At 35.0% G+C, this 72,089-nt stretch overlaps 1 long non-coding RNA gene across 3 annotated transcripts; it reads left to right on the top strand.

Moving 5' to 3' along the window:
* The first annotated feature begins 56,141 nt into the window (after positions 1-56,141).
* Positions 56,142-66,582, top strand: LOC141512929 (uncharacterized). Of its 3 annotated transcripts, none has more exons than XR_012475633.1 (3): positions 56,142-56,345; positions 58,068-58,139; positions 63,138-66,582. It is a non-coding gene; the product is annotated as an uncharacterized LOC141512929 (long non-coding RNA). The 3 variants fall into 3 exon arrangements; XR_012475632.1 differs by having other exon boundaries at positions 56,146-56,337; XR_012475631.1 differs by having other exon boundaries at positions 56,178-56,306.
* Positions 66,583-72,089: the final 5,507 nt, after the last annotated feature.

The raw sequence follows: 72,089 nt of genomic DNA, 5'->3' as shown, positions 1-72,089 counted from the left end.
CAGTTACAACAGAATGTGAACATGTTGATGCTTCTTCTCCATCACCATTACTAAGTATCTTTCTTGAAAATTGAGAATGAAAAATTCTCTATTTTTAGAGAAAGTAGACAATGGCAATTATTCCATTATTGATTTTTCAGATTAGTTCCATCATTTAAAAAGACATCTCTTCCACATTTTACCCATCAATGTACATTTCAAAGTTATTGCTTCATTAAATAAGTGCTGTTTTGTAAGTCATAAAATGTCTACCTTACTGAAGAAGTGCATAGCAAGAAGATTTCTGTGTTATTTGGATAATGGCTTCTTCTATTTAATATGATAATAGCATTGTGTTTTAAAGTTACTGATGTTAAAAATTAAGTTTCCAAGGGGCAGCTAGGTGGCGCAGTGGATAAAGCACCGGCTTTGGAGTCAGGAGTACCTGGGTTCAAATCTGGTCTCAGACACTTAATAATTACCTAGCTGTGTGGCCTTGGGCAAGCCACTTAACCCCATTTGCCTTGCAAAAACCTAAAAAAAAATTAAGTTTTCTTTTGAATACTAATGCAATATACATGTATGTTTTCTGAATTGCCAATTTGTACAGTTATTGATTATAAATTATGTTTTTTTTTAATTTAACATGGTTTAAAGTTTTCTTGTTTTGGTTTTGTGTGCTTTGGTAGAATAGTTGAAAGAATTTCATATTTTATAGCATGAAACAAAAAAAAATGAAAGTACTAGACTGTATAGCCTCTAAAGTCCCTTCTGGATCTAGAGTTATGATTCAACGAGCCCAAATGGTTGCACTAACCCATGTCTTTTTATCTTTCTAAATGAAGAACATAATAGATTTTGTCCAATGTTTTGCTGTAATTTAGGCAAAATGTGTCTGCAGCATATTTCTGTACTGTTTTAGTAATGTCAAACAAGAAAGGAAGGTTAATATAGCCTTATTCTTGGTGAGGACATGCAGGTTCTCTGTGATTATCACTTACTTTATCTGGTTACTTACAATCCTCCTTTTAATATTTTACTCTGTCAAATTGCCTGGAATAAAAGTCAAGTATTGACCTGTTTGTTGAATCAGTTCTTTGTTCTCTTCTCAAAATCAAATAGCATATGCTCTTCTTCAGTTTTGTAATGTTCCAATATTCAACATCTTTCAAAAATTACTCATAATGAATCATTACTTTTACTAATGGAGGATGAATTTCATCCAAGTGACTGGACCCGATTAATTTTGAGAGTGGAAGTTGGTATAAGAATCCTCAGCTACATGGGTTATAGCTGTAAGGGGCATTAATGAAGATGACAAGTCCACCAACTTTGGAAGTTGACTTTATGAGTTCCTATGGAAAAGAAATGGCCATTCATGGTCTGGTCATTAAAATCCAGTGGGGGTTGGAAGTGACTCGGGGTGCAATATCTTAGTTAGCCACCAGGTGGTAGCCCAAGCCCAAGTTGTTTCTTTATGTGGAATGGCCAGCTACTTGGCCTTTCACTGTCTGTAGCTGAAAATAGTTCTTTCCTTTCTGCATTTGGAGGATTCCTAAGTTCACATCTAAAAATAATTAACATTAATTAGTATTTATTTAATTTAAAAATAGTAATGCTTTCACAATCTCAGTTCATCTTTCTTCCTTGTTATATCTAGCCTTAGTCTGGTTCTTGGACTGTCACTGTGACTATACTTGAAACTCTTCTCACTTGCTGGGGCTCGCCAAAACCTCTTTTTTTTGACATAGCCTTGACCATTTTGGGTCATCTCAGAGTGGGACTTCAGTCACAATGATTTATTCAGTGGGTATTCAATATATGTTCTTTTAGTTGAATTGAATTTCTCGGCATCATTCGTAGATTTCTAAAGTATTTATCATAAAAAAATGTCACTGACACATTGGGGAGGTAACAATAAATGACTCTTGTCTCATTGAGTTTCATTCTTTTTGATTTTGCAGGTAATGGGTTCCCAAAGTAATCTCTCGGTTGAAATAGATGAAGAAACAGTAGGAAAGATTAAAAATCTTACCGGTAATTACAATGAGAGCCTGGAAAACGTGATGAAGCAACTCTGAGCATGGTTTGTGACTTGAAACCTGAAATCCATAAGAACTTCAGAATCACAAATTAAACATTGTTCAGATTAATCAATAAATAGTGTATGTCTATCATCTGGTGGTTTTGAGTCCAGCATTTGTATCATACGGCTGTGATTGTGCCTTTCAAATTATATAGGCTCTGACAGATTTTGAAATGACATAATTCACACACAGGCTTGTTATTACTTTTCCTCTATAGTAGTTATGACCCTGTCATTTAACAGGGCCAAGTCAGCCAGGCAGAGTCACTTATCATTCGACACATTACATAAGAAGGCCAGACTGACAACTCTTAGTGGGTGTTGGGGGGTTTCTTTCTGCCTTCAAAAAAATGTGTTATTGGAGAGTGTTGGGTCACATCAGTCTCAGTCTGCAATGGGTTCAACATAACATAATCTAAAACTGAAATAATTTATTTATATTACAGCAGATTTCTTTGTGGGGATGGAATGAGTTAACTTGAATTAGAATCAGACCAATGAACAAACTCTGTTAAAATTTAAAAGTGCATACACAAAATAGTTTATACCTGCTCATCCAATATACACAGAAAGACAGAGAAAGAGAGACAGAGAGGCAACCCTCAGGGTTACAGAACTCGTCCTGCCATTATCCTCAGTTCTTCAAATAAGAATTTTTTTATCCAGACTGAACGAAAGTTTTAGGCAAAAGAGATAAATGAGATACTATTAAAATTTTGAATGAGTTTCTTTTTGTTAGAGTAATTTGTTTGTTCATTTTTGCTTTGAATAAAAAATTAAAAGCTCCTGAAGGATGTCTTGATGTCAGTAAACATTCTCCCCAATCTACAGCACCAAAAACCAAGGACCATTGCTCAGAATTGCAGACCTGTAGGTGCCAAAATATTCTTGATTATCAAAGAATAAATGCAAATCTTCTTAACATCTGCTCAGTAAAATTAAAAAAATATTAGTAATGTTTATCTCTTACTTTAAAAAATTCAGATAATGGATTTTAAAATACAAATAGAAGAGATATTTTTATCAAGCATCATTTTGAATGGACTATCAGAAGGGAAAATCCAGAGTCGTCTATATTTTTTAATAAAAACTAAATATAACCTCTTAAAGAAAAAATAAAAGATAGAGTGAAAAGAATTGTTATTCTGAAGTCATAAGACCTAATATCAAATACTACCTCTGCAAGCTTGGGAACATCACTTAACTTCCTTGGGCCTCAGTTTCCTCATTTGTTAAATGAAAGAGTTGCTTTAGATGATCTTTTTACCTGTGACTTTATGAAATCTACAGTATCTAATCAGAAGTAAGAGAGAACCAAGTAATTTTCAGGTGAGATAAGTTTTTTAAAAGATAATTTATTTCTATATTTGTACTCCCATGGCACATAATAGGCATTTGGGGGGAGGTGTGATTAAAGATGCATTTTGACATTTCCTTAGGTACTTTGAAGTCAACTCTCCTTTATTAAATGCAACAGACAGTTTTCCAAGAAATGGGGCTGCAAAGAAAGGTTTAAAAAAACTGTCTCTGCCCTCAAGGGGCTCACATTCTAATGGAGAAGACAACATGAAAACAATTATACACAAGCAAGATATGCACAGGATAAACTGAAGATTGTCACAAAGGAAAAGTACCAAGATAAACTAAGATAAGAAAATGTTTCTTGTGGAAGGCGGAATTCTAGTTAAGACTTGAAGGAAGTTAGAGAAAGTAGAAGACAGAGACAAGGATGAAGAGAATCCAAAGTATAGGCAACGGCCAAAAATCTTTCTTCTATTTTTTCCATATTATGGATTAATGATTGATATGAGCTATTTTAATAGGAAAGCTTTCTATAAGATCATGTTGGAAAACTCTCTGTAAGTTCATGTTGGAAGTGAAAAAATTTGGTTCTTCCTTAGAAAGGAGTACCCCAGAATAGATTTTTCTCTCTTCCACTAATTTGGAGTGTTCTATTGCTGTATCTTTAAGGGCTAGAATGGGAGAAGCAGATTCATATCAATACTTCAATAGTGTATTCTCACTTATGGGAGTGTTACAGGGCAGAGATGACAAGCTAATCAAAACTCATCCTGCCCTATTCATTTTTTCCCCCTCCCATAAATTCCCCAGAGGCCTCCATCCTAAGGTTTCTTCTATGTCTTCTAGGTATCAATGTAACATGTGTGCTCTTGCTTTTACAACATGACGCACCTCCATTTTTTTCCTGTTATACATCACTTGAATGACATATTTTGTGCTGATTTGGACACCTAATTCACTATTGTGTTGGACATCTGCTGTACCCTTTGTCCATTGAGCTTTGGATGACCCATAATTCCAGTTCTTCCAAGTTTATAATATATATTGATTCATAGCATGTAGCATAATTATTTAAGCATTAGTTAGAACATGGAATTTTCCTGCTTGATAAACCCATTGCACCTTATTTTTTTCTCATAGGATCAATTACAAAGACCTCTGTTGTACATTTTAAGCCCTTTACAATCTGGTTCCTGTGAACCCCATTCACATTGTTGTTCAGCTAAACTAACCTTCTTTCCCTTCTTCAAATTTAACAATTCAGCTCCCAACTCTGGATCTTTCCACAGGCTGTATCTCCTTCCTGAAATTCATTTCTTCCTTTCCTCCAGTAGTTTTTTGATTATGAAAAAGTCACTTGACTACCCAGAACAAGAGAATATGAGGGCAGCTAGGTGGCGCAGTGGATAAAGCACAGGCCCTGGAGTCAGGAGTACCTGGGTTCAAATCTGGTCTCAGACACTTGCTAATTATCTAGCTGTGTGGCCTTGGGCAAGCCACTAAACCTAAAAAAAAGAAAAAAAAAAGAGAGAGAGAGAGAGAGAGAGATGGTAGTTTTTTGATTATGAAAAAGTCACTTGACTACCCAGAACATCATCATTTTCCTTATGCATAAAATGGAAATAAGAACAGATATCCTACCTATCCTAGAGTTTTTGTGAAAAAATGTTTTTGCAAATCTTAAAGTATTAGAGAATTCTGAGTTTTAATTAATTTATTTTTATTAATAATTATTATAATTAATAATTATTATTATAATGTATAGGTCCAACATTGTCACTTCTGTACTCAAAAATCTTTGAAATTCTCCATTTCAAATATACCAATACTTTCAATAATATGACTCCAAATTCCATTGCCAAATTATCCAGCAGTTCTCCTCTGTGTACACTTGGTACTGCAGGCAAGCTGGACTACTTAATGCTTCACAAGTATTATCTTATTCTTTCAAACTCTCATGCCTTTAAACATGCTCAATTCAATAATTTTAATAAAATCCATCCCCTCCCCCACTCACCCTGTCTTCCTATATTCCTTTCCTCCTTACTTCCTAGAGCAGGTATCAGAGTGAGCCTTCTTTCTTTCCCTGGGTAGAAAAATTCCTCCCTCCTTAGATGGCATCTAAAGTTTGATCTCTCCATGCACACAATCCCTTTCTAACTTTTATTGTAGTTATTTATGTATATGAATCATAAACATGCCTCCCTCACAATTCACTGGGGAGGGGACCATGATGCAGTGCACTGGTTCTGAAGTCAGGAAGACCTGAGTGAAAATTCAGCCTGAGATACTTTACTAACTCTGAAATCTTGGGCAAGTCCCTTAATATCTGCCTCAGTTTTTCAGCTGTAGGTGATAATAACACCTACCTCCCAAGGCTCATGATAAGTATAAATTGAGACAAATTTTTTTAAAGTGCTTAGCATAGTACCTCACACGTGGCTATAAACCCATTTGGGGTTTTCTTGACAAAGATACTGGATTGGTTGCTATTTCCTTCTTCAACTCATTTTATAGATAAGGAAACTAAGGCAAATGGGATTAAGTGACTTGTCTAGGGACACACAGTTAATTAGTGTCCAGAGTTATATTTGAACTCATGAAGATGAATCATCCTCACTTCAGGCGCAGAACTCTATCCACTGTATCACCCAGAATTTATGTATGTATATAAACAGAAAGACAGCAGATGTTCATATATTTTCAATGTAATAATTAAACATTTCCTTTTACAGGAGGTTCACTTTGCTTTTTAGAAAATATATATATATATATATATATATGAGATACATCATATCAAAATCTATATCTGTATTATATAAATATATATATATATATATATATATATATATATATATATATATATATATATATCAATGGAAATGGTGTGGTCAAGGTACCTAACTAATTCATTAAATTCAGCAAAAACACCACCTATCAATATATATATATATCAATTCAATAGTTTTTCTTTTGACTCTGGAAAATGGGTTAAATGAATTTTTCAGTAGGCATTATATACATATAGCTATTTTTTTGCTAAATGGAAATATCATTGAAAATGTCATGGGAAATATGGTAATTTTTTATTTTGTTTTTTGGGGTTTTTTTAAGGCAAGTTAAGTGACTTATCCAAGATCACACAGATAGTTAATTATTAAGTATCTGAGACTGGATTTGAACTTAGGACCTCCTGATTCCAGGGCCAGTGCCCAAATATGCTAATTTTTAACATGATTATCTTTCTCTCCTAGTAGTTTTACTATATCATAAATTCTATCTTTGTGGTTTTCTCACTTCCTTACATCTTACTCAATTTAATATTTAATTATTAAATTAATACTTCACAAGTTTTATAATTCTTTTAGGTATGTAAGGGTAGGATAATTGATTTGTTTGACCTCACCCCCCTACCCAATGAGATCATTCCTTCAAAGGCCTTAGACTAAGTATGGAAAAAACCTTTGAAGTAAAATGACCTGCAAGAATTGTTCATTTAGACTGAAAAAACTTGGCTATGACTTGGACATCTTCTATAAATTATCAAGGTTGTTGAGAAGGGAGTCATTCCAAAAACTGAAGTGAGTTAACATTCTAGCTGAAATTACTGTAAAGGAGGTAAGGAGAAACCCCCAACCTCAGTTTTGGTGAGTTCTTCTTACCCAGGTAGACCCTCCTGATTTAGGTAAGCTGAGAAAGGTCTTAAAGGGTTTTGGACTTCCCTCCAGTGGCCTAATCAGCTGCATCCACAGACTGTAGTATCGGAATTAGGAGCCTAGGTCACCAGGACACAAATTTACTTATTTACATAGAACTTAAGTGAGTACCCCTCAAATGGAAGGAAAAAAATCTTTGCCACAAGTAATCTCTAAGCTTGAGCCCACTGTCCCTGGAGGATATTTTGTATCAATTGTTCTTAATGCTGAATGACTGAGTGTCAGTCAATTATCTTTGGGCAAAACCACCAATGAAGACTGGAGTCATTGGCATTAAAGAAACTTGTAACGCCCACTAAAAGTCTAAAAATGAAGATTTTTGCCTTTCTTTGGGACCCGATTAATTTTGAGAGTGGAAGTTGGTATAAGAATCCTCAGCTACATGGGTTATAGCTGTAAGGGGCATTAATGAAGATGACAAGTCCACCAACTTTGGAAGTTGACTTTATGAGTTCCTATGGAAAAGAAATGGCCATTCATGGTCTGGTCATTAAAATCCAGTGGGGGTTGGAAGTGACTCGGGGTGCAATATCTTAGTTAGCCACCAGGTGGTAGCCCAAGCCCAAGTTGTTTCTTTATGTGGAATGGCCAGCTACTTGGCCTTTCACTGTCTGTAGCTGAAAATAGTTCTTTCCTTTCTGCATTTGGAGGATTCCTAAGTTCACATCTAAAAATAATTAACATTAATTAGTATTTATTTAATTTAAAAATAGTAATGCTTTCACAATCTCAGTTCATCTTTCTTCCTTGTTATATCTAGCCTTAGTCTGGTTCTTGGACTGTCACTGTGACTATACTTGAAACTCTTCTCACTTGCTGGGGCTCGCCAAAACCTCTTTTTTTTGACATAGCCTTGACCATTTTGGGTCATCTCAGAGTGGGACTTCAGTCACAATGATTTATTCAGTGGGTATTCAATATATGTTCTTTTAGTTGAATTGAATTTCTCGGCATCATTCGTAGATTTCTAAAGTATTTATCATAAAAAAATGTCACTGACACATTGGGGAGGTAACAATAAATGACTCTTGTCTCATTGAGTTTCATTCTTTTTGATTTTGCAGGTAATGGGTTCCCAAAGTAATCTCTCGGTTGAAATAGATGAAGAAACAGTAGGAAAGATTAAAAATCTTACCGGTAATTACAATGAGAGCCTGGAAAACGTGATGAAGCAACTTCTGAGCATGGTTTGTGACTTGAAACCTGAAATCCATAAGAACTTCAGAATCACAAATTAAACATTGTTCAGATTAATCAATAAATAGTGTATGTCTATCATCTGGTGGTTTTGAGTCCAGCATTTGTATCATACGGCTGTGATTGTGCCTTTCAAATTATATAGGCTCTGACAGATTTTGAAATGACATAATTCACACACAGGCTTGTTATTACTTTTCCTCTATAGTAGTTATGACCCTGTCATTTAACAGGGCCAAGTCAGCCAGGCAGAGTCACTTATCATTCGACACATTACATAAGAAGGCCAGACTGACAACTCTTAGTGGGTGTTGGGGGGTTTCTTTCTGCCTTCAAAAAAATGTGTTATTGGAGAGTGTTGGGTCACATCAGTCTCAGTCTGCAATGGGTTCAACATAACATAATCTAAAACTGAAATAATTTATTTATATTACAGCAGATTTCTTTGTGGGGATGGAATGAGTTAACTTGAATTAGAATCAGACCAATGAACAAACTCTGTTAAAATTTAAAAGTGCATACACAAAATAGTTTATACCTGCTCATCCAATATACACAGAAAGACAGAGAAAGAGAGACAGAGAGGCAACCCTCAGGGTTACAGAACTCGTCCTGCCATTATCCTCAGTTCTTCAAATAAGAATTTTTTTTATCCAGACTGAACGAAAGTTTTAGGCAAAAGAGATAAATGAGATACTATTAAAATTTTGAATGAGTTTCTTTTTGTTAGAGTAATTTGTTTGTTCATTTTTGCTTTGAATAAAAAATTAAAAGCTCCTGAAGGATGTCTTGATGTCAGTAAACATTCTCCCCAATCTACAGCACCAAAAACCAAGGACCATTGCTCAGAATTGCAGACCTGTAGGTGCCAAAATATTCTTGATTATCAAAGAATAAATGCAAATCTTCTTAACATCTGCTCAGTAAAATTAAAAAAATATTAGTAATGTTTATCTCTTACTTTAAAAAATTCAGATAATGGATTTTAAAATACAAATAGAAGAGATATTTTTATCAAGCATCATTTTGAATGGACTATCAGAAGGGAAAATCCAGAGTCGTCTATATTTTTTAATAAAAACTAAATATAACCTCTTAAAGAAAAAATAAAAGATAGAGTGAAAAGAATTGTTATTCTGAAGTCATAAGACCTAATATCAAATACTACCTCTGCAAGCTTGGGAACATCACTTAACTTCCTTGGGCCTCAGTTTCCTCATTTGTTAAATGAAAGAGTTGCTTTAGATGATCTTTTTACCTGTGACTTTATGAAATCTACAGTATCTAATCAGAAGTAAGAGAGAACCAAGTAATTTTCAGGTGAGATAAGTTTTTTAAAAGATAATTTATTTCTATATTTGTACTCCCATGGCACATAATAGGCATTTGGGGGGAGGTGTGATTAAAGATGCATTTTGACATTTCCTTAGGTACTTTGAAGTCAACTCTCCTTTATTAAATGCAACAGACAGTTTTCCAAGAAATGGGGCTGCAAAGAAAGGTTTAAAAAAACTGTCTCTGCCCTCAAGGGGCTCACATTCTAATGGAGAAGACAACATGAAAACAATTATACACAAGCAAGATATGCACAGGATAAACTGAAGATTGTCACAAAGGAAAAGTACCAAGATAAACTAAGATAAGAAAATGTTTCTTGTGGAAGGCGGAATTCTAGTTAAGACTTGAAGGAAGTTAGAGAAAGTAGAAGACAGAGACAAGGATGAAGAGAATCCAAAGTATAGGCAACGGCCAAAAATCTTTCTTCTATTTTTTCCATATTATGGATTAATGATTGATATGAGCTATTTTAATAGGAAAGCTTTCTATAAGATCATGTTGGAAAACTCTCTGTAAGTTCATGTTGGAAGTGAAAAAATTTGGTTCTTCCTTAGAAAGGAGTACCCCAGAATAGATTTTTCTCTCTTCCACTAATTTGGAGTGTTCTATTGCTGTATCTTTAAGGGCTAGAATGGGAGAAGCAGATTCATATCAATACTTCAATAGTGTATTCTCACTTATGGGAGTGTTACAGGGCAGAGATGACAAGCTAATCAAAACTCATCCTGCCCTATTCATTTTTTCCCCCTCCCATAAATTCCCCAGAGGCCTCCATCCTAAGGTTTCTTCTATGTCTTCTAGGTATCAATGTAACATGTGTGCTCTTGCTTTTACAACATGACGCACCTCCATTTTTTTCCTGTTATACATCACTTGAATGACATATTTTGTGCTGATTTGGACACCTAATTCACTATTGTGTTGGACATCTGCTGTACCCTTTGTCCATTGAGCTTTGGATGACCCATAATTCCAGTTCTTCCAAGTTTATAATATATATTGATTCATAGCATGTAGCATAATTATTTAAGCATTAGTTAGAACATGGAATTTTCCTGCTTGATAAACCCATTGCACCTTATTTTTTTCTCATAGGATCAATTACAAAGACCTCTGTTGTACATTTTAAGCCCTTTACAATCTGGTTCCTGTGAACCCCATTCACATTGTTGTTCAGCTAAACTAACCTTCTTTCCCTTCTTCAAATTTAACAATTCAGCTCCCAACTCTGGATCTTTCCACAGGCTGTATCTCCTTCCTGAAATTCATTTCTTCCTTTCCTCCAGTTATTAGAATCCCTAACTTCCTTTAAAATTAAGTTTAGATATCACCTCCTACATGAATTTCTATTCTGATCCTTCCAGCTACTAGGAGTTTCCCAAACCCCAGTTCCAAATTACCATGCATTTCTTTTGTCCACATTTCATACACACTTAGATATGAATTTTTTTTTTTCTGAAGAGAATATGAGGGCAGCTAGGTGGCGCAGTGGATAAAGCACAGGCCCTGGAGTCAGGAGTACCTGGGTTCAAATCTGGTCTCAGACACTTGCTAATTATCTAGCTGTGTGGCCTTGGGCAAGCCACTAAACCTAAAAAAAAGAAAAAAAAGAGAGAGAGAGAGAGAGAGAGAGAGAGAGAGAGAGAGAGAGAGAGAATATGAGTTCTTGGAAAGCAGAGACTATTTCGTTTCTTCTTTGAATTACCAGTATTTAAAGTAAAGCCTAGCATGTAGAGCATTTGATAAATGCTTTTTAAACTGATTAATTAGTTATTGATGACATCTAAAATCATATTAAAACAAAATAACAAGACTTTTTTTAAGTTTTACTACTTAGAAAATCAGTGTTAAAGTAAGAGATCTTTAATTTTGGCCCTAAAGATTAAGAAAAAGTTTTATATTTTTCCCTATTAAATTTCAGATGCTCTTTGGATAAATGTTCTAACCTGACAAAATCTTTCTTCATCCTAACTTTCTTATCTAGCTTGATAACTATCCAGATTTATATCACTTATAAATTTGATAAGCATGGCCAATTTCATACATATTTATCCCTAAATTGGTAAGATATAAACATAAGACCAAATAAAAATCCTGAGGAATTCCCCTGGATACCTCCTTCCAAGTTAACATTGAACCATTAATGTTCACTTTCAGAGTTCAGTCATTCTATCAACATGTTGTAGTGTATAAATTCCTGAACTTGGATTCAGAAAGGCTTGGATTCAAATTCTGTCTCAGATATGTTTCAACTGTGTGACCCTGAAAAGACATTTAACCTCCCTTGACTTCAGTTTCCTCATCTGTAAAATGAATAGGGCTAAGGGAAGCTAGATGGCTCAGTGGCTAGAACACTGACCCTGGAGTCAGGAGGACCTGAGTTCAAATCTCACCTCATACATTTAATAATTACCTAGCTGTGTGGCCTTGGGCAAGTCACTTTGCTTTCAAAAATAAATAAATAAAATTAAATGAATGAGGCTTTCATAAAGACCAAAAGGTTGAAGTCAAGATGTTCACTGAGAAGCGTTATTTCTTTTCTGGAACATAATATCTGGGACACAATATAATGTTCCAAACAACTGAAAGTTGTCAAGATTTTGTAAGTTAAAATATCATAAAGGTTTTTAGAAGAACCATGGTTCCCTTAAGGTCAGGAATCTTCGAAAAAGTACTTTTAAATGACAAAGAACTTTATGCTGAATAATTCATTTGAATTTGAAAAAAGTAGAATGAGCCTACTAAATACAAGAGGAGTGGTGATGAAAAGGAGTAGAAAAGATCCAGCAAAACATCAAGCTGACTTTATAAAGAACTTGCTCTAGAAGAGCAAAGGACTTGAGAAAATTCAAGTCAAAACATTCACTTTATCCAGATACCAAGCGCAGTCAAAGGAAAACATTGGAAGAAGAAATGATGCTCAGTTACAACAGAATGTGAACATGTTGATGCTTCTTCTCCATCACCATTACTAAGTATCTTTCTTGAAAATTGAGAATGAAAAATTCTCTATTTTTAGAGAAAGTAGACAATGGCAATTATTCCATTATTTATTTTTCAGATTAGTTCCATCATTTAAAAAGACATCTCTTCCACATTTTACCCATCAATGTACATTTCAAAGTTATTGCTTCATTAAATAAGTGCTATTTTGTAAGTCATAAAATGTCTACCTTACTGAAGAAGTGCATAGCAAGAAGATTTCTGTGTTATTTGGATAATGGCTTCTTCTATTTAATATGATAATAGCATTGTGTTTTAAAGTTACTGATGTTAAAAATTAAGTTTCCAAGGGGCGGCTAGGTGGCATAGTGGATAAAGTACCGGCTTTGGAGTCAGGAGTACCTGGGTTCAAATCTGGTCTCAGACACTTAATAATTACCTAGCTATGTGGCCTTGGGCAAGCCACTTTACCCCATTTGCCTTGCAAAAACCTAAAAAAAAAAATGAGTTTTCTTTTGAATACTAATGCAATATACATGTATGTTTTCTGAATTGCCAATTTGTACAGTTATTGATTATAAATTATGGTTTTTTTTAATTTAACATGGTTTAAAGTTTTCTTGTTTTGGTTTTGTGTGCTTTGGTAGAATAGTTGAAAGAATTTCATATTTTATAGCATGAAACAAAAAAAATGAAAGTACTAGACTGTATAGCCTCTAAAGTCCCTTCTGGATCTAGAGTTATGATTCAACGAGCCCAAATGGTTGCACTAACCCATGTCTTTTTATCTTTCTAAATGAAGAACATAATAGATTTTGTCCAATGTTTTGCTGTAATTTAGGCAAAATGTGTCTGCAGCATCTTTCTGTACTGTTTTAGTAATGTCAAACAAGAAAGGAAGGTTAATGTAGCCTTATTCTTGGTGAGGACATGCAGGTTCTCTGTGATTATCACTTACTTTATCTGGTTACTTACAATCCTCCTTTTAATATTTTACTCTGTCAAATTGCCTGGAATAAAAGTCAAGTATTGAACTGTTTGTTGAATCAGTTCTTTGTTCTCTTCTCAAAATCAAATAGCATATGCTCTTCTTCAGTTTTGTAATGTTCCAATATTCAACATCTTTCAAAAATTACTCATAATGAATCATTACTTTTACTAATGGAGGATGAGTTTCATCCAAGTGACTTAAACTTACCAAAGTCAATTTAGGTCTCTTATAATCTCTGCACTCATCTCAGGTTTCAACTCCTCATTAGCCACATTTTACCTGCGTTTTCCAGTCTAAAGATCATTCTCCTCATATAAAAATATAGGGATGAAAGAACTATTGAGAAACTCCATCTTTTCCCTGTCGTAAGTTATCATTGCCCCATCCATAAGTTCTGTGCCTCCAAGATTGATACTGGACCATTGGGTCCAGCCATTCAGCCAGTTCTGATTTCAATTAATGTTACTCATCTACAGCTTATCACCTTTCCACAAGAGTAGTATATGCTTTCATATTTTGTATGAGTTTTTTTAGATCCAAGATGATTCGTGAACAGCACAATGCTTGGCACATAACAAGCATTTAGCAAACATCCTATCTATTTACCTAGTTACCTATTTATCTATCTATACCTCTAAGTATATATCACCTTCCTACTTTTCATCTTAGGCCCTCCATTCAATCAGCAGAAATGATAGGAACACCATTTATTCTCCTAAGGTGTTTAGCTTTTTGTCATAACTTTAGAATTCCTAACAAGGCTTTCTAACTTCCTTCTGACAGTATTTTTAAGAGAGTGAGTAATGGACACCAAGTATGATAGGGCTTGAAAGACTTTCTGTTGCATCCCAGATAGCTATCCCAAGAAAATTGTGTGATTGTGTGTGTGTGTGTGTGTGTGTGTGTGTGTGTGTATGTATATATATATATATATATATATATACATAGTTTGACCACTAGTTATCTCACTCTTCACTCTTCATTTTTTCTTCTGTTCAGTACTAACTGCCTTCTGTTCTGTTGGTGTGGCACTATTCATTAGAGCTTGAAAAGATCCTTTAAAAAAGATCCAGGTCTATCCTCTTTGGGAAGAGTCTTTAATCTATTGCATATCCCCAAAAGTTCAGTAGCCCTTCTTTTCCCCTGCCCTCTCTATTTCTTATTCATCTACTCTCCAACTTCCAGAGATACTGAGTTCTGAAATTTTTCTTCTTTCTTTTTTTGAATTACTTTTTTTTCCATTATTTTGAGACATACTTCATCCTCCTTGATAACAGAAAGAATAAAGAAAAATTCTAACCAAAATTCTTCTTGAATCACTCCTACTTAGGAACTCTCCCTAAATGAGTTACTCGACACTAGAGGAGACAGAGCATGTTCATTTCCAGTTACTCTGAATTTCTTCCTTTCCTCTCATAATTGCTAGAGCTGAGTTCTGTATTATCTGATATTCTTTTTTGGTAGTTCTTGTTAACTCATGTGCCTTACTGCCATGCATGTTTACTGTACCTGTAAACTCTTAAAGGGTGAGGTGTGTGGGAAAGGGAGAAGAACTCTCAATTTCCAATTACCTTTTATGGTTGGTTCCCAACTTTTCTTGAATCTCTCCTTGGCCTATTTTTATTCTGTAATTAGAAGATTTCTACAAAAATTCCAAGACAAACAGAAATTGCCTCCCACTTTTGTCTGTGGGGACAGGCAATAATCCAAATGCTAATAATTTTCTCACTTTCTCTTCTATCTTCCTGCTGATAAGACTTTAAAGATTTTCTACTTCTATCTTTCCTCTTCACTGTCTCCCATTTGATGCCCATCTTAGTTATAAACCAGAGAATAAAATTGGCTGTCTTGACACGATCATTTCCTCAATTCTTTCCCTTCCAAGATTTCTATTTTCATTTGGAAGATGGAATGAAAAATACCACCTGTGTTATCTTCCCCATACCACAAATTCCATTAGTCTGGAACTTTAGAATTTCTATGGAAATTTTCAGCTTCTGCTTCCCTTCTTCCCTATTCCTAGAAAGTATTTGCAGACAGATGAATTTTTTAGCAGGTTTCAAAGACTCTCAGTCACATCTTGTATATACACTTCAATATGGAAAGTATCACAGAAAAATAACACTTTAAAAAAAGCGTTTTCATGTAGAAAAAAAATTTTGTAATGTGAATCAAAAGTTTCAAATTCTAGTTTCCATTCTGCCTTTTAACAGTCATGTGATCTTGGGCAAATTACTTAACCTCTCTTGTCCCCAATTTCTTCATTTGTAAAATGAGAGAATCTGCTGTTGCTATGCCATTTCAATCATGTCTAACACTTTGTAATCCTATTAGGCATTTGGGGGGGGGGGGCAAAATAATGGAGTGGTTTGACCCTTCCTTCAAACTGAGGCATGCAAAGTTAAATGATTTATCATGGATCATATATTTGATAAGTATCAGAGGCCACATTTGAACTCAAGTCTTTCTGACTAACAAACCCAATGTTCTAACCACTTCACCACCTTAGTTTCAGTATGATAAAAGATTTAGATGAAAGATTCAAAATAAATTTAACATCATAGATTTAAAGGAACCTTAGCCATCACCTTCTTTAGACTCCTCATTTTACATAGAAAGAAGATCAAATCCAGAAGGTTAAGTGACTTGCACACAATCACATGTAATCAATGGTAGAGCTAAGATTTTAAACCCAGGTCTTCAGATTCTAAATCCAATGATCTTTCCACTTCCAACTTTAATAGCAAAGTTGAATTCAAAATTCCTGGCTTAAAAGGCTAATGATTTAATCATGGAGGCAGCAAGATGCTTACAACAATTCATTTTGTCTCCTACTTCAATGAAGAGATGGAGAAGGATAAACAAAGATAATGTATATAAACTGCTGTGAAAAAAATTAAGGTGTCCATGTAAATATTCTCTTGTATTGATATATATTATATTTTATTATATTATATCATAGCATAGCATAGTATAGTATAGTATATCATATTATATTATATTCCCCTATTATATGGAAGTTCCTTAGAGCTATTTCTCAATTTGTTTTAACATAGGAAGGGATTAGCAAAGTCCCTTGCATTTATCAGGTACATGTTAAATGCTTGTCAGATTGAAAGATCCATCTGCTCCTACACATAGGAATAGGTGTTTATACTAGCATTCTTTATTATAAAAAAGGATTTATACCATATAAATGATGATATTCTGATGATGGTAGCCCAAGATAAGAAATTACAGGTAAAATCAAACCCATGAGAATTTCAGTTCAAAAAAGGGAAAAAGAAAAAAGCATAGGAAAAATTATGACAAAGGGACTAAGTGAGAGACAGAGACAAAGAGGGACAGAGAGGGAGACAGAGAAAGACAAAGACACAGAGAAAGAGATAGAGAAACAAAACCAGAGAGAAGAGAAACAGAAAGAAAAAGAAAAATATACAGAAAGTGGAGAGGAGAGAGAGAAGTTAGGAAAGGAAAAGTCAACCTAATTCTAAAGTTGCAAAGCTCATGATGACAGAATTTACTTTCAGTTTGGTGGGCCTGACAATGTGTGAAATGATTTTATACAGCTAGGTCCTGTCACAATTTCCCTAATTTGAGCCCAGCCCTATAAAGAATTGTGCAAGTAACCATGGAAACTAGGACTATGACACAGGCCTCCTACCATATATAGGGCAAAAAAACCCTCAAAACTAAAATTGAACTTCCTTTAATGCCCTCCAACCCCATATCCACAGACACACAAAAAAGCATCATAAAATCAAGTACAATTTTACCTAAAGTAAACTCTCAACTCTCAACAATTGAAGTTCAATGAGACTTATCCATAGGGCAAGAGGGACATGGGCAAGATAGAGAAAAAAGAAAGAATTAATTTCAAGTAGGAAATTATATTTTTTTAAAAAAGCAAGAAGTTAAAATAACTTCTCTATCATGTAAAACATCAAATCTTTAAAAAAAAAAACATGTATTCAATGCTTAATAAAAACAACCAAAGAATTGAATGATTAGAGCAAATGATCTATGATCTAGTTTTTCATTCTTGCTCCAGGGATAGGTTTCAGGTGATTACAACACTGAAACCCAAATGAGATTCCTATCTATACCCTTAAAGGAAGAACTTTGACATTTTAGAAAATTAAGTCATTTCTCTTTTTGGTCCTTTCCTCTTTCAGAATAATTCACAGGCAAACTGATACACACAGTTCCAGTTTCATGTCACAAATAAGATGGAGTCTTTGCCCTCTGCATACCAAACTAAGCTTCACACTAGAACCTTTCAACCCAGGACAGTCCATCAAGTCTCCTATGCATAGGAGGCAGAGGAGGAGAGTAAGGAGGGAAAATATTTTGTTTACCTTTTCATTCCACAAACAGATAGGAATGGCTAATCTATGAATAGTGGAGTGCTAAGTGCTAGGGAGGATACATGGATTTTTGCCCAAAATGTGAATATACAACAACACACAACCTCTGTTGGATCCACAGGAGCTAAGCCACTAATTTTTTTTCCCTCTAAAGGAGCCTTTATTTCTGCCCTTATGTAGGAAGACCCATTCAGTCCTAGGGAAGTTTAACCCCTAAAGAGAGGGATCAGTTGGGTTTTTTTTTCTCAAAATCTTTGACTATGTGCATCTTTCCTTTACCTCAAAACCTTGGAAAGTATCACTTAAGACTTAGATTTGCTTCAAAAGTAGTAAAAAAAAAAAAGGTACACATTATGCAAGCTAGATTAGGGTTAGGACAGTTACGTATTGTTTTCTACTATAAGAGAAATGCAGAAGACAGATAATTTACTAGTGTACACGGACAAGATTTAGCTATGTAGCAATAATTTAATATAATCTCAGCTAAGATTGATACTTAAAACATCAAAATATGAACCATTTGGGGGAGATTACTGAACATTTCTCATTTGACTCATGGTTACCTATCCAAATAACTTTCTCAATTGCCTACTGACAGTTTAGGCAGAAAGGAGCTCCTCCTCCTCCTAACAATCTTCAGTGATCATTTTCTTCAAAAAGCACCTTAATAGTTGGAACAGATATCTCCCTAAAATGCAAGCAGCACTTCCTGAAGAGGCCAGGATTTCTCATTTTCCAGTAATAACCATTCCCCAAAAGTATATCTCTTCCAATTGATTTTTTTAGCCATCTATCCTCCAAAAAAGAAACACAAAACAATGCAGTAGCAAAGGTGATTATTTTCCTAAGTTCATGCTTGACAAGGTAGCACATGTGGTCAAAGTTTTTAATAACTACCCTGGGAGGGAAGGATATCCCTCCTTTACCTGTCATAGGAAGTCCAAGAGAAAAAGAGCCACATAACGCATATTCCATACAAAGAAGGAAATGAGAACACCATTCCTTTTCATCATTGAATGGATGGTTCTTCCTCCTATCTAATGAAGTTCCCCTCTCCCCTGCTGCCATCAAAAGGATCAGTGGAGTACTGTGTAATCCCATAGAACTAATTCCTTTATCATTGAACTCCATGTGAAGCCTGCCAAGAGTGACCTATATTCCTCCAGAACAAGAAGGGGTTCACTTGATCACCTCCCTTGCCTGTGTCAAATTGAACAGTATTGGTCAAGAGGATATAAGAATTGAAAGGAAGGCATCACTGTAAGCCTGGATTGTATCAGGGTGGACTTTATCTTATTTAAAGCTGATCCCTATTCATAGAGACCAGCAGTTCTAAAAAGCTCGGAATTTAGAATAAGAAAGCCTGAAATTCAAATTTTAGCTCTAGGAAGCTAAGTGACTCAGTTGAGAAAGTGGTGAAACTGGAGTCAGGAACACCTGAGTTCAAATGCCAGTTACTAGCTGTATGACTTTAGGCAAGTCACTTTAACTCTACTTACCTCAGGTTCCTAAATGGTAAGATGAGTTCAAATTTAGTCTTAGACACTTATTTAAGGAAGAAAAATAAAGTATGAGATAGTAAAATTACTTAATAGTACTTTTTTTCCCCTAATTTGACAGTAATAGTCTTTGGTCTTTGTTCAAAGTCCATAATTCTTTCACTGGATACAGATGAACAAGTCCATCAAGGCTGATCATCACCCCCATGTTGCTGTTAGAGTGTACAATATTTTTCTGGTTCTGCTCATCTCGCTCAGCATCAGTTCATGCAAATCCTTCCATGCTTCCCTGATTTCCCATCCTTCCTGGTTTTTAATAGAACAATAGTGTTCCATGTCATACATATACGACAGTTTCTTAAGCCATTCCCCAATTGAAGGACATTCACTTAATTTCCAATTTTTTGCCACCACAAACAGGGCTGCTATGAATATTTTTGTACAAGTCATGTTTTTTCATCATCTCTTCAGGGTATAGACCCAGTAATAGTATTACTGGGTCAAAGGATATGCACATTTTTGTTGCCCTTTGGACATAATCCCAAATTGCTCTCCAGAAAGGGTGGATGAGTTCACAGCTCCACCAACAATGCATCAGTGTCCCAGATTTCCCGCATCCCTTCCAGCATTGATCATTGTCCTTTCTGGACATATTGGCCAGTCTGAGAAGTGTAAGGTGGTATCTCAGAGATGCTTTAATTTGCATTTCTCTAATAAGTAATGATTTGGAGCAATTTTTTCATATGACTATGGATTGCTTTGATTTCCTCAGCTGAAAATTACCTTTGCATATCCTTTGACCATTTGTCAATTGAGGAAATGTCTTTTTTTAAAAAAAATTGGCTCAGTTCTCTGTATATTTTAGAAATGAGTCCTTCATCAGAAATACTAGTTGTAAAAATTGTTTCCCAATTCACTACATTTCTTTTGATCTTAGTTACAGTGGCTTTGTCTGTGCAAAAGCCTTTTAATTTAATGAGTATGATTCTATCTATACAAGTCACCTAACCTTGTTTGTCTCGGTTTCTTCAGCTATAAAATGAGATGGAGAAGGAAATGGCAAACCACTCTGGTATCTTTGACAAAAACACACACTCACATTCACACACACACACACACACACACACACACAGACACCACCACCACCACCATCACAACAACAACAACAACCAAAAAACCCAACTGGGATCATGTAGATTAGAAAGTTGGAAATGACACACCAACAACTCATAAGAGTTGGGGCTAGTCACTTCCTCTCTCTCTGGATTTAATTTTCTTCATTCATAAAAAAAAATTAGTGGGGGAATAAGGACTGAGTCAGTTGATCTCTAAATTCCAAATCCAAGGAATGACCACTTACTAAGCACTCTCCAGAAAGCTCATTTCTACCAATTTGTCAAAGAATTGCTCAAATGTTTCCTCCCTCATGATGCTTTCCTGGGTAGGAAGTGATCATTTGAACACAAAACTTTGTATAAATATTTCTCTTAATAAACTTTCACCTTCTATCTGATATTTGTATCAGAGAGTAATAAATGGAAGGGACATTGAAGATAACTAGAAATGTTAAATGAGCTACCTTAGGTTATATGCTCAGACTTATTGGTAGAAAGGACATTACAGACCATCTGGTCAATGCTTTTCATCTTACAGATGAGAAATCTGAGACCCAGGTGACTTGCCCCAAGTGAGATTCAAAGATTTGTCTTCTGACTCCAAAGGGCTTTCTGAAGTAGGGAAAAAATTGGACAGGGAAATATAGTTTAAAATTAATCTGATCCCTCTGTACTGACCCTGTATCTTCCCCTACCCTCATTTCATTGTTCAAATTATAGAGATGAGGTCAATGAATTTTCAGTAAAAGTGCTCCTCCCTGAAACTCTAGCAGCAAAACAATGGATCTCAGTCCTAGTCCCAAAGAATTGCCTTCAAGCTACTACCCTTCACCAACATATCCCTCATTATATCATCTCTGCTCTCTGAGCTACCTGTTCTCCACCTGCCAGTCCTATGTACCCCTAAAACGCTTATTCTACCCTGTTGAATTGTTTGTCTTCTTATGAAACTAGTCTATTCTTGGGGAACATGATCCCTCAGGTAACCTCTCATACTTCTCTAATTTTCTGTCCTGCTCATCCTCTCATGGCGACATATTGAAATATCATTGATGCTGATAATCTCCTCAGGGCTTTCAACTGTATTTATTTTTTCTTTCATATATATACAAACTACTGCAATATATTATTGCTATACTTAAATAAACTTTTTTGTTCCTAAAATTTCTTCTGGGTCAGAGTTGGTCTTTTACATGAATTCTTTCATGTTCCTCCCAAAGCTTTAGCAGGCTGCATTTTTCACTGGCATCATTTCCTTTGTATAATGCTACTTCTAGGTAGTATAATACTACTTCACAGGTACCAGGTGCTTATTAGGGGATATGTTATTAGCATATAGATCTTACTCTCCCACTCAATGTCTCTACTAAGTCCTAAAGGACTAGAACCATGAGTTATCCATCTTTGAATGTACCACAGCGCATAGCATGGGGTCAATAATATAATGCATACCCAATGAATCAGGATCCAATCCTGATCCAATGAATCAGGAGAGGACATTCCAGGTATGGCAGTATAAGCAGTTCAAATAGTAATTAACAACTATTTTGTCTCAAAGAATTGTGAAATTGGAAGGCAAAGTTGATCATCTTATGAACACAGTAATGACTTATTTAGCATCTTATAAAATACTCCTCACAACCACCCAATGGGAGTCAGTACAAGCACTATTATCCCCATTTTATAGATGAAAAAAAACTGAGGCTCAGGGAAGTGAATTTACTTGTCAACATCATATGAACTGTGATTCATGGTCTCCATCCAACTCCCAGTTCCAACTAAACCTGCCTGCTTAATGATTCCATTTGCTTTCCTTTTCTTGCCAAATTAGATAAACTAAGAGATATGAACCTTGATAAACCAGAAATACTACAGCCCAAACATATGACATTCCTTTATGTCTTTGATGAGTTCTTAAATTTACAAAGCAGCAGAAGCCTATTTAAGCAGTCTCCAACTTTCAAAAATATTGTATTCTCAAACGCAACTTCAATCCCAACTTGGATAATAAGAAACATATGTTCCCAAAAGCTGTCCTAACTGGAAAAGAAAGTATGTCACCTGGTACACAAAACCATAAGAGCAGCACTGGAATGCCCCCAAAGTCAAGAAAAGAAGAGAGGAGTGGGAAGAAAAGAAATGGTATCTGAGACTCTATATATTCCAAGTATGGGTGGAGAAGTAGCAGGATTCTTGGAGTCTACCTAACTACCTGGGAGAAAACTATAATTGTGGAAGCTGAAACTGAGAGACAATTTAATTTGTGTTCATTCTTATGTAAGAATAATTGTGAAGAATGAGAGGTAAAGAATACCAAAGAAAGCCTGTTAGAACCTAAGCCAAAGAACCTAGCTAAAATATTTCCTAGCTATAGGGTCTTATTAAACGAAACAACTTAACCCCTCTGGACTTAAGGATAATCAATAAAATAGGGAAGGACCATATGACTACTGAGTACTCCTTTGGCTCTGAAACTACTTTCAGTTAAGGAATGCAAGGTAATACAGTCAATTTTAGTAATTAATAATTGTATATAATCATATTTTGTCCTGAATTTTTGAATAGTCATTTGAAATAGGATGAGAAACAAATTAGAGAAAGCTTGAAGTCAAAATTAAAATCACTAATACATTGTCTCATAAAACTGAGTGATAATCATAGACCAACATAATAGTAAAACCAGCAATTACCTTGGGTGTCTTCTTAGTCCCTCTATTTAATATATTATAAAATTGAGACAAAAATAATGGCATTTGCCTAAGTAACATCACAGGGCTCATAAGTTGGAGCATTGGGATTCAAATTCATGACTTCTGTTTCTAACTCTAAGATGCTTTCCACTGCACCATTTTCTTTCACCTGGTCCATGAAACATGTATATGCTAAGCAAAATCCCTGACAAAATGGTCAATCAGCTTCTGCTTGAAGACTTCTAATGACAAAGTTCACTGCTTCATGAAGCAAAATCTGTTTCATTTCTGGTTAGTTCTCTCTCTGTCTCTCTGCCTTTCTGTCTCTATCTGTCTTTGTCTCTGTCTCTAACACTGTTTTTGTCTCTGTTTCTCTTCCCCACCACCCCCCACCCCCAATGAGGGCTAAGTGACTTGCCCAGGGTAATTAATACAGTTAGGAAGTGTCTGAGATGAGATTTTGAAGCTCTCCGGACTCCCAGGGCAAGTGCGTTATCCTTTGTTATCACTGGACAATTCTAAAGGAAATAAAATAACTCCTTATAAAAAAAATTAAAATGTGTCCCAATTACTTTTAACCTTTAATTTGGTTTTAATGTTCTCCTCTGGTAAAATAAAATCTAATCTTTCCTCAAGCTTACTTCAAATACTTAAAGAGAGCTATCATGCCCCACCCATAAGTCTTTTCATATCCAAGATAAACATCTCCATTACCTCAACTCATAGTTTCTACAAGAACTAACCAGTTGACTAAATGATGGGGGGCCAATATATAAGCATGAGAAAGAACCAATTTCAATTCAGAAATGGCTTCTTGGAAATCTCACAGACTTTCAGAGGAACCTTGAGAAACTTGCCCTAACATAGGGATTGACTGAAGAAGACATGTCATTTGGAATTAGATGGGTTATCTGATTAACTGGCAAAAATAAAATCCATTAGTGGGGGCTCATGAGCTGTGATTTGTAAAGAATTCTGATCCCCAAAATATAAAGAACATGAATGACTTGCTGAGGAACCAAAGTAAAGGACATTTTGATCAATATGTGAGCTAAGAAAAGGTTTTTGCAAAATTCTCTGCCACTAAAAGGCTAGAAGAATTTGTGGAACTATATTTTGACTTGCATATAGATTAAATAAAAATGGGCTGACAAGATTTATGTATGTGCAGGGTCAAGTATAAAGCATGAACTAAATAAAAATGCTTATTGACTTGAATTTAATATATAGCCACACATATACACACACATATATATATGTTTATATATATATTTTACAAATGCATTATATGAGTATCTTTCTAACCCAATTCACTGTTTTCCCAAGAAGATATTGCTAAATTGGATGAATAATGAAAATAAAAAAGACCTAGTCTTTCAAGGAATAATTATATCTTTACAGAGAAGGCATAAAATATATAGACTTTTTGATCCTAAAAAATACAATAATTGATTTAAAAAATTACAGGGGAACTGAGTCCTAGACAATTTTTTATATGAAATAATTTCTTTTAATTAAATGAGTTTTTATTTTCACATTTGTGAAACAGATCTCTCTTGCTAATTTCATAGAATCATAGTATCTTAGAGGAAGAAAATCCCTTAGAGGTCTTCAAACTCATTTTTAACTACTCAGTAATCCTCTAGATAACATCCCTGACAGGTATCCAGTCTGACCATTCAGTCTTAGTTTGAACATTTTCATTCTTCTCATAAGAAAAGCATCAAGATTATTCATCACATCATGTTCTGAAATGTATTGGGCTTCTTGGAGAGATTGTCATAAATAAAACATTTCATTATCATTATTGATAATCATTATTCTAGTATAACAATGTTGCTCAAATTCATATCTGTCCTGTTTCAGAACACATAAGGAATTTTAATTGTATGGCAGGAAAACAGATACAGATAGTTTTCAAAGACTTCTTGCCAGAGAAATAAAATGGGGGCTGAGGGGAGGGAATGGAAATGGGAGGGGTTGGGAAGAGGCAATTAATTGCTTGGTCATTGGAGAAATGCATTCTGAAGCTCCAAGTAATGCACAGATCTATTTCCAACAGCATCTTCCCCCATTCTTTTCTTTAGCAGCCTCAGGGAGTACACTGTCAATGCAATGAAACTCTTAAAAACCAATAAAAGAAGGGCATTAGACACAGGCAGTAAACTTCCCACTTACTCAAGCTGAAATGTATCTTCAAATATTCCCACTGAAAAAATAGATCCATTAAATAAAGGCATTTCTCATACATTAAACCTAAACTTATGTTAGAAGGAACAGAGCTCTCATAGCAAAACAATTTCTGAAAACATATTTATGCACTCTCAGAGAACTGCCTTCTTTCTTATTATTTTTTCTTCAATATTAGATTTTTCACTTTGTTCAATTAACAACATAGAAGTATCAACTAACAAAGGAATATGCAGTGATTTTACAAATGAATAATTCATAAGAGAAGAAATACTTAAAATTTTATTGAATGGAATATAATAAAAAGGTACAGAACTGATTAGTAAAGAGTTGTTTAATGATACATAAAATAAAGTGGGGAAGTAATAGCAATTCTTAGCAGATGAGAAAGGATGGAAGTCATAAAATAAAAGGTATTAATATTCTTATAGGTCAGTTATGTGTGAAGAAACTCCTCACTTTATAGGTGGGGCATATATATTTGTAAATCTTATTTTTTCTTCTCCCAACTTATATCCATTAACATATGTTTTCAACCCAAATCTCATATCACTTTTGAATAGTCACATTATATGAGTTAAACAAAAATCCCCTCCCTATGAGACTCTTGTGCCCTATTGACCAGGGCAAAGGGCCCCAAATTCATTCATCAAAGGCAATATATTTCCCTCTCTATACTTTGCTTTAGTTCTTGCACTAGCATTGCATTCATTCAAGCTACAAATAATTTATATTGAATGCCTATTATGTGGAAGGTCAGAGTCCTCTAGGTTTCCTCATCATCCTTTTCATTCTGATGTGATTTGCATGGCATGATCTCACTGGAAGTTGTGCTTTCACTGTGCTTGTGTGATTTTCTTTAGTCCTTCAAGGAAAGCTTCCTTTGAACTCCTTCTTCTCTTTCCTCTTTTAACTCCTCCCACTATACCTTTTCTCCTCCTTTCCTCAATCTCATACTCCTTCTTCTAAGGCTTTGAATACATCTACAATTGCCTGTTATTCCTCTTTCCTTTGATCTTTCCCTCCATTTTTAGCCCATTGTTCTTTGCATTTCTTTTATTCCCTGATATCTTCGAACAAAACTCTCTTTGGAAATAAATGTTCTTTATCTCCCTCCAAGAGACAACTTCAGTCTGTTGTTTTCTTGGTGTCCTTCTAATTCATCTCTACATATTTAATCTGTTTTTTCATTCTCTATCACAACTGTAAATCTATCATTCTTGAAAAAAAAAATTTCTAAACTCTCTTTCCAAAGTCTTCTCCTACTGTTTTTTTTCCCTTCTCTTATGACCATGCATTTATTTGGACAGATATCATTAAGCTAATTGTTTCTTTTACTTTCATCTTGGGCTCATGAGGTAGGTCTCCCTTTCTTTATTTCCCCTTTTACTGCATGTAATTTGCACAAATATATGCTTTTTTATTTCAAAAATTATTTTTTAAGGTTTTTGCAAGGCAAATGGGGTTAAGTGGCTTGCCCAGGGCCACACAGCTAGTATCAAGTGTCTGAGACCGGATTTGAACCCAGGTACTCCTGACTCCAGGGCCGGTGTTCACTGAGCCACCTAGCCACCCCTATTTCAAAAATTATACACAGTAACATTTCTAATAAGAAATTGTACTAATCGGGGCTGCTAGGTGGTGTAGTGGATAAAGCACCGGCCTTGGAGTCAGGAGTACCTGGGTTCAAATCCGGTCTCAGACACTTACTAATTACCTAGCTGTGTGGCCCTGGGCAAGCCACTTAACCCCATTTGCCTTGCAAAAAAAAAAAAAAAAAAAAAAGAAAGAAATTGTACTAATCTAAAATTTATCTCCCAAATTCACATCACATTCCTAAGCAGGTTTATGGTTTTCACTTCTACCCTTCTATACCTATAAATTCAAAGCACTGTTAGGTTAACCCATTAACTCTTCATTGACAATATAAAGAACCATTAATACTCTCTGTAATTTTCAGTGGAGTTTTTTAAGACATGGTGCTATCTTTCAAACTTTGACAATGTCTCCTATGTGCTCTGTTGATTCCTGATAAAAATGAAGGATGGTAGATTTATTCTACTAAGAATCATCAAGATAGTTCTTCCAGTAATGCAGGTCCTTATTCTTTGATTCAGTGATCAAAATAAATCGTTTTCCTCTTCTTTGATATCTACTTCAAATCCCTCCTTTCCCAAGAGTCCAAATTGACTACAGGTATGATCCTTAGCTTCAACCTAATTGAATAAAGTGAATATCCATAATCTCTTATTGGGTAGTTGCTTTTATTTCTTTTGAAAAAGAACTTCAAATTATTTCAATTCAATGAGTATTTATTAGGGACCTACTGTGGGAGGAGACAAAAATTAAAAAAATCAAAGTTTTCCAAAAAAATTCCATTTTTAGGGGATCATCCCTATGGTAGAATCAATTTCTACCAGATCCTCCACCATATATGCAATTTTTTCCTAAAGGAAAAGAAGTCATCCCCAAGATTTGATTGATCTTGGTTCTAGAATCTGAAGGCCTGAGCTTGGGCAAATTATTTACCATACTAATGCCCCATTGGTAAACTAAGGGGGTTGAACTAAACAGTTTATGAGGTCCCTTCCAATTCTGGATCTATGATACTGTGATCTTATTATTTTGATGCAATAAAACATCATGGACAAATTTCTGAGCTTCGATTAAAAAAAGAGCTGGTTCAAATCCTTAATCAGGTGCTTAATAAATGTGACCCTGGCCTCAATATTTCCATCTCTCTTGGACTCAATACTTTCATTTGCAAAATGAGGAGATAGGACATTGTAACCTCTCAACCCTCTTTTAATCCTAAATCTATGATCCTGTGATACTTGCCTAAAGACACAGGGGTCAGCCCATGTAGGGACTCACTAGAACCTTTCAGAATTGGCAGATTATCAGATGCTTTAATGCCCAGTTGCATTTTATGTAGGGATGAAACCAAGTGCACCTAACTGATACTAGTGGGGTTTCCTTACTAAGCATTCTTCCCCTGCTATGGCTAAGCAAACCTCTATTTGTCAGTTAATGACTGAACTAAAAGTTTCATTTTATTCCAATCCAGTCTGAGTCAGCCTGATCTAATCTTCATCTTTGTATTTAGATTTCTAATACATATCCTAATGTTTAGCATTAATGCTTAATATTTTTTAAAATTTATTCATTCAAACATTTGCTTATTCAGACATAACAAGTAAAGCAGAATAAACATTGCAATCATTGTTTTTTCATCAGCCATCACCTCTTTGTATTGCTGATGTCTTTTGAAATATGTCAAATCAATCTATTGTCAGAGGTACACATTTTAAAATATTGTCATCACGTTTACTATTAGAAATAATAGTGGTATAGTGAATATAGCATTTGTTTTGGATCACATAGAAATAGTGACATAATTACTTACTCTCTCTATTTGCAATTGGTTTTCTCCATCTTGGAGTTCAGTTGGCACAGTGAATTTTGAATATGTTAAATCATGAAAAAACATCTGTGAATGAAGAGGACCCCCATAGGAATCAGAATATTAAGACAAATTAGAAACACCATTTATGTGCCCATGCTTCTTATATTCTAATTTGTTATAGAAATTTGTGTACAGATTATAGAATTTTAGATCTAGAGAGAGTCTTAAAGGCTATTTACATAGCCTAACACCATCATTTTACAAATAAGAAAACAGAGGTCTTGTTTTCAAAATTATTCAAACTAAATGGTAAATACTGAAAATTGTAGTAAAGTCTATATATTTGGTTACTTTTTGCAACCATCAATAAAAGCATCAGTCCATTTAAAAATTAACATCTTAGGAATATTTTTTAAAAAAGAAACAATTATTTTCATCTATAATTTATTTATAATTTATAATTTATGTTGTGGTCCACTCTGGGCAGCCGGGTCTCAGTTTAATTCACACAACTCTTCGGGGAGCTCCACCGGACATGTCCCGCATGTTCAATAATGAAAGTCAGCCAGTGAGAGATAAGCAAGGAGTTTATTGCAGGTATATGCTACATCTCTGACTCACATAGTTGAAATAAGGGTATATATAAGCCTAGTCCCCTTGTATCAGCATCCCTCATCTCCAGGCCTGTGGAAGTATAATGGGTATGCCACAAAAGGTCTGTATCCTGGAAAAATGTGGAATCTTCAACAAGATAAAGATGAAAGGTAGAAAGATAAGGACTAGAACTCCTTCCTGGGACAGTTGAACAATATGAGGATGAAAGGCAGAGGGATAAGGACAAAAGGTCCTTCCTGAGAATATTCAGCAAGATAAGGATGAAAGGCAGGAGAACAAAGAGAGAGAAGGGCCAGAGCTCCTTCCTGAGTTCAGAGCTCTCTGGTATGGACATTCCTGTTGTCCCAGGTCTCAATGACTCTCAGGATGAACTCCTCGTGGCCACATACTCTGTCTATTATCCCCTTACAATTTAAGTTACTTTTCTACTTATTATTGCTTTTTCATAACTAAAAGCATGATAAAATCATCTCATCCATAGGAGCATAGACTTAGATTTGAAAGGAACAAAACATCTCATAACAGATGAGGAAACTGATGTCAAGAGAAGTGAAATGATCTGCCCAAGGTCATACAGAGAATAAGCAACTGTCACTAAATTTATGTGATCTAAAACAAGTGCTATATTCATTATACCACTATTATTTCCAATAGGAAGTGTAATGACAATATTTTAAAATCTGTACCACTGACAATAGATTGATTGGACATACTTCAAAAGACATCAGCAATGCAAAGAACCTCAAAAAGATTCCCTAACAACTATTCCCAAGTTTCTGTCCTACAGCAGGAAGATAAGCCTAGCCCCTGACTTGACTTGCTAGAAGACATGAACCTAGTTTGTTCAGACAAGAAAATATCCCACAAATATGTCTAGTTTTGATGTTTCAAGTATCAACCTCCAGGAATGGTATAATTGTAGTAATGCATTATTGCTGATATTTTTTGGTAAATTTACATTCAAGTCTTTTATATTAAAGTAACTTTTGTATAAAGTAATAAAATCAACATGCATTTTATTAAATGCTGTATATCTGGCTCTGTGTCAAACTTTTGGAAAATAAATACTGCAGAAGCAGAAACATAGTCCCTACTCCCAAGGAGCTTATATTCTAATGGAGAAAAACAATATATACATATATATATATATATATATATATATATATATATATATATATATATATATATACATACACACACATATAAGGTTAAAAAAGTGGGAGAGGAAATGAAAGTATCTAGTGGGGGGAAAGGGGAAGACACGGTAGGCAAAATTCTATGGAGATGAGTCAATGGAGCAGCTTGAAAAGGAATAAAGACATAGGCAACATAAGTCTCTCTTTAAAATGGAGGTTCTGGAAGGAACCAACCAAACAGAGGGAAAGAACAAAGGAGGATGTTTCCACTATGAATAGTCTAGAGATGCCAAGGTGAAAAAAGTCTATGACATGGGAGAACAAGTCCTGCGCAGTAATTCAGTCTGTAGAGAAAAATAGCTGTCCCATAGCCAATTCATTTTGTATATTGAATACATTTCTACTCTCCTTCCCCCTTTCAGCAGATAAATTACCTTTAAGCAAATTGCAAGACTTATTACCTCTTACTAGGATTATGATGATGATAACCAAATGAGAACTTTATGTTATTTTCCCCAGGACTCTGAGTTGGGAACATAAAGAGCAAGAAAGAGTATAAAAACTGGAGTTTTACTTCTTTCTTTAGTAACCAGGCTTCCTCTAGGCCTGAACTTTGTCTAGAACTGAGAAAGTCCCCATAGTGAAAAGGAAGAGAGTGATCAGACCAGTTCTACTGGTACTAGTTATATCAATATCTTGGAATTTATTCAAAAGGCAAAGAGATAAGGACTGGTAAGGCAGTTGTTGGTAGGGGTGGAGAGTTGCAGAGGAATAGAAAGGAACAGAGCACTTCATCCAAAGCCATTTCAGGTCCAAACACCCCCCTATATTGCCATTTCAGCCAACGTGTACTGGTTTGGGTATTTTTAATATCACACCAAAAGTGTTTTGCCTTATAGAGGACTGCATTTGAGAAAATTATCTTTAAGAAAATTTGTATGACCTCTCACTAGGACTGTCAACTGTTCTCTCTGTCTCTACCTTTACTCCTAGACCAATCTTTGCCCTGTAGACTGAGTGATCAATTAAACCATAGCACTCTTCTTATAAAAAACTATTTTTGGCTCCCAGTGTAGAATTCCTGGTACAATTAAAATAGTAGGCATAATACACACTGAGTTGCTTGTTGACTAGAAGATGGAGCATAACTTGAATTAAGTTTCAGTCACTTATAGGAATATTCAAGACTCTCCACCAAACCTGCCTTGGCAATATCAACTTAGAGTCCTCTAGTGAGAGTGTTCCAGTGATCTAACTTGGATTAAAGTCATAGATGGTATAGTTATGAAGACGGCAAAATGTAGGAGGGAGCTACAGGGGTGTTCTGCTACCAGACTCTAGGCTTTAGCTCTAAAACATCTCAGATCTCCAAACACAAATCATCCATCACTGTCAGTGTCCCCAGCAGCAGATGCTAGAGGAACATACCACTATACTGAACTAAGCATTCTTTTATTCACCACATTCCTCAAAGGTTTTTTGGAGCTTTCCTTAGTTGTTTAAAATGTTTTTAATATTTGTGATTTATCTCTCCTATTAGATTGTAAACTCCTTCAGAATATGGACTATGCGTTATTTCATCTTTGGATCTTCAGCACCTAGTACAAAGCCTTGAAAAAGGAAGATGCTTTAAAATTATTTGTTGAACCAAAATGAAATAAATTGAATGAAATTGAAATGGGGAGCGGTGGTATAAACTGGAGGCCAGAGGGACCAGATTATTCAAATTTTGAGGAAACAATCAGAACTGAATCTAGAGCAATACTTGAGAAAGGAAAGGAACTAGAAAATTTCAAGAAAAGTGATTAGAATCAGAGATCCTTTAAAGCTACAATATTTTTATCCTATGATGAGCTTGCACTTTAATTCTTAGCATTTGATACAAACACTTTATACAATCTAAGAAAGCCCAAAACATTTTTTCCAGTGAGATTTATTGACCATGCCTTAAGTTCAAGTTATAGAGTAACTTGGTTTTGACCAGTGTCTTAAAATATTTCTGCTCACTAAATATTGATAAAAAATACCTTTAAAATAACAAACAGAAAAGACATAAGCACACATTTAGTGACTGAAGTATGTGTTATCACTTGATAATACAAAAAGAAATGAAATGAAAGGATTGGTTTGAGTATCTCAACTGGCTGGAGACTAGATATGAGAAACAAAGATGCCATATTTGTAGGTTTGGTTTTAACAAAAAACAACTAATTTTTATTTAACCAAAACAAAACCAAGATTGCATTTGCCTGGTAACCTCATTATCTGTAAAAATTAATCCAATTGAATTTAAATATACATATGTGTATATACATTTATATATGTTCTTATATATGTCTGTATTTACATATACATGTATATGTATATAGACTTGTGCATATGTGCATGTGTTTGTGTGTGTCTCTTACCATCCCATACCATCCCTTTCTATACCAGAACACTGTGCCATGTGCTTGGAGAGGAAGACAATTCATGTGACTTAAGTGAGAATGATGAGACCCAGCTTATCTCGTACCTCTCTGAATTCCAACAATCTATTTTGTTCTGATTCTATGAAGATATGAAATGATTTACTTTCTATTTAATGTTACCCTTGTGTCATATAGGATTTGAAGTCAAAAGATCTTAGTTTGTATACTATCTTTGCCATTTGTTTATCCTCTTTCACCTGTTTTTCTCATCTCTGGTGGAGAGTGGGGAACAAAGGTGGAAATAAAGAAATACAATTCCCACTTGGGAGAGGCTGGGGAGCTGCTTTCAGAAAGGCATGATGCTATATAATAGAAGTGTTCTGCTCCCTGCTTTGGAGTGTGTACAAACATTCTGGAACTGGTTCCAGTCTGCTAACCATGTGATTAAGGGATAGACTATTGATGGATTATGTATTTGGAAAGAGTGCATTCATTCAAAATGCACTCACCAGCAAAATGAGCCCTTTGCCTTACTCTGTGTCATTCCTGAGTAGTTCCTGCTTAGGTGGAAGGGATAATGATGTAAAGAGCCTTCCAAGTCTGTGGTGTAGAGGTGTGACATCCATGAGTACAGCTTCTACATTCTCTGCTCCTTATTTTCTTGCATTGGAAGCTGTTAAAAGCTGGTAAGCTTTAAATGATGAACCTGCAGAGGTTTGGGAGTTGGAGTCCATGACAGGTTTTGAAGCCATTCAAACACTGAGGTCCTATGGAATAACCTGAAGGACTGGGTCAGAAATACTGAGATGAAGACCTTATCTCAGTTAATATTAAAGATTAAAAATTAGATGTATAAGATTAGGGACAGATCACACCCAAAGAGATATAAAGGACATTGAAAAGGGTCACTGGTGGTGCCAAAAGATTCTTCAAACATCCGGTAATTTCACTCTTAAATAATGCACAAGAAGAAACTTTGTTGAAGAATTTCAAATGACCACGTGTCACAAAACAAGTAATTTGCTATCAATTCCCTTCATTTAATCATTCAATTAATAAGTATTTATTAAGGACCTACTATGTACCAAATACTTTATTTAGCACTAGAAATACAAAGAACAAAATCAGTTCTGCCCTCAAGGAGTTTCAATTCTAATGGAGGAGACACTATGTATAGAAAGTGTGTATAAACGTATATGGGACTCCTATGTATAAAAGTATAGTGAGACTCCAGCTTCAGTCTCCCAGAGTAAGGTCAGCTACATATCCCTTTTAGGGTTTTAAAAGAAGCTGGGGTATATTTCTCTGATGCTATCAGTTTAAGATGTGAATTCCCCCTAATATTCTATCAGGAAAAATAAAATACTATTTGGACAATTAATTCACTCAATTTTTGAACTTTCTATCTTAATTGGTAAGTGAATGAAAACTCACATGACTCACTGTATCTAGTGAGCTTCCAACCATGTTTCACATTCCAAGCTGAGTCCAACCAGCATATCTTCCCTACAGGCATAATCTCTCTCCAACCCTCTCTTCTGCCTTCTCTCCTAAACCCAGTAATAAACTCAATTCTAGCATTGTCCCTGGAAAAGACATGCCAATCAGCTGTTCTTTATCAACCTCGCCATCCCTGTGACTCCCCAAACCAAAACTCCTTTTCTTGGATACTTCTCCCTCTTATACATTTTCTCCCCAGTTAGAATGCAGTGAGCCCTTTAAGATAAGGATTTGTTCCATTTTCATTCAAGAGCTTAACATCATATCCAGTACATAGTGAGCAATCAATAAATTCTCATTCCTTCATTTACAGTGTTAGCCTTGAATAAAAGCCTAGGTTCTTCATTTCTCCCCTGATATTGTTTCCATACTTCCAGGATTTCTGTAGCAAATGACATGATTCAAAGAAAGAAATTAGAGGCGGGGAAGAACATATAATTTAAATGTGATAGGGTTGCCTTATCCTTTCCTTTGAATAGTATACACAAATCTTAAAAATCTCTCATTAGACTAAATTTGTCCTCTCCCACAAAATCTATGACATGTTTTCCCAAGAGTTTTCTATTTGCTTTTAGAATACAATATTTGTTATCATTGCTCTGTCATTTTAATCCTGTTTTTCCTAATAATACTATTTAAGATACTCTCCTACTTCTATAACTTATCTTCTGAATTCTAGTCACACGTCTTGGACAGTGACATGGAGGAGTACATAGAGCAATCAGAAAGACCTGAACTCAAATCCAACCTCAGATGCTGTGTTACGTAAACATGTTACTGTCTCTACAGAAGATAATATTAGGACTTATCTCCCAGGATTTTGTAAGGATCAAATGAGATAATTGTAAAATTGTAAAATTCTTTGCAAACTTTAAATCACCACATAAATGCTAGCACTGGCACCTTAAACTCAACAGAGCTAAAGATAAATTCAATTTTTTTTTTGCACCAAACCTTCTATATACCCTAACTTAGCCAGTCATCCAAGTGCAAAACTTTGGAATTATATTTTTACTCCTCCCTTTCTTTTATCTACACAGCATTCAGTCAGTCAGCAAGTTTTATCATTTCTTCCTTCATAGTTCTCATGACTTTTTTTTCCTATTATCATGTGGAGACAGAGAGGTACAATGGAAAGAGATCTTGCTTTAAAAGTAGAGGATCTGAATTGAAATCTCACCTCTCTTATGTCTTCCCTGTTTGAATTAAATGAAATTATTTAACCTTCCTAGGTCTCAGTTTTCTCATCTGTAAAATAAGGGGATTGGACCAGATCTCCTCTGAGATTTTCTCTCTTGTTCCAGATGGATGATCCAATGATCACTGATTACCATCATTCTTATGGCATCTTGCCTAGACTATTTCTGCTTAGAAAACTATCAGTGTTGCTTCCCTTATCATGTAACTCCATAATTGGTACCTAAAACCCAACTACAACCATCCTATTCCCCAATTCAAAAATCTTTTATAGTATCCTTTGCTTTGGAGCAGCTAGGTGAAAAAATGGGTAGAACATTGCGACTAGAGACAGGAAAACTGGAGGTCAAATCTGGCCTCAGACATCTACCAGCTATGTAGCCCTGGACAAGTTATTTCACCCCATTTGCCTCCATTTCCTCATCCATAAAATGAATTGGAGAAGGAAATGACCAACTATAAAAATATCTTTGCCAAAAAAAACCAAATGGAGTCACAAAGAGTCAACTGTGACTAAAGTAGCTCCACAACAATTGTTCATAATATAAATTCCAGAACTCTTAGCCTGGCACTTAATAACCTTATCCCAACCAACTTCTCCAATCTTATTATCCAAATTTTACTTTATATGAACGTTCTGATATAACCAATTTGGTTGTTAATTTGGTAGATAGAATGTGTATAAGTTCATTCATATTCTTCTCATTATTCATTTTGTCCTGAATTTTGAGGATCTGTTGAACATTTTACAAACCAAAGGATATTGAGGATATGTATTCCTTGCCACTATGTAGCATCTTGATATTGATTCTGGTTTTGTGAGATGAAACAGCACATGTCATCACTCTAGGCAGCCAACCCAGCTTGGAACTGTAGTAGCTGGTTCTGTTTGCTCAGGGTGGCTGAGGGTCTCGGGGCTTGACATTGAGGTAGACAAAGGGAAGCTCAAGTCATTTACAAATTTACCAATGCAGGATATATATCCACCCCTCCCTCCACTCACACATATACAACATATCCATACATACATACATACATACATACATACAAACATAAATACAAAAACATATATATTGTGTTCTGCCCAACTAAATTATTGCTTCTATGAACAGAGATCTCTTTGTTTCCATGTTAAAAATTAAATCTTTGTTGATTGACTAAGATTTTGATCAATAATAAATCTGCACAATTCTATATCAATTTGATAGAATGTTAAACAGCTGTGAGTTAAAAAGAAAGAAAAGACAATCTTTATATCTACAAAGAGCATATTGAATTTCTAGTTTACCTTTTCTACTATTTATCTCAAAACTACCCTTACTAAATGTAAATCTGGGGAGAGGGTGGTTAATATAATGTTCAGGAGACTGCATCAAATGACATTAGTTAATTGTTTTAACTCTCTCCTGTGTCCTCATTGAATTTTTTTCAAGAATTCTCATAATGTCATGTCAATTATAATTAATTTTGATCTCAGAAATAAAGGAGTATGGTTAAGTTCTCAATAGGTATTGAATTTAATTAATAAATACAACATGAGACAAATCAGTCCCATTAATGATCAGTGGGCTCTTGATTTAAGTCATCTTTCCAATTTCAATTTGCTGGAAGCCATTTAGATGTCTGCTACTATTCCCAACATATAGTCTTCCAGAAGTCAATTTGAAATTGCATATTTCTGCTTGCTCAGATTGAATTATAGTCTAGCCTGACTACCTATATCTCTTTATTAATTCCTGTTTATAAAAAAGTCAAACAATTGCCTCTTACATAATACACTGGGGTCATGTTTTCCAGCTATTTCAGTTGCTTGTCCTTACTTCACTTTATTGGTCTTCATTTTACAATAGTAAAAGACACTTCAAACCATGGGGAACTTCCCTAAGGAATGTTAAGACTTGTGAATACATGACCCAACTGACATTATTGCAAAATGTCTAGGAACTGTGACATTGGAGTATTATTAATAAACCTTACAGAATTTACAGGACCAGACAGTATATAGAATTTCATGCCAACTGCCAGCTTATTATCTTCAGGGAAATTCCTGTTCCTATTAAAGATATGCTAAATTTCATTTACCTGACCCATGTAGATCTATGCTTATTGTTTCCCTTCACTGCATGTATTACCCATAAGTATGCCATTCAACATGATTACATCTCTCTTAAAAACAAGGAAGCTTTGCCTCTGGCTCTTGCTACATTCCAGACTTATTCTCAGATGGATACTTTCATGTATAGTATTCACACTCTATAGATTTAATAATCTAATAGGGCATATATTAAACCAATTATATCGTACTTCTATTTCTTTAGAAAATATATGTATCCCTTAAAATTACATGATTAATGATATTATATGTCACTCTGATTCCTCCCAGATCCCAGGTAGGGTAATTGGGACTTTGATATGTATATGTGAATGTGTGTTTGTGTGTTTTCTTATTACCTTGGCAGGGGTGTGAGTAAAACATCCTCCTTCACTCCCTAGTGAGACAAGAACACTTAGCTCAGTTACGACTTTGACCACTAGGGATTAGATCACATTTCCTAGGCCTAAAAACCCTTGCTGATTTGAGCAGGAGAAACAGTGACTTCCTGTCTTTTTTTCATAAAATAGTCACATTTGGAGATACATTAATCCAAATTTAGGTCATATCTGTTACTTGAATGTATTTACAGCAGATGGAGAAGTTCTGAATACTTTTTTTGAACTCATGTTCACTTACCTTGGCAGTTCCAGGGAAGTCTGCATTGATAATGAAGTTGACACCTACATTACCAGAGCTAGTTCAGTGTTTGAGGGGCTGAAAAGAAAAAAAGGCTGGGAAAGAAGGGGTCATAGAGTAACTACCAAGCTGAAGGTTTATAGATCCTTTGGCTGACTTCATATGCCAGTTGAACCTAGACAGTATACCAGACTCATTCCAGGAAACTGAATCACTTCCATTTAAATTGTCTTAGGAAGATTCTGAAGGTAAGCTGGAAAAATAAAATACCAGACACTGAGATCCTTTCTTGAGCTAAGCTCCCAAGATTCAAACATTACTACAGAGAGCCCAACTCCAATGGACTAGTCACATTTTGTGAATGCCAAACATATACTTGCCAAAAGACTAATTTATGGAGAACTCACACAGGGCACACTCACAAAAGGGTCAGAAAAAGTGATACAAGGACACTCTCAAGGTCTCTCTTAAGGACTTTGCAAAATGGGTGACACTGACTAACAACGACCCAGCATGGCATACCTTCATCAGAGAGGATTCTGTGCTCTGTGAACAAGGCAGAATATGAAGTAGTTCAGAGAAAAAGCAAGCTGTACAAGTTTAAAGAACCTATCACAGGTATTAACATGAACTATTTGATCCCAACCTGTGGTGGAATATCATGAACTTATATTGGTCTGATAAGCCAGTTGGGCACACTGGTTGTGCAGTGGATAGAGCACTAGCCTTGGTGTCAAGAGGATGGGAGTTTGAATCCAACCTCAGACACTTGATACTCACTAGCTGTGTGACCTTGGACAAGCACTTTAACCCTGATTGCCTCACATTCAGTTATCCTGATTCAAAATCTGATCACTAGACTCACATGGTTCTGGAGAAGAAAGTGAGGCTGGTGACTTAGCACAGCACCCCCCTCACTCAAATCCAATTCACATGCTTGTTACGGCATCATCTCCCTTAATCCATAGTCCTCTTTGAGAACAAAGAACAAATATTATTATAAATTGTCTCTAACAAATTGATGTCATTTTGGTCCCCTTTCATAATGAAAGAAAAGAATTATTGTTATTGCATGATATTCCATGACTTTGTGGTCTCCTGGATTTGTTTTCCTTTCAAAGATGCAAATTACAATCTATTCATACTTTCTCTGCTTTATCTTTGTCCATATTCTCTCATGATTCTACCGTAGGGGTCCATACAATACTCTAGACATTCTCCTCTAGTTCTATTGACATTGCATAAGTTAAGAAACTAGTCCTTTTGTGCCAGTCAGAATGCTAACCAATGAGCATCAGTATGGCTTCTGGCACATATGAAAAATAATAGAAACATAAAACAAAGGTGAGAGAGATTTCCCTGATAGCTATACCTAGTAATTTTTGTTCCTGGATTGACTGACATTCTAATCATGGAGCATCTTGGGAATTCACTATATGTTGAATAGAGTTCCTAATACTTTTAAGAATGTGAGCTGAAAATGTGAGCCTACCAATCATAAAATCAGATAATCAGGTAGGTGGAGGACTCTTAAGTTTAAATCAGGAGAAAAGCAGTTGAAAGAATACAATGACTTATTCAGGGTTTTAGCTGGCTTTTCCTTATTATCTGGCTAATTGTAGTTGTTCTTATACCTACCTATGAACTAAAGGTAGTTGATTAGAGCTGGAGGGAGAAGTGGAGTTAGCAGTGTGATAAAGTTATCAAAAAAGTTAATTGATGCCATATTGCTTCTATTCTTCATGGATATACTTATTCCTTCAGAGTAGTTATTCTGCCTACAGATGTAGATCCTAACACCTCTACCATAAAAGGGTCTTTGAAAAATCATTGCCCTGGTGTTCAGGTTTTCTGAGTTAAATAAATTGCCTCTCACACAATGAAGTCCATCAATGGATCCATAATTAAATCCTTTCCAGTTTTCCAGAGGCTATAAGAGTTTTTGATCTGATTCAAGAGTTCAGCATTGTCTTTGAGTTGAGATAGATGAGACTATGGAGTAAAACTTTGTAAAGGAATTCCTTAAGTTGCATTCACAGAAATTGTGCCAAAAATAAACAAAAATGGGGCAGTTAGGTGGCACAGTGGATAGAGCACTGGCCCTGGAGTCAGGAGTACCTGAGTTCAAATCCAACCTTAGACACTTAGTAATTACCTAGCTGTGTGACCTTGGGCAAGCCACTTAACCCCATTGCATTGCAAAAACTAAAAAAATAAAAATAAACAAAATTACAAAATTACAGGTCTAATGTACCTCCAAGGCCTGGAGGAATGGTTAGAATCAGGAAGACCTGGGTTCCAATCCCAACTCTGACATTTACTATCTGTATGATCCTGAGAAGTAGCTTAATTTCTTAAAATCGTTTGCCCCAATTTCCTCACCTGCAAAATGGGAGAATAAGAGTAGATGGTCTTTATTTTGAAAAGTGCAGTGAATATAGTATTCCACCTGGAGTTAGGAAGACCAGAGTTTAATCTAGTCTCTTAGTAGCTGAAATTTAGTAACTATGTAACTCTGGTGTTAGGAATGTTCTCTTTGCTTTCCCTTGCTATCCTTTCCCCCTTTCTTTTCCTCTTCCCCTTTTCCTTCCTCTTCCCCTTTCCCTTCCTCTTCCATTTTCCTTTCCCCTTCTTCCACTTTCCCTTCCTTTTCCTTCCCCTTCCCTTTTCTTTTCCTCCTTCCCTTTCTTCTTCCCTTTCCCCTATATCCTGGTCAAATCATATCTAAAGGAGAATATTCAGTTCTATGCCCACATTTTAAGAGGGAATATTGACAACTATGAGCACATCTTTAAAAGGGGAGAAGGCACTAGAAGTTATGGGTTAAGAATTTAGAACTAGAAGGAATCTTAGAAATAATCTAATACAATATTTTATGTTTTCAGATCCAAAAAGTATGAGTTCCCCAAGGTTGCTACATGAGTAGGATAAACTTGAACCTAGTTCCTCTGACTCATAAATGTAAAAAACACTGGTTCTTTAAACCAGAGGTGTCAAATATGGGTCAGTTGCCACATATTGCCAGCAACACTTCCCAGTGCAAACCAGATTAAAATATAATTGAGAACCTTAACAATTGTTTTTTTTTAAAAAAATACAATAAAACATATAACTGCATTTTAAAACTAAATCTATATGTGAATCACAGTGTTCTTGCATATGGAATAAGTAAACCTGTTTCTATTTGAGTTTAACACTATAGCTTTAAACCAGATCACTATATTGTGTGAGGAACTGTTGAAGGTATTAGAAATTTGGGACCATCCAAAAAGGAGGCCAGGGACAGTTTGATGTTTTTGTATTTACAACATGGGGCCTTACACAACATAGTTGCTTAGTATTCAATGATTTGAAAAGATATTAACTTTCTCCTTCTTATATCATGTTTTCCTTCTTAATTTATTCCTCTGAGATCAGGATTTTTAATCTGCTGTCAGAAAATTTCATTCTACTTTCCTTTGGTGTGAGACAATAGGCCTCTGAATACCAAGACAGAACTAATTGATACTGTACTAATATGATATTATACACCAGCAGACACAAGAGAATTTCAGAAACTAAGATTTGAAAGAGATGTACTAGACAAATTAGCCTAATTCATAACTAAACAAGGATCTCCTCCACTGCTGGAGGGGTCATCCAGTCTTTTACTTTTTCTTTTTTCCTTTAATCTGTGTATTCAGGTTCATTTTATTTATTTTTTTGTTGATATTTTATTTTGTTTTTCCAATTACATGAAATGAAAGTTTTTCAACATTCATCCACCTGCATATTTATTAAGATACACATTATTCTCCGTCTTCTTTCCCCTTACCCCCAGAGGTGAACAGTCTAGTGAACACTGTACATAATCATTTGTGTTTAGCATGTTCATATATTAATCATTTTGTGTAGGAGGAATTAGGACTAAGGGAAAAGAAAGAAGCCATGGAAAAAGAAAGAAAAAATAAAAGAAATAATTTAAAAGTGAACATAGTATTATTTCAAATTCTGTGGTTTTTGTTTGGGTTTTTTTTTTTTTTGCCTGCATATGGATGGTGTTGTCCTTAACAGGTTTCTCAGAGTTGTCCCAGTTCCCTGAAAGCTGAGAGGAGCTGCATCCATCATATTTGATCAACTCACAATGTTGTTAATGTGTACAATGTTCTCTTGATTCTGTTCCCTTTGCTCAACATCAGTTCTTGTAATTCTTTCCATGCTTCTTTAGAGTCTGACCATTCATTATCTCTTAGAGAACAGTAGTACTCCCTTACATTCATATACCATTACTTGTTCAGTCATTCACCAATTGATGAGCATCCCTTCAATTTCCAGTTCTTTGTCACTATAAAAAGATCTGCTACAAATATTTTGTAACATGTTGGATTTTCCCTATTTTTATGCTTTCTTCTGGATATAGTCTAGGATTGGTATTGCTGGGTCAAAGGGTAGGATCAGTTTTATTGCTCTTTGGACATATTGCTCTCCAGAATGGGTGAATTAGTTCATAACTCCACCAATAATGCATTAATGTCCCACTCCTTCCACAAACTCTCCAACATTGATCATTTTCCCTTTCTGTCATTTTAGTCAATCTGATAGTTGTGAGATGGTACCTCATCCAGTCTTTTATAATATCTCTAATAAAAAGGAGCCCACGGTATCCAGGTGGACCATTCCACTTTTGGATAAAACTCATTGTTAGCATGATTTTTTTTCCCTTTATATAAAGTCTAAATTTACCTGTTAACAACTTCTCCCCTTACTGCTATACTGGGTTGGGGGAGTGGGGAGTGGGGAAAGCAAGGTATAAATAGAATAAACGGAATTTCTCCACCATAAGACAATTCCTCTATACTTGAAAGGTCATTATCATTTATAATCCCACCTATTTTATCTCTAATTAATATTAATTATTTCACATTCTTTCATCTAATCTTTATATGGTATGAACTTGAGACCATTCACCATCTCAATCGTCCTCCTGGGACCTCAACATTTTGTCAATAGTCTTTCTAAAATTCAGTTCCTCAACCTGAAGATATATTATAAAGATTGTCTGACACTTGGGCAGCTATGTGGTGCAGTAGATAGAGCAATCACTTTGGAGTCAGGCAGAAGGAAGTTTGAATCTGGCCTCAGACATTGGACTCTTACTAAGTCCATCTCCAGTCATCCTGATTCATATCCAACCACTGGACCCAGATGACTCTGGAGGAGAAAGTGAGCTGGTTAATTTAGCACAGCATCCCTTCACTCAAATCCAATTCATGTGCTCATCATGGTATCACTATCTTGATGTCATGATCATTTGTGAAAATGAAGGACAGGGGCAGCTGAGTTCAAATCAGCTTCCCACACTTAATAATTACCTAGCTGTGTGACTTTGGGCAAGTCACATAACCCCATTGCCTTGCAAAAAACTCTTTAAAAAAAAGAAGAAAATGAAGGACAAAAAATTATTTACAGAGGACAACAGGATAATCCTAATTCTAATCCTGGACCTGCTGCCTCCCTTAAAACAGTATAAAATAACATCCTCTTTCTTTGCTGCATATCACATAGCTGACTCAATTTAAGCTGACAGGTCAATAGCTCAGATGCTTTTAGATAAACATTTCCTGTTTTCTCCATCATTTACTTATGAAACTTATTTTTTGAACCCAAGTGAAAGATTCTACATTTGTCCCTATTAAATTTAATTTTAGCAGATTTGATCAAGTGATTTAGCCTCCCAAGTTTCCTTTGAATCCTGTTTCTGTCATCCAGTGAGTTAGCTATCTCTCCCTGCTTTGCATTACCTACAGATCTGATAAGCATGCCATCTGCAGTCACTGAAAATTTTTCCAGGATCATTTCCTTTGCTCAGGTTTTGTCACAAGCAAATTAAAATTCAGTGATGGATTTTCTTAAAAAGACAAAACAAAAGGGAAAATAATGTCTTTCCAAAATCATCTTCAAAATGCCCATAGGAACCACCCCCTGCAGGATGGCCTAAAACAAAACTCTTTTGTTCAAAGACAGTGAGATTGGCAAAGCTGCAAGGTGTGCCCATAGCTACCTGTGTATCTAGTAGCTGCACCGAATTATGCAAACTGGGTGCATTTTTGCCGTTTTACAACAATATGTTTTGTTGTGCTCACTCTAAGTCCTTTGCCAGGGGCAAAGCACTGAAGTATCTAGAGGTACCCTCAGTCATAGCTGGCAGCACTGAATCCGAAACCTCATGGCACTGCTCTTTTAGCCAAGAGGCACAACAATTGCTTACCACTAAGACAGTATGAGTTGATAATACGGGTCAGAGAAAGCATAAATATTTTAGCATTTGAGCCTTCTCTCCCTGCACCCCCCACAGTGACATAATATTATACTTGGCAAAAGTAGTTTTCCCTAGGATGGGTAATTAAAGATGGGTGTGAACAAAGATTGGAATATTTAAGCTAGAAAAAAAGACTTATTTAATCAAGTGGGCAAAATGACAAAACCTACAATTATTATACAAAGCTTTACCTAGAATAGCATGTGGATTCTCACATTTTTAACACCTGCAAGATTTACAAAAACATTTTTAAATTAGTAAAGTGTTTATAAAATACTTCAGGCACCTGGAAATATTAAATGTAAGAAATGTCTTCTGAAAGAGACCTGGATGACTAAGAAAAAACAATGAGTAATTCCAGCTGCATTTAATATGATTTATTAGTTTGTTAGAGAACCTTTGAACTGCACTGCATGTTATCAGTACCTTGAGTTAACAATTATGATTTAGAAGTTATGTGGTGGCCCTTGAGAATTAATAACATTCTGCTATAAAGGATATTTTGTCAAAGTATCATTGTTCATGGTATTCAGAACATTGGTCAGGAAAAAATGTAATTTCATTAGTAAGATTTGACTCTAGCAAAACCATGAAATAGTGTTCGTTTTTGATGCTACCTAATCCATCTTACTGATAAACTAATAGTATTAATGTCTGACTACGATAACCCAAGAATACAACAATTGCATTTTAATAAAGGCCTACAATGAACAATCTGGGAATTTAAATACTGTCAGAGTCAGTTGGTAGAAATATTTAAAGGCAGGACCAAATATTTCAAAGACTTTCAAGTCAACACACATAAATAGTTGTTGATTCTTTTGACTTTGTTCATCAAAATATCAGACGATTTTTTATTTTATTAAATGTTAAAAATAATCTCTTTGTACAAAGAGTTGACTTAATATTTCTAGGACATAACCCAGGTTTCTTTTCAATAATAATTAAAACATTTAGTTGCAAAAGACAACTTGCTGAGGAACTATTTTTTAGTTCTTCATATCTCCCACAGAACTTAGGCATTCAGCACATACAGATTCCATCAATCAATCATCAGTGATTTATTTCACATCTACTATGTATCAAAAATTATGCTTAGAGCTAGTGATCCAAAAAAGAGAAAAAAGAAAATTCCTGCTCTCAAGGATCTCATAATCTAAAAATGGAGCCAAGACCTGCTGTTTTCCAGGGATGGGAAACCAAAAATAGAGACTATAATGTGATTTCACTGATTATAGGATACTCCCTATATAAGTTGCACCTTCTCTGAAATTTAGAATATTCAAGAATTGCCTGATGATGTTTTTCCTTCATTCTCAAAGAATATCATGACATCAAGGGAGGTGATTCCATGACAAATACATGAATTGGATTTAAGTGAGGAGGGCTGTGCTCACTTTCTCCTCTGGAGCCATCTGGGTCCAGTGGCCAGATATGAATAAGGACAACTGGAGATGGCCCTGGATGTGAGGCAGAGTTAAGTGACTTGCCCAAGGTCACACAGCTAGTAAGTGTCAAATATCTGAGGCTGGATTTAAACTCCATCTTCCTGACTCCAAGGTCAGTGCTCTCTATTCACTGTGCCACCTAGCTGTCCCTTAAGAATTGCTTTCAGCCCTGATCAATTATTTGCCTAAAATCATACAGTCAGTATTAATCAGAGGAAAGACTTGAACCCAATACTTTCTTTCTTGAAGTCTGACTCTCAAACTGCATACTTAAATACATACTACATACTTTAATATTTAAATAGTTATATTTGATTATAATTCAAATTTCATATCAAAATTGTAATATTGAATAATCCCTAAACAGCCTGAAGGAACAAATACCCTCTGCCACTCTGAAGGGCAGAATGAAAAGCTCCTTCCAGAACCTCCAATTAAGAAGAAAACCCAGGTAAACGATCTCTGTATTTCTGACCCATCTGCACTTCTTTGGGATTTCTCCATCATACCCCTAGGAACCTCATCATCAGAAATCTCATCATCCTGCAAGATGGCACTTGATATTCATACCTTATCATTACCGACTGCTCCATTGCAGATTGAAAAGCTCCTTCCAAACCACTGTTTAAGGAGACTACTCAGGAATCTCTTCATTTCTCTCCATGTTATGTTCCTCGGAACATTTCTATTGTGTCCCCAGACCTGTTCTTCTCCCTACCTTTTCAGATTTTTTTTTTTTACATGTTGTCTTTCTTCCATTGGTTTCTATTACAAACTCTACAAGGGAACAGATTATCTTTCTTTTTCAATTTATATCAGATTTGTATGCAATTTATATTTCAATTTATATCCCTTTTTCAATTTATAACACAGTGTCAGGCACAATTGTTTATTGACTGACTTTCAAAAGCAAACAAGTTCCTCTTCTCTGAAAGTCTTAGCATAAATAAAAATGAACAGTGGCCTCAGATCAGAAATAGGTTCATATGCTGCTTGAAACACTTGCTCACTGTAAAAGTTGTGCTAAAAACACTTTGGAAACTTTAAAATATAATATAAATTTTTGAAACATGAACAAACAATGTCCCAAAGATGTCATTACCATTTCATAAAGCTCAGAATAAAGGTATGTGAACCAATGATTGAATGGGGTTAATTTACATAGAACGATCATCAAATTCATGAATTGCCCTCGTGTTTTATTTCATTTCCAAAAGATAAATGTTAGTTTAAGTCATACCTAAGGCCTTGGTCACAGGTGTTTACAAATCTAAATGTTGACTATTGCTGGGCTCCCTGGTGTGAAATGAAAGACTTAGGAAATTCAGAATCATTCTGAAACATAAGCACAGTTTTGTTTATTGAAGGTCAGGAATGGCCTATAATCAAGTCACAGCCCATTAGGTAAACAGACAGTTTGCTTGGTATATGAGCAGGATAATTCATGAATTTGCTAATTGTTGTTCAGAAGATATTAGCCTCTTTCTATCTCAGCTAAAATAAGAGAGTTGGGGGAGGGGAGAGAATTAATTTCAGTTAAATTGCCTACTGTTTTGATAGGGAAGGGAAGGAAAAAAATGTTTGGATTAAAACAATTAATATTAGACTATAATTAACCTTTTCTTTTTTAATTCAAAGCAATTGTTTATGTAACTTTAAAAATATTTCCCCCCATAAACTGGCATTGATCCTAAATATGATCCAATTCTTTAAAATAAATAAATACAGACTTGTCCTATTTGCTCTAAATAGTGTAGATTATTATGACACAAACCACTTAAATTGATTTAAAATAGTTTTGTTGTTTTTTGTGTAATAATCTGAATGGGGTCAAGTCCTTTCCATCAAAGTTATTGAAGATTACTCAATTATTAATATCCAAAACTAATGGAAGGTTCTTTTTTGGAAATCCTTATATATAATATATAGATATCGATACAGATATAGATAAAGATATAGATGTTATTCTAGTACCTAATTCCCCTAGGGAATTCAGCTTAGATTCTGATCTTCTTATAACTTCAAGAGCTGTTTTTGTTCATCATGATAGTAATGAGAGGTAATGGTGTAATGGATAGGTTGCTGTTCTTGGTCACAGGTGTTTACAAATAAGAATAAAATAAAAAAATCTTCAGTGCCCACTTTGCAGTGGTGCCAGTCACTGGGTTAGATACTGGAAATCCATAGACAAAAATGAACTGTTCTTCCCTTCAGGGAGTTTAGATTGTATTAAAACTATCTAAAAACCTAAGTTCAAGTCTTTGTGCTTTGGATACATAATAACCATGTAAACACAAGATTTACTTAGTAATTTCTTAGTAATCCAGACAACTCTTAAAACTAGTTAATAAACTGATTGCTCATTTGCATTGTAGAAGGAAAATCTCAAGAAAAAGTAATTTTAAAAAAATACTACTTTTATTATGGCACATCTTAAATAATTAGTCTGTCTACCATTGCTTAAGAATATCCACTTTGAACTAGAAATAACCATAACAGAATTTTTTTATTAAAGATGAATATTAAAGAATCTAAAATATTTTCAAGTTTAAAATAAGGTTGATCAGATTTTTAAAGTGGTTTTCTTCAGTGAAAACCTTGGAACTGTCAAGCTATATTTAGATATAATCTATTGACTCTGGTCAATAGATACTGGTGATGGCTCAATAGCTAATGAATTCATGATCTTTAAGTTATTGGATCTGGAATAGAGTAGGAAAAATCTCATCTATATTATTTTGTTTAATCTTTGTTAGAAAGAGTGGGAAAAAAACTTAACTAAACTCTGGAAATATTGGTTTTAATGTGTTTGATGAACAAGGCTTCCAGTTATCATATAAATGTGGTTTTTGTTTATGGAAAGAAAAACTGTGAGCAATGGTTTTTAATACTAGATTCCCTATTAAGAATGCTTTATGGAACAAGTGTAGAATCCTTAGAAGTAATCAATGCTTTTCTTACCAAGCAGAAAGAATGAAGTTATAATGTATTAGGAAGATTTTACTTCAGAAAAATAAATAGAACTGAGCTACACATTCATTATCTTCTTGCTGGGTAATATTCTAAATGGTACAAAAGAAAATCTGTCCCTTCAAAGTTATACTCTAGTTTCAACTGATTTACCTTGTAGTATGCTTTGCTTAAAATGATATCCTTTCCCAAGCTCTTAGAACTTTCTCATATTTCTTTTCTATGGATGCTATTGATAGAGGAGGAAAATTCTCAAGGACATAGAGCTGAGGTAAGAATTGGATTCCCTTCAGAATCTCCACTTCACCCAACAAGATTCATAACTGAGGTACTCAGGAATTTGATGACCAGGTCTGGCTAAAGGGAACTGACTAATGTCTCCATAAGTTGAAATCAAACACTTCCTGTTCTCAAATATCATTGTAATTGTTCTTGAACTGTTCTACCAAAAATAATTTTCCTCATGCTTTTCTCTTCTGTTATTGTTACAGGGTGGGGGTGGGGAATGCTTTTATTGAGAATTCTAGATTTTTTTTTAAAAAGACATTAACTTACCTCAGAAATAAACATTTGTTTAGCATTACCACTCAAGAAATTAATTCTCTTACACTAGTTAGCTCATTTGCTATTATAGTTGCTAAAAGCTATGGTGCATGCTGGCTGATATTTTGCTTTCTTAAAGTCTCAGATTGATTACTGCTCTTCTTTGAAACCAATTTTTTATAACCAATTTATAACCAATTTTCTTATAAATTTTGGGGGGATATGATTTAATGATATGAGATATACCACAAGTGATAAATAATGTAAACTGATTTCTGAGCTAATATTGCTCAGCTTAATGTGACATTATTTCTGAAAGGTGATTTAGTTTCCTTTGAGATCACTTTTATTAATAGAAATAATACTTATTCAGATAGTGCTTTAAGGTTTGAAAGGGACTTCCCATATATTACTTAATTTTGGTCTCAAGACAACCCTATAAATATTTTTACTATTTTACAGAACACTGATTAAGATTAGTCCTAACCTATCTAATCATTTCTCTTCTAATGTACCTTGTGATAAAACCACAGGAAGGAAGATCCTGCTCAGATAGTTTTATATATTTTTTTCAAATGTGTTGTGGTCACTTACTATCTGAGCCTAAGTTTCCTCATCTGTGAAACAAATGATTAGACTATCTGACCTCCAAGGTCCCGTCTAGTTTTAAATCTATGTTCTATGATATTTTTTCTAATCAATTTAATCCCATCATCATTAGGTTTCTTGTCCCATTAGTTAATATAACTTTCCTTCTTCATACTTAGAAAGAAACAAACCTCATCCAAATGCATCTCTTAAACAGAAAAATTAAAACTCTGTCTCTATTGTTTCAGTGAAAATAAATCAATAAATGTCTGATTAAATCTTTTCCCTACAGTGCAGATAATCTTGAAACTCAACACTAGATGGCACTGTGAATTCATCTAATCAAGAACCAACCTGCCCTATCTATAATATCAAACAAGGAAGGAAAGGAAAAAAGAGAGAGAATCTACCCTTTTCTGATTTGATAGCCTGGCATATATTCATAAAGAAGTGAATTTATATGCTGTAACCTAGCTATTTCATTAAGTTGCATTTGAAAAACACCCCCTTTTGGCAAGTAAAAACTGGTTGTGTCTACACACACAATCCAGTTAAATCAGTACAAAAAAGTCTACTCAGTCCAAAAAAAAAAAAAGTCAGACAAGCGTGTTGACTGACTTGACTGTTTTTTGACTGACTTGACTGTTTTCTTGAGTGACTTGACAGTCAAAACATTCCAACCAGTGTATGTGCTGTTGACACAACCTATATGTTAGCTGATTACAAAGTGAATGGCCATGTGTGTTCTATCCATCCTCTGGCTCTTTGTAGTCTGGGCTGCTTAGCAAGCTCCGCTAAACCAGCCTACTAATGAGGCCAAGGTCATATTTCCCATCCCTGTATAGGCAAGTTCCTTTTACACAGAGAGAGCCTGTTCCAAGCCTACAAACTTGCATCCACAATCTTGGTAAGCCATCTCAAAGAGCTTGCCCTTGATTACAAAGAGAAGCAGGTAAGTGAGCAGGGACAGATCAGTGCAAATTAATGGGGGGTGGGGGAGTGGAAGAAGAGAGAACAAAAAAAAAAACTGAGTTCATGTCTGATATTGTGTGGGAAATGCAGCAGACTGACAAAGGATTACTTCATTGCCAGCTGATTCTTTAGAAATCTCCTCTATTTCTGAAAGCAGAACTATTTATTCATAGAGTCATTGCAAATATACTAACTTAAGGTGGATACATTTGCTTGATTGGGGACCCTCTTAATTTGATCCTGTTCAATGCCCTACACTCTCTCCTTATACCAGGAATATATCTGCCAAGTTTTGTTTTTGCAATTGCTTTAAGTACCTGAGCCCCAACCTGCCATTATGATTTTTTTAAAAAATAGCTTTCAAATATAGTAACATCTGAGAATCCCTTCCTGCTCCAGATCTTTGGTGAAATGTGTTTTCACCCACCTTGTAAGAACCATGGAATTCTGTTCTATGACTTTTACCATCAACATCAGTATCATCAGAGACATTTAAAATATATCCACTTAGGTGTAGTCTTAATTCATATCTGTCCACTGGAACCAGATGACTCTGGAGGAAAAAGTGAGGCTGTTGACTTAGCACCGCACCCCTTCACTTAATCCAATTCTTGTGCTTCTCATGGTTGCTGTTATGGTCTTCTTCAAGAGTGAAGGACATCATCATCAAGGTTTAGGAAGAAATGAATTAGATTATGGGCAGTGGGGACGGGGGTGGTTCCTGAACTTGTGAGGAAAACAACATGTAAATTCACTGACTTTGTGAAACTAGGGTTGCCTTGTGATTGATTGCAATAGGTGATTGAATGATGTGATTTTAAAAGGGGAGGAGGGAATTATCTTTCCAACAAACCAGTTCTGGTTTAGAAATCCATTCAAGTCTTTCCCCCTCTTTCAGACACTCCGATTAAAATGCAAATCAATCTAAGAGAAGTAACACCTTAAACCAACATCAATTAACACCTTCTTGGGCACATATAATGAGGGAATGTCAAAGACTGAAAGAGAAAGGGAGTTAACTTAAGGGAGTGAGTGGGAGAGAGGAGAAACTGAAAAAGGAGATGGGAGGGTACCAAAACTAATTTTGCCAACTTCAAATTTTGTCTAGGGCTAGCCTTGCATAAAATCACAGGTGCCAAAAGGACCTCATAGTTTAAAAGAAACTGTAAGGTACATAACTTTGTTTCTAAGTAGAGTGGACTCCCCTAAGGTATTGAGGGACTATGATGAGCTGCCAATTTAACCCCAGTCGATTTGCCAAGTACCCAAGGTAGGTCCAACATTGTGGGAACCTTTTCTATTTTGACATATGGGTGCAACCTCCTATTCCTTTGTTGATTCATCAGAATGGAATTTATATAATGTGGTATTACCTGCCCACCAAGTTTCTTAAGAATAACAATCAAATTTAATGGGGAAAATGCTGCAAGGGAGTCAAGAGGTCTAGTATCCCATCACTGCCTCACTATGTGACCTTAAGTAAATCAGTTAACCTTTCTGGGTGTCAGTTTTTCCATCTATGAGATGGAAATAACAATACCTGCCCCTACGTATTCCTTAGGGATGTTGCAAGGATAAATAATAGAATAGCTGTAAGGTGATAGCTTTATTATTTCAAAAGAGCTATCTTCCTCTGCTTCCGTACATTCACTCTGCTGCCTGAATTGGAATGAGTTATATCACTAGTGTCTTGACCCAAGTGCCAAGATTCAGGCTGCTTTTTAGTATGTGAGGAGTGGGGGGGGGGGGGGAGAAATGGGGGGATGGGGAGAGAATGAATTCTCATCAGTATGCCTAAGAGTCAATGAGTAATATTAAGGTAATAAAAATGAGAAAATTCAGAACCATCTCTAACTGCTTTTTCCTGTGAACCAATGTTTATATGTGTCTCCCAAGCTTTACATTTACTTAGTAGTTACTGAGTTTTCTCTTACTGGTTTGAAAAAAGAAAAGAAAATAATTTCACTATTACTTGTCTTCATTTGTGACACCAATTACATCAGTAACAATGCTGAAATAATGTTTTCTATATTTCCAGTGTTCTCATAATACTGTATATTTACACCAAGTTCCACTATGTTTTGGAATTCTTGCTCAAATAACTGACAAGTGTGTTGTAGTTCAACTTGGAAATGTAGATCTCCTGATTCCCTGCCCCCTCCTCCAAAAGGAGAATTTTTAAAAAATTGAACTTATAAAAAGGAGACACCATCTTTTGCCCTAATTTTAGTAAGGAAAACACTAGTGTTTTTAAATAGAATAATAGATTTGGTAAAATGTCTTTCGTTGGCAAAGCACTCTAAATTCAATTTAGGAGGGAAAGAATTGGTTTATATATGTAATGCTGCTCAGTTCACATTATGATTTCCTGCATTGGACTGTAAGTTCCTAAAGTGAACAATATGCAAAGATATAGTGATGATCCTGAAATTGAGCTAATAAGATATAATTTAATTAGATCTTATCTCAGAGGTAGACTTTAAGTTCCTTGTAAATGAAGCTTTCAGAGATGAGTGTCTTCTATTCACAGGCTGAAAATATTTAAACTTCTAGTTTTTCAGAGGATAATATTGATGAGGATGATGATGATGATAAATTATTAGAAGACTTGTGTATTCCAGTTCTAATTCTTCCATTTGCTAATTATATACTTAAGTCAACTACATCTCAGTTTCACTATTAAAAAGGGGCAAGAATATTTTTGCTACCTATTTCACTTGAAAGATAACAAATAAATAATAGTTTATTTATGTAGTGCCTAAAGATTTGTAAAATGCTTACAAATATAATTTCCTTTTACCTTCACAACCGTGTGAGGTAGACTTATTCCCCAATTTCTAGGTGAGGTAAGTGAGGTTGAGGGTAAATAGGTGCTCAAATAACTACAGCTAGTAACTTTCTGAAGAAGACTTTGAACTCAGTCCAATATTCTACCCAGCACGTTAACCATCTAATAATTATTTTCTTCTCATCACTAGAAAGTTATTAACTTTGAGGAAATTTATAAAACTATCTTCTGAGGTCCATAGGAAGTGAAATATACATCAGTTAAGAGAACCCAGACCTGAGAAAATCAGAGATCTTTTGGAGTGTTTAAGTATTTATTTTCTTAGGGGAGCATTAAAAAGATGATAAGTAATTCAGGATTGCACATTCCTGGCTTAGAGCCTCAGTGTAAGAAAACATATCCTAACCCTCATATAATGCTTTTATTTAGGTTTCAGTCAAAATCTGGAATCAGAGTCTATTGTGACAAGGTAAAACACTAGATTCTATGATTCAAACTACAAAACTGAAAACTTCCACTAATGAAAATTGGTAGAATAGTCTCTGAAAAGTAAAGGGCTATCAAGTGTGTATTAATAGAAAAGAGAAGGAGGAAGATAGAGAGTGAGAGACAGAGACACAAAGACAAGGGAGACTGAGACAAAATGAGAGAGGGAGAAGAGGAGAAAAGGAAGAAGAGAATAGAAGAGGGGTTATTATATCTTTTGATATTTATTTTTAAAGTTTGACATTCGGGGCGGCTAGGTAGCACAGTGGATAAAGCACCAGCCCTGGAGTCAGGAGTCCCTGAGTTCAAATACAGCCTCAGACACTTAATAATTACCTAGCTGTGTGGCCTTCAGCAAGCCACTTAACCCCACTGCCTTGCAAAAACCCTAAAAAAAATTTTAAAATAAAAATAAAGTTTGACATTCAAGATTAAGCCGTTCAAGTACTCAAGTGAGGTGGAAAATGTTAGTTATTTCAATTAGCTCATCTTTGCTTTCTTTGTCCTGTCCAACTCTTTGTGACCCCTTTTGGGGTTTTTCTTGATAAAGATATTGGAGTGGTTTACCATTTCCTTCTCCAGAATCAACTCATCAGTCAATTCTAAAATTATATCACATTTTTAAAGGTGTTAATATAGGTTCAAAAACATTCTGGTCCTATGTAGATTCTCACCTGCCCACATAATTTTCCATCACTTAACCTATATGTGTTACCCCCTCCTACTATTTCCTGTAGTTCCATGCTAAGAGAGCAAATGACTGTAGATAATAATTTTTAAAAGAAAAATTTTTAACGACAGAAACCCATTTCTATGGAATGTCTCATCTTTTGGGGGGGTCATCAGATGGACTTTCCTGCCAGTGCCTCATAAGCCTGAACATATGAAGGCAAGTGTTTATTAAATTGTACAGTAAATAACTTATATTGTTGAATAGACCTCTAATAAACTAATTATGTTATTTCATGTAAGCTTTATGCTCAAAAATATGAACATAAGTTTTTTTTGACTTGAGCATTATTTTTTACTTAAGTGATTCACTTGATGTCTTTCATTCATTTTTATGCCCATTTCTCTATATTTCTCTACTTAAATAGTATTGATCATGAATGTTAAATCATAGAACTGCAAAGGAGTATAGGCAGGGTGCTATAGTGCAAAAGTCCCTGAGTCTGAAATCAGAGGACCTGGGATCAAGACTCAGCTCTACCTTTTCAGTGACCATGAGTAAATTTCTTAACTTCATTGAGCCTCAGTTTGCTAATCCTATAAAATGAGATGGTTGATGTTTAACCTCTGAGCTCTAAATCTATGATACTATGACTTAGTTTAGTATTTTATAAAGTAATTTGGTCTTTTTAACTTAAAATATATTTATGTATCACGTAAATGCTGTCCTTGAAGACGAAGGCATAGAGTTTGAAATAGCACTTGAATGATGGAGTTACAGGGCTCTTTTGGAATAAAATAGATAAAAATCAAGCTTATTTTTGTACTTAAAAGTCAAAACACAAACTTGTAATTGGGTCTGGAATGAATTAAGATAGCCTAATGTAGGGGCTCCTCAAGGATCTTACCCCTAGAATACCCAAATAGCTTAAATTGGATCTTCTACCATATGGGAAGGGAGTGGCCTCCTTAGATTGGCAGCATGACTGGAACAGGATATGTCTTTAAAACTGGTCAGATAAAGGTGTTTTGTCTCTTTGTGGCTCCTGTTCTTTCTTGTGTTCATTTTGTTACTCTAACCAGATGATGAAGATTTCCTAGTTCACCTACAACATGGGCACCATGAACTGAACTGGTAAGAGGTGAAGACCTCTCTTCTGACACAGGTTTGAGGGTGATTGTTTCTATTGTAGATTGTTTGTCCTTTTCAGTTTTAGATGCCTGAATTTGAGCCAGGGTGACATTGTAGTCTGGATTGCAGAAGATTGCAGATAGGATATTTCAGTCAGCTAGCCAGCCAGGCAGAGAAGTCCAGAGAAGCCAGGCCAGCTGAGACTTGAGACCAAGGATGTCAAGGTTTGAATTCAGAATTGGAACTACAAACTATAGGAACCAAGTTAAACTGGAAACCTAATCTTTTCTCCTTTCCTGGAGAAATATAATGAAAGTGAGGAGAAGGAGGATTAAGGGGTACATTTGGGGCAGTAAATTTCTATGTTGCATTTATATCTATTGAAGTAAATATTGCTTTGTAAAAGCTAATCCAATTATTAGTACATAAATGGAACTGGGCTTAGGAGACCATCCCTAAAATAAGAGGAAACATCATCAGTGGGGACAAGAAACCATTTATAGAGAGCCTAGACATCTCCAAACCCCTTACAATTTGGAAGAATTATTGGGGAAGGAATAAAATAAAACATGCCTTACCTTCCAAGCAGTGAAAGCCAGGGCAGTCAATGTTACTTAAGTATTTTGGATAATTAAATAATTTATGTTTAATAGTTTATTAGGAAATTATTTTATGAATCATTCTGTACATTACACAGAGCATAAGTGTTCTACAGAATTCAGTGTGGAAAATGCTTTTTGACAATATAACAAGTGGTAGACTTAATACTCAAACCAGTATTCAGACTCCAAAACCAGAAGACCTTGTCTCCACCATACTGTCTCTTGATACCTGAGCTATATTAACCTGCATTTTCCTTCCTGTTATATTGATTTCTCTCTGAAGACCCATATTGGATACAGTGATCCTAATATATACATATATAGAGGAAAAGAAAAAGATTTATAGAAAGTCTAGACACATACTTTCATTAATGGAAAGAACTTCCTGATGAGAAAATTGTCAGTCTGTCATCGGTCAATGCTTATCTGCAACTGTTTTGTAATTTATAATCTTATAGAGTTACCTAATACTAGAAATGTGTATCAATCAATCAGACTTAAACCTAGGCTATCATAATTCCAAGACTTGCTCTCTATCCACTATGATAGAAAATTTTATTATATATCAATTAAAATAATGATATTTGGCATTTTAAGTTTTGCAGTATTACATATATCATTTCATTTGATCCTCATGACAACTCTATGAGGGAGATATTATCATATAAATATATACATATATATTAGTGTGGATTACTTAGAATATATCTTAATTTGTATAAATATATGTATGTATATATGTATACACAAAATTTTATGGGGCAACTAAGTAGCGTGGTACAGAGTATTGATCTGAGTTCAAATCTAAAGTACTTTTGCCAGGAAAACACCAGATTGGGTCACAAAGTATCACACAACTGAAACAACTAAACAATAAAATACCTATTTTACTAATAGGAAATACTTACTAAGGCCACGAGTTGATATAGTAAATTCATATACATGTGTACACACATAAGTATATGTTAGTAAAATGTACAAAATAAAATAGATAGAAAATACTTTGGTGAGGGCACTAAATAGACATACATAAATATAAATGAGAGAATTCTTGCTCCACTGTATATCCAAGGGAGATATCTTTTCTTCCATTAAGGAAATACAATTTTAGCACTCACTTCCTACTATTAAGCCATTCTTTACTTATCTGAACTTCTTTTAGACCCATATTCTTGAGCCCTCCACTGAAAGAGCTGATGAAGATTGGAAGGGGCTGCAGTCCTTATCATTGGAGGTAAAAATCTAGACAATGTACTCACAGATGTATGGAGAATTTTAACCATCTACATAGAACTTTTATAATAATCTTCCAAGTAAAATTTGTGGGGAAAAATTTCATAATTTATTATTAGTATATATTACTTTTAAGTGAAATAAAATTTATGAAACACTTTTTCACAAATCCATTCATTTTTAAGTTATATTTAACCAAAATTATCCTTCATTATACTCAAACTCAGATGCTTTTCAGTAAAGATTATAATTCTACCATCCATATTGAGGCTTGAATGATTAAATTTTAGTTTATAGTCTTCCTCTTAAAAGAGACTTCCAATTTCCAAGCAACCATCAACAGACCTTTAAAAATGTTTTATTGATGTCTTTCATTCTTAAATTTGTCATTTCCTGATATGCCTCTATATCCACTGTTCTTTGCAATAAAGGAAAACCACTTAGCAAACACCAAACAACAACATCTGATAGTTATCAGCAAACTCATTAAGTAGAATTTTAATTTAGAATTAAAATTTCTTATTCTAGTACTCATTTTGTGTGTATATATCTACATATATATATCTATATGTAGATATATATCTTTATGCATCCTTTTCCCTACACAAGTTCACTATATTATTTTTTTCTAGCAACCTCAATGACATTCATTAAATAAATCAATAAATAATTATTGGAGACCTACTAAAAACAAAGTATTTTGCCAGTGAGATTTTAGGGATCTGTGGATGCTCTATTCTCAAAGTGCTTATTATTAGGTTGGCAAAACAAGTGAAGAACATGTGAAAATGTAACCAAAATAAGAAAAAAGACGAATTAAGGCAAGGTTATAAGATGCTATAATGTCAAATAAATAGTATATACAGTATAATCTATGAAGTGGGGGGGTGAGAGGAGGATCATCAAAGGGATATGAGTATAAGTTGAGATGAGTACTTAGACTTCACCAAGCGCAGACCAGAAAATTAACCCATCTCCACTCGATCTTTATTGTCATGAGGAATAATTTCGTTGAATTGATTTAATCTCTCCACTCCTAGAAACCCTAGTTTTTCCTGAAAGCTCAGTTTTCTACAACTTGACATTCTCCTTGCATCTACTAAGTTACTGATATCTTTCTTCCAAAAATCATAAAAATATATTTATTTTATATGCAATTAGTATAAACTTAATTGAGTACCTGTTGTCCCTTCAATGGAATGTAGTACCCTTGAGGACAAGAATCATTTGGGGTGGTCTTTTTATCATGTAGTACAGTGCCTAGAATATAATAGATATTTAACAAATGGTTATTGATTAATTGCTTCTCCTTTTTAAAAGTTTTTTTTTTCCTAAACAAAAATAAGAGCTCCTAATGGCACTGGATTTTATAATATGCCTTAAAACTTAGCCTCCTACCATGTCCTTGTTAATACACAAAATGGAGCTGAATTAGTGAGCCAACTGTCAATTCAGTACTATGATAGGTAAGATTCCTGGGGTCCTACAGTAAAGGATACCCATATATGCCCTCTTCCTCCTTTGAAGAAATTGCTTGTTGGAAATCAGGTTTGTAGGGGGGGAAAGAGAAACTACATCGTGATACACTGAATACTTCTTCCATTCACATATAATCATAGCTATGGGATTTTCTAACTTTTTCATTCTCCAGAGGGAAGCCAATCTTGTTCTTCTTGAAGGTCATTGCTTTAATTATAATTGAATAATTTCCACTTTCAGAATAATTCTGAACCCCCCAAAATGTTATAATAGCATAGTAATTTGGAAAGTGAAGAAGCTCAAGGTATGGGTTCTTAAAGTGATAATTGCATGCAATCAACATTGCATCAGATTGATAATAGCTTATGTGTGGTCTCCAAGCAAAATTATTTTCCCTTTGCAAATCATCTTCACTTATATGTAATGCATTAATTAAAAGTAGGGGATCTATTCTGACAGAGGATCTATACATGATGCTTTCCACCAATTTCAGTGACATTCTCCAGTGCATAATCCCTGACCTGAATTCAGTCCTAATTATAATGAGACTCTTGTGCATAATAAAGATATTGAAATAAATAATGTTAGCAATGTTATGAAATCAGGCAAGTAGCAATTCCAGATTCCTAAACAGATAAGGCTAGAAGGTTTGATACACAGAGATACATATACTCACAATAAATTTACTCCATTGTCAAGTGTATTTATAATCAGATTTGATTTCCATTTTATAAACTTGCAAAAATCATTCTCTGTAATATACAAGTAGGGACAGGAATTCCATTAGATAATCAGATTTTCCCAGCTCAATGTACTTTGTATGTTGTAATGAATCCAATACAGGCCAAATTTTTATGCTATGTCAATGAGAATTTTCCCATTAGTTCATAAGGGAAAATTGGGGGGGAGGGCAGGTTGGAGTAACCAAATAAGGGTCTAATCATACTTAAATGTACTAAGAATTGGCATTACTCAGTTTATCAGCTGTTGGAGAAATGGATAGTATTCAGGTCACCTAGTCTTTTACCATCTCTACCAATGAGTTATACAACTGCAGTAAATCACTCTTAGGTTCTTTGGATGTGGCTTCCCAATTGGCAAAAAAACATCAACCTAACACAATGTAGCCATCATGTCTTAATGAAATCAGCATTTTCTGTTTGAAAAGTACTCACCTGTGGGCCAAGAAAAGGTAAAATTTAATTCCATTTCTCATACCAACTCACCATTTGACCCTAGGAAAATCAGATAAACCCTTGTAAACTTCAGTTTCTTTACAAAAGGAGATTTAGAGCAGAAATCAACCTCAGAGGCCATCTAATCCAACTGCTGCATTTTATAGATGAGGAAATTAAAGACCATGAATATTGCTAGCTAATAAACATTTCTTAAGTTTCTACTGTGTCCAAGATACTATGCTAAGCTCTAGGGATACATAGGGGGAAAAAGACAGTATCTGCTTTCAAAAGTGTTCTCCAAAGGAGGAGACAAAATGTAACTATATGTATAAATGAGATGTACACACACACACACACACACACACACACACACACACACACACACGATAAATTGTAGATAACCAACAGATGGTAGGTCCCAGAATAAGTAAGGATCAAGAAAGACTTCTTGTAGAAGGGGAGATTTTAGCCAAAACCTGAAAGAAGCCAGAAATGGAAATGAGGAAGAAGAGAATTCTTGGTATGGGGAGTCAATCAATGAAAATTCTCAGTTAGGAGATGGAGGGTCTTGGTGAGAAGAATATTTAGTGAAAAGATGAGTAAAGTACCCAAGGTCATATGGGTTCCTGATGATATCCATACCTATATCCTGTTATTTCCAATTCTAATACTCTTTCAACCAATGCATCCTTTCTGACTATCCCTCAAATGATAAAGAAGTGACACTATCTATTCCATTTCCAGTACATGTTTGTGTCCTTATCCATATGTCTGCATATACAATATCCAGTTGCTTATAGAACTTCAGTAAAAAAGGATGTCAGAGTTAAAGGCTCAGATACACTGTTGCTTTTGGTAGGAAGTAAGTTTAATTTCAGTAGAAACTGTGGGAGTTGGTAGAGGAACATTTTTGCTCATTGTACTGGCAAAAGGCGGGTTCCCAGAAGATCAAGCTGAAGAATTTAATCTAGCAGATCTTATTGCATTGAACTCCCCAAAGCTGTCTGGAACTTTGTGTATCAAAATCATGATCTGTACTGTTTGAAAGAGTGGACTATGGGTTAGGGTCTGAGAAATTTTTACCCTCCGATGTTTTAAAGTAAGATTTTTTTTGTCTAATGATATTTAATTGATATCTTAAATGCTATGACTTCTTTTCTGAGAAATAAACATTTCATACATATTATTCATTTATCCTCATAATTTCTCTATGAGGCATGTTTTACTTTAGCTCTAAAGAGTTTTAAACAATATAACTTTTAAACAAAAACAGATTTCAGTATCCAGCTCAAAGCAGCGAGTATTTATTAAGTGCTACCGCCTGTCAAGCTTGGTGCTGAATGCTGACAGTACAAAAACAAAACAAGATGGTCTATCCCTTCAAGAAGTTGATACTTTGTCATCAGAATTCTTCCTTCTAATCTAAATAATAATGCACCATTTTTATAAAATATATTCATCAGTCATTTCTTTGAGTTTACTGTTGTTTTTCGGTCACGTCCAGTCCCATTTGGGGTTTTCTTGGCAGATATTTTGGAGTGGTTTGCCATTTCTTTTTGCAGCTCAATTTACAGAAGAAAACCTGAGGCAAACAGGGTTAAATGACTTGCCCAGGGTCACACAGCTAGTAAATGTCTGAAGTCAGATTTGAATTCATGATTTCAGACCCAGCACTCCATCACTGCACCACATGGTTGTCTCTTAATTTTACTTTCAAACAATGATAATTAACATTCATATAGTGCTTCACATTTTAGAAAGTAATTTCCTGAAAACAACTCTCTTAGATAAATAGTAGAGGTGCTATTATCCCCATTTACAGATGAACTGAGACTCAGAAAAATTAAGTGAATTGACCAGAGACTGGTCATCTGGGAGGTAGTAGAAATTCAAATCTTCTGATGAGTCAGTAATGAAATGCTCAAACACACAGATATATCTATCCATATACACATTTGGATATATGTACATGTAAATACATACATACATATATATATATATATATATATATATATATATATATGTAGAGAGTGAATGAGAGACAGGAGGAGTGAGGTTTAATAATAAAATTTCTAGGTAGTGAAACAAAATGAACACATAAATTCATTATCACTCCTTAATCTCCTCTTCTTTGGGGCAAGTAAACTTCATAAATGATGTTGGTCATCAATAATATTAATTTTCTAACACCCAGATATTCAATAATATTCTTGTTCTAAAGGATGATTTCAATTAAGGTTCTCACCCCTTTCCTAGTATGGGCTTCACTGCTGTTTGTTTATTTGTTTGTTTGTTCAATTAGGGAATAGGTTGGAACTAGTTGCAATTTTCTTCTCTTTTAGATGCCTGCAGTCACCCAGTGACATCACACAGCTGCCTGAGGCACAAGAAGGTGCTCTGCTGCAGAAAGGAACAGCAAAATTCATGTCCAGATATCGCCATGGTAACAGCAGAGCATGCCAAGATATTGAACCATGTGGAAGACAAAAGTACATTTTACTGGAAGACTCCATAACAACAGTGGAGCACTGGGGGGGAAGGAGAGTCCAAGCAAGGGGACATGTCTATCAAATCAGAGTTGTAATATTCTATTTTTCAAAGGATCTTATGTTGGTCAGCTTTGATTAGAAAAGAAATACTATGAAAAATCTATGTATTAGAACATTGAGGCCAATCATAGTTTCATTCTATTGACCAAAACATTCCACTGGAAAGGGGACTTTAAAAATGTCCCTTAGGAAAACACCATTCCCTCTTTAACATTTTTTTAAATGCTAGCAATAGCACTGAGAATAAAAAGAAATAGAAGAAATCAGAATAGGGAAGCGGATGGTATTTTTTGCAGGCAATAGGATGATATACTTGGAAAATCCCCAAAACAACTAAAAAATTAGTTGAAACAATCATGCTAGCAAAACAGTAGTTCGTAAAATAAATCCACATAAAAAAGCAATTCAATTTAACAAATATTTATTAGGCACCTACTGTATGTCAGACACTATCCTAGATGCTGGAAATGTAAAGATAGGCCTTCAAGAAGCCTATATTCTCGGGGGGTGGTGAGGTGGGAGGATAGAAGATGAATTGGTAAACTCTGTATCCTTTTAGCCTATAAATGCCATCTAACAAACTAATATAATTTCAACATACAATTCCAAAAATAAAAATTTCAGCAACTTAACTCTATTCAGCAAATCCATATTAATTATCTACTATGTGCTATCCAGTGCTAAAATATACCAAAGTATATATGTCAGTACTTTGAATTTGTAAGCAAAGGATCTGGACTAGAATACTGGCTCTGCTTTTATTAGCCTGGAAACTTATTGCTGTGAGCAAATTGTTTCTGTCCTCTGGGTTTCTGCTTCTTCATCTCCAAAGGAAGGGCGTTGGGTTAGTTATCTCTAAAATGTCTTTTAGTTCCAAATCCTACTCTATGATGTTGATTCATTTTTAAACTTCAATATTGCAGTAAAGCATCTAAGTTTAATTGAAGATCCTATAATATTCCTTTGTTAAGTGAGTAACACTAACCCATTTCTCCTGTAACTTCTTGTTCAATATTATAAGATCTCTAATAATGCCATAGTCAATTGTCTTGAATGAGCATTCAGTTTAGCAGAAGTGATATTATATATGCAAAGACAGTATTTCAAGAGTTTCTGCCTTGTGACTCGTACGGAAGAGGAAATAGCCCAATCAGGACAAACAAGGCACTCAGGCATGATAGTGTTATGCAGTCCAACTGGGGAATGCTACCTGGATTTCTCATATTGACATCACTGAATAACTGCTATCTCAAAGTGGTTCCTGGGAATCATGGCTCATCTCTTAGATGTGCCAGCTACCATTAAGTGCTTAGTATGTAAACTGTGACTCTGCCAGTTTGTAGAGGATTATAGAATTAGAATTTTAGAGTTGGAAAGATCTTGGTGATTAACTAGGGCAATCATCCCATTTTAGTATGAATAAATTGAGATTCAGAGCAGTTAAGTGACTAGCCCAAAATCACACACACAAAAAAAATGAAAAGCCAGGATTCAAACTCAGGATGGCAAAGAATTGCAAACAAAGCAGGTGTCCATGTATTAGGAATTCCCGAAGCAACTTCTAGTATATATAAAATAATATTGTATCATAAACTATAAATATGATGGATTTGGTGTCAATGGGGAGTGGCGTAGGAACTGATACAGACTGAAATGAGCAGAAACAGGTAGACAATATACTATGAAATGATGCTGCCTCAGAGGATAGTTGTCAGGAAACTTCTTTCTAAATCTTCAAGCATTATGATATCGTTATAAATGAAAATAGTCAAATAAAGCTAATCACCACGTAATGATGCCATATCTTAGACCTAGATGAGATAGAAAAGGGGAAGCTATACGTATAAAATATTGCTTATACTTTCAGAAAGTTTGTTGTACCAGTTGATTTTGCTTAATGATTCTTGTTTTCTTTTTGATAAGAGAAGGGAGGGAAGTATAATTAAATATTACACATTATAAAAACAAAATACATAAATAAATTTTAAGAAACAAAAAACAAGTTCAGTCATCTTTCTTCAGGGCCTTTCATAATATCAAGATGTCTCATAAAAATATCTATTTATTGAAGACTGTGAATTGAGATGAATTGAATAGAGTATTGGCCCAGAGTCAAGAGGACCAGAGATAAAATCTGAACTCAGATATTTATGATCTATGTGAGTCTAGGCAAGTCACTTAACCTCTGGTTACCTCAGTTTCCTCAATTACAAAATAAAAATAATAATAGCATTTGCCTCATCAGGTTGTTGTGAAAATCAAATCAGTTATTTGTAAAATGTTTAGCAAAGAATGGCACATAGTGATATATAGGTGCTTATTCCCTTCCCTTGTCTTCCCATCTAAACATCATTCCAGTTGTCCAGTCTGAAAAAAAAGCAGTATTTTGATCTGCTTGACCTTAATTTTTACAGTTAATTTAGGTTTTCCAGATTGATTAAAATAGCTTATTTTATCAACCAGATCCAAAATCAACCCATTTATACACCTGCCTGTAGATTAGCTGGTTAGATCTCTACCTGATTAGCATGAAGTTCATAAATGGAATTATTGTCTTAATTTAAACAGTAGTCAAACTGGTTAGATTGAATTCAGTCTTTAAAACAAAAACTAAATTTAAATAAACTTTTTTCCCTTTCATGGTATTGTCAATACCTAGTTTGATTGAATGATTCATTTTTTAAAAATAGTCATTCTGGAATTATAAAACTGTAGCCTCACTATGATTAAAGTTTTAATTTTTTAAAAATGAGCTGACTCCATAGGAAAAGCCACAAAGATTTCATCAGTTCAATAGCTCACATCTTGAAAAAGTTATACCAGCCAAGTATTCAAAGATAATTAATCATGAATTCAACTGACTTAAAAAAAAAAACAGAATTTGTTAGATCAGCTTTGTATGTGGCTTTGGGCAAGTCTCTTGATTCCTCCATAAATTTCAGCTTACTCATCTATATGAGTAATAAAATGCTACCTTCACTGAACTTTCCTCAATATTGGGAGGAAGAATAAAATAATGCATCTAATACCCTTTCCTCTCTTTCAACCTCTCCCTTTCCTGACTTTCCCATTCAACTAAAAATGATTGATTTCCTATTCCTTATATGCAGCAGCTCCTCTCCATGTGATTAAACCATCTGTCCCCCATGCCTGGAATATGCTCTTTGGGTAGTTTTTCTACTACAATTTGTTTAATATTACTAATAAAAATAACTAAAAACTCTAAAAAATAATTCTAATAATAGCTAGTATTTCTTTCTTTTTTTTTTTTAGGTTTTTGCAAGGCAAATGGGGTTAAGTGGCTTGCCCAAGGCCACACAGCTAGGTAATTATTAAGTGTCTGAGACCGGATTTGAACCAAGGTACTCCTGACTCCAAGGCCGGTGTTTTATCCACTACGCTACCTAGTCACCCCCATAACTAGTATTTCTTTAGCACATTAAAGTTTGTAAAAGACTTTACAGCTATTATCTCAATTTATTCTCACAATAACCAGGTATACCTGAGGAAATCAAGGTTAAGTAACTCACTCGGGATCACATAGCCAATAAATGTTTGAGGTTGAATTTGAATTCAGATTTGAATTCAGCTACTCCTGTAGCTTCTCCCTCTAATTGGGATGATGACTCCTCCCACAATCTCTGTTTAAGCAAGACACACAAGCTAGTCATTTCTCTTCAGTCTGTATTCTGGACTTTCTCTACTTTTTCCCCACCCTTAGTATTTTTTATCTCAGTTTCCTTTTAAATCTTGTCTTCTACAAAAATGTAACTCCAGGACAACCCTGGGAGACCTGTTATGGACTATGCTATGTTATATATACTACACCACCTAGCTAATAAAAGCCTTTAGGATGCTTATTCAGTAAAGCACAGATCAAAACCTAGAGCTTTATAATTGCTAATAATATGGACTCTCAATCACTTTAGTAATACAAAAAGATTGATCAATAAGAGAAAGTGGCAGAAAGGATGTTATTCAATTTAGTGCACCTGAAATGTCTAGACTAGTTGATTTTAAATCACTATCACATTTGTTGTATGTAAATAGTAAATAAATAACCATTCATCAAAGTTAACACAATTTAAAGTGTAATCAATAAAATAGAATGCCTGTTTCAAATAATAACAAAACAGTTAAAAATATTTCCTTAGGAAATATTCCAAAGGAAAAATAGAAAAAAAAACTTTCACCCAACAATATTTTGGTATAGTACCAATTGCAAATCAATCAACACCTTTTTTGAATGAAATGACTTTCTCAAAATACAGATAGAGATTTCTTTCTTCCAAAATGGCAAGGAAAGAGTTAAGGGAGTCAAACTGGTCTGGTCTGCCTGTACCATTTCATTGAAATGAACAATGCAGATTTGACAAGATGTGACAGGATTCCTCATTCACCAGGTGTGAAAAGGTGTGGTAAAGAACCCACCTGACATGCTTCTAATTCTTTTTGGCTCTGGTGATCTAATGGCATTTTCCCAGGTGCCCCTAAGAAGAGATCTTCCTCTCATCTGAATTTCCATTAATGGATCAATAAGACTGCATCCTATGATTTTTCGGGTTATCATCATCATCATCACCCTTTGTTATGGTTAGAGGGTGCTCAGCCAGGACCTGTTGGTAAAAATTTGCCTTGGTATCTACATCAGAGAAGCTTATGTTCTAGTAAGGGAAATAAGCAACAATGAGAGCAATAACTCAACAAGCATTTATTAAGAACTCAGTGTCAGACACTGTGGAAAGAAAAGATAAGTGTGCTTTATTTGTGGGGGCAGATTCTTGTTCGTGTTAAAGCGAGAAAAGCTTCCTGGAACAAATGAGTCACTGTAGGTGATATGTGCAAATATGATGGATGGAAAGAAAGTAGAACATTCTTCCAAGTACAAACTTAAGTTGTTCAGAGGATGTAGGTCAGAAAGGTTACAATAAAGGGAAGAGAAAAAAGACTACTTAATTATATTAGAAGATGTGAAGTTTTTCTATAAGAGATGATGGGTCTAAGCTTAATGGTTCAGTATGATCAGTCCTTTGAGGGAAGTAGTAGCAGACAAAGAAGACAGTCTGGTAACAGTGGAGAATGCAAGGGTGGCTAGGTGGCCCAGTGGATAGAGCACCAGCCCTGGAGTCAGAAGTACCTGAGTTCAAATCCAACCTCAGACATTTAATAATTACCTAGGTATGTGGCCTTGGGCAAGCCACTTAACTCCATTGCCTTGCAAAAACCTAAAATAAAAATAGTGGAGAAAGCATCACTTAGGAGTCAAAGGCAAAAAATTAGGCTTAAGTCTAGAACTGGAAAAGATCTCAGAGGCCATCTGGAGTTTCCCAGTTCTTCCATTTAAAGAGGGCATTCCAGTTAGCCATGTCTCATTTCTTTCAACTATTATCTGTCTTTCCATATTGAAGAGGACCACACCACCCACCCAAGTGACTGGTGGTTTGAGTTGCAGAATTACTTTTATTTTCAATTGCCTTTATCAGAATCATTTTAACCAATGTCCTGATAGGAAGCAAGACCATTGGAGATGATCTGGCTGCTGCGGGAGTCCTTTGGAAATCATTCCTTTCTAGGCTGCTCATAGATCTTGTTTTACTCCCAGCTCTTCACCCATGATCTCATTAGAATTCACACATGGGAACTACTTTCTATCCCTGTAGCCTCTCCCCCTGATTGGGATGATGACTCCTTCCAGAATCTCTATTTAAGGAAGGCACCCAAGCTAGTCATTTCATTTCTGTTCAGGATGAATTCTGGACTTTCTCTACCTTTTCCATACACTGAGTACTTTATCTCAGCTTCCTTTTAAGTCTGGTCTTCTTCAATTGGAATGTAAGCTCCAGGACAACCCTGGGAGACTTGTTATGGACTATACTATTCATGTCCAAGCCAAGAGACAAAAACCTACGGAATCTGAATGAGCACTATGTTCACTTTTTAAAAATTTCTCTTATGTTTTTCCTTCCTATTCCATGGTTTTCCTTTGTTTTCCCTTAGCCTTAATTCCTCACGCAGAAAATGACTAATATGTAAACAGATTAAACCCAAATGTACGTATATAATGTTCGCTAGACTTTGCTGCTGAGGGGAGTGGGGATAGGGAGGGAGGGAGGAAGAAAATTATGTAACTTATAAATATGCAAGTGAATGAATGTTGAAAAACTTTCATAACATGTAATTGGAAAAATTAAATGAAAAGTATGCTTAAAAAAGAATGTGAGCTCCTTGAGGACAGATACTGGCTTTCTTTCTACTTGTATTTGTATTCCCAATCCAAAGCATAGTTCCTAGAATCCATTATGCACTTAATAAACTTAATAAACAGTTTTTGACTGACTGATCATCTATTTTAACTCCCTTATTTTACACAAGAGGAAACTGAGACCCAGGCACAGGGAATCACTTGTCTCAGGTCATGGACAGCAGACAACAAAGTCCCCCAATTCCAAGTACTGGACACTTTCAACTGAACTTTTGGTTCTTCTTAGTTGTGTGACTTTGAAAAAGTCATTTGAAATCCCTGAATTTCTTCATCTATGAGATGTGGGGGTTGGATGAGATGATCGTTGAGGTTTCTTCTAAGGTTCTTTGATCCTATAACTGTAACTTTAAATGAGAATGTAATCTCATTGAAGGGTGAGAGAGTGATATTCTTTTCTTCCCTCTCCCATACCTTTTCTCTCAGGGCAGGACTTGTCTGGGCTGATGCAGGTACTTTGTTGCATGGGAGAAGAATTAATAGAATAATATCACTCTGGTATGAGGCAGGATTCTTTTCTCAGAACCTACATGTGGCATTATTGTTTTAAATCATCCATATGTGTAAATTCATAAATGGTATATATTTTTAATTGCATATATGTACTTAGAAGGAATTAGTTAACATTAGTCAATGGAATGAAGATTCAAAAATATTTCCATAGCTGGAAAAAATGAGCTCAAACTAGCAAAACAAAAGTATATAGGGATTATATAGGAGAGAACTGGATCTAACATAGAAAAGGAGAAATGAGGATTAGCTGATCATGCTCTCAGCATGACTCAACAATTTGCCTTTGTTACCAAAATTTTAAAAATGGTATTATGAGTTTAGGCAAAATTAACTTTTAAAATATAGTGTGTAGATCAAAGGCAAAAAATAATTCCACTTTGCTCTGTACTGGTCACAGCACATTTGGAGTACTGGTTTGGATTCTGGACAACACCCAGAGGAGCTAATAAAAAAAGAATACCATTGATAAACAGGAGTATATTCAAAGGAGAATAAAAAAAGTGGGAAGGGGGAACCCAGAAACAATGCCAGATGAAGAATAATAAGAGCAATTAGGGAAACTAAACTTTTAGTTAATGTGAATATCTATCTTGTAAGTATGTCTGTAAGTACAAAGTGAAATCAGAAATATGGAAAGTAGGGGGAGAAAGATGGACCTGTGATTACAAGCATAGGAAACTTCTAGGTAAAGAAACTTATACCAATGCATAACTTTCTCTGCAATTTGGAGTAATTGAATCAAAGAGAGAGTAAACCCAGACCCATAAAGATGACAAGTTTCAGAGGTAGAATTTGAATTCAGTGCTTTTAATTTCAAAGCCAGTTCTCTAAACACTAAAACATGAAAAGAAAAAAAAGCACGATTTAGATTCATCACTGAGCTTCAAATTTATATTTTTTTGATTTATGTGACATTGCTTTCCTAAAGGTTTCTGAATCTTTCAATCTGTAGTCACTTTACCTCTAGGGATGTCAGTTCCCACATATTATAAAATAAGGGACCCAAACCAGATGATGCCTGAGATCCCTTCTAACTCAAACATTTTATGATTCTATGGTCTTTCTAATTGCAGTGACTGGGAAGAATAATCTCAAATGTTGGTTTTAACAGTCAGTTCCTCTTATGAAGGATATCTTCTCAATTTTTCTTCTTTTTTCTTTAAAAATTATATATCCTGGAATATTGTCTCTGATTCACACTTTAATTTCATTGGTTACACCCCCAAGATTCTCTCCCTAATGCTTCAGAAAACATCTAAGAACAATTTTTGTAAGATCAGTACCCATGGAAACTAATACCAATTATATTAAAGAAGTCTTTTTTTCTAGACAAACCATTGTTAATATTGCTATTATTATCAATGTTATTCTCTGTTATGGTATATTAACATAGCCAATTATATTGTGATGCATTTCATATCTATTAACTATTCTAAAGCTCCTTGGCAAGCCAATATTAAGGCATACATAGGCTGGTAAGCTGCTAAAGAAAATAGTTTTGGACATAGTCATTTGTTTCCAGGTTGCATGCTAAAGAAAATAGTTTTGGACATAGTCATTTGTTTCCAGGTTGCATTTTGGTCATCGAAGTGGAATTCAGAGTAAAAAATTACAAACTGAATGCCTGTGTTTTTCTTCTCCGCCTCTATTTCCATTCATCCCCTTCATTTTCAGCACTATACTAGTTCATTTATATGGCAAGCGGGGCAGTGCTGAATACAGACATGCTCATTCAGCAGCCTATCTCTCCAGTTCAATTACCAGGACTTTAACAGGGCTAATTAGCATTCCTCAGAGCTAGATCTCTTTGAGTGACAGGTAACCATGGAGAGGCACACTCCTCTAGGTGATCAGCAAGAGTCTGACTTTTCTTTTTAATTAAAAATTAGAAATGCCTTAAAGAAAAAGAAAAGCATTTACTGATTCATTCTGTTATCCCAAGGTTGCCATTGTGGAAAGAATAACAGTGTTAG

This window comes from Macrotis lagotis, chromosome 2, assembly GCF_037893015.1.
Source record: "Macrotis lagotis isolate mMagLag1 chromosome 2, bilby.v1.9.chrom.fasta, whole genome shotgun sequence".
Classification (NCBI taxonomy): Eukaryota; Metazoa; Chordata; class Mammalia; order Peramelemorphia; family Peramelidae; genus Macrotis; species Macrotis lagotis.
The sequence above is the reverse complement of the archived record's forward strand: the minus strand, read 5'-3'. Positions and strand labels throughout refer to the sequence as shown.